We start from the raw sequence: 71,821 nt of genomic DNA, 5'->3' as shown, positions 1-71,821 counted from the left end.
GTGCCTATTTAAAGCAAAAGAGATAGTATTTAATCATTAAAATATAAAACAAAAATAAAATTGCATTTGTTCCGCCGCAAAACCTTTGTCTCTCCAAACTACCCTTCTATCGACTTTCTAATTGTATCAGCCGCACAGACGAAAGAGCTTACTCTCAAACATATCTCCTCCTCACACAGCATTTCTAAATAAAACAGTGCATCTCTACACTTATGGTGCCCCAGCTTTTTCAAGAGCAGGTTAAGAAAAGTTCTAAACTGAGGGGGAAAGAATCTACCAAAAAAACATAAAATGCAATAAAGACTACTCCCCCCGGTTATTACATGGGCATGGTGTGGCAGAATCACCAACCAAGCTACTTTCACCCTGAAAGCATTCCAACCTCAGTACAGTGCCTGCTCTGAATCGGAACAATAGAGACCTCTCCCATTTTGAGAGTGGTAACAACATATACAGCGCTGGCTCACAAGTCTCAAAGTATCTGAAATAGTATAAAACAGACACTTTCCTTAGCTCCGTCTTCAGTAGTCTATTGTCCGCACAGTACTCAAAATAGCGGCGCTTCACTATCAGCTTGTCACTCCTCCAAATGAGCGACGGAGATGTTAAAAAATTCTCTGGGTCCAGCAAGCTAAAAGTTCTAAATATGTATTTGATCCAGGAGACAGGACGCCCCTTATCCAAATTGAGGCAGTCAGTAATTATATTCCTACACAAGGACGCTGCTGGGTTAAACCAAACTCTTATCCACATCAACATTGGAGCCAAACTCACCCCATCCGTGATATATTTCAGGTTCAACTTAGAATGCATAATGAAAGCAGAACTTGTCAGGGGGACCTGAAGTAATCTATGGCATATATGAGATTCCTCACTTTGGAGGGTTCTAATATTAAAAAAAGCCCCAAAACCGCTGCTCCATACATAGTGGCAGGAACACACTGAGCATTATAGATATTTACGGGAGGTAGAATCGAACCTCTTGGTAGACTAAACAATAAGCCAGACACTCTATTAAGTTTTAGACAAGCTGGACGCTCTTGGGGCGACCACAAACCCTTAGAGTTAAAATTTACTCCAAGGTAACTAAAACCATTAACACTCTCCAAATACTGTCCCTTAATTCTAAGCCTGGCAATATTACGTTTACCAGGCCCACAAGCCATGATGTGTGACTTTCCATCATTTGTGGTCAAATCCAGACTGCTCATAAAAAGAACAGAACATTCTACCAGTGTCCACAGCGCACTTGGGGTTCGTCAGCATATAAAAGTGCCGGAACCAGAGTACATGCAACCCTAGGAACATCCACTGGGGCCTCACTTAGCACAGAACACAAATCATTTATGTGTATAGAAAAGATCAACGGGGCCATAATACATCCCTGGCAAACCCCACTTTTGAGGGCAAATTCTGCAGTCATGTCCCCCTGGGCATTCAGCTGTACTCTGGAGGGAGATCAACATGGAGCGAGTAAGAAATTGACTACAGGAAAATCCATTCCAAGGTCTAATAACATCTTCCACAGTTTGGCTCGGATCACATGGTCGAAAACTGTAGAGAGATCCATGAAGGATAGGTACAGAGGGCCATGTCAAATCAATGTGTATTTCCCGATCAACAAACTCAAATTCAAACATTGATCCACCGTACCCAGCCCTGACCGAAAGCCCCACTGGAAAGGACAAGGAATGTTATTCTCCTCCACCCAGCTTGAAAAGGGATTAAACACCACCCTGCCTATTACTGTAACAGCGCTATCTCTCAGGGATATTGGCATGTAAAATTTGGGTGGGGCGCGATCACCCTTCTTGAATATGGGAACAATATTAGACAGAGCCCAAGAATGGAGGGAGGAAAGATGTGATATAAAGGGGAACGGATTGGGCTGGTTGCATAGGCAAGGCCATGCAGTGTTGCGATATAAATCCATATATTGTGGCAAATCTATTAAATTATACCCATAGATGTTAGTTTAAGTAAAATATGGCCCAGATTTACTAAGCATTTGTGTTGTCCTTGCTTTTCGCAAGATGAAGCAAGGACAATGTGAAGGCTTCAGTAAAATTTACAAGCAAACAAAGGGCGGTTTGTGCTGCTTTGCATGAATTTCTAAACAAATGTAACAACGCTGCAGGTTGTGCTGCTTTATGATACATTTGGAACTGGTAGGCGTTTCATGGGCAGAGCATGGGTATTCCTGTGCATCCACTCAAGAATTTGATGCAATCCCATATTTATATAATTTTGCAGACCTGGGATTGCGTAAAATCGGTATGCTTCCCAGATGATGGTGTAATAATAAGAAAAATCTTTTTTTTTCTCCTTGACATATCCGTTTTCTATGTACGATGCACTCTGCATCACACATAGAAAGGAAATGTCTCTTTGGTATCCCTTTCTGCACAAAAATAATACTGTTTGTAACATAGGCAAGCTTGCACTATGCAAAGATGCTTGCGTTGCCGCTAGGGAACACACAGAGTGCCAGCCAGTAAATATGGAGCATTTGTGCTCTGTCCCTTTCACATAACGCTGCACTGCAAGTTCCCCTGCTGTGCTGCACTGGGTGAAATATGCCCCTATGTTAGACCTGGCATCCTTGGCATGGTTTTCCCCCTAACTTTTTGTCTTCAAACCTCCTGTTTGCTGACTTTTTTTTCCTGGCTTTAGGATTCTGCACACTCTACCATTGCTAACCAGTGCTAAGGTGCTTGTGCTCTCTCTTTGAAACATGGTAGAATCGGCTTACACCTGATTGGCATTGCTAATTTACTGGTAAGTTCCTAGTAAAGGGGCACTGCCTGTAAATTAAATGCTATTAGTTGCCTCGTGCCTCTGGTTGTGTCTCCTATTTAAGTAGCACTTTAAACGCCACTGTCCTGCCATTGAAGGCTGTGTGTGCAGTTTTAAACAGCCATTTTGACCTGGAAAAATAAACCTTTTGTCTGACAATGGTCACAGTGCACTCTACAGTAGTTACACAGTGTTAACAGAACTATTATACTTATTAAAATATTGTAAACAAACTCAGCGTGCAGTGCTGAAACGAGCCCTGCCTGAGCTCAGGAAGTAACTTAGAATGGACTAGAACAATGAGATGTACTAGGATCAGCACGTCCAGCTGATGCCAAAATAGGCTTCAGAGTGAACAAAAGCAAACAAAACTGTATCAAATAACCAGAAACTTATAAACAAATATAACAGCAGTTTGAGGCAGGAGTTTTAATTGTCCAAAATAATTTAATAGCTTCTAGATCAGTGGTGTTGTACAAGTGTCATCACACTTCTAAATAACATGAAGCTGACATTCCGAACTCGAAGAATCTTTCACGGTTGCAAAACAAAACCCTGTGCATTTCTGGTGAACACACCTTTCATCAGGGGCAACTGTAAAACGCAAATTGAAACAATCAAAATAAATATAGGAATAGCATCACAGATTGATTAACAGACAAATAATACAAAACCAGCAAGCCTGAAGGTATCCCAAACAATACATGTGCCCATGCTTTGTATGCTTCTCTCCCCCACTCAAAAACAAGAAGCAATATTGGGACATGAAAAGGAGATACAAAGAACCACATTTTACGTAGCATGATAATGGAAAAGCACTTGCCAATCATTGTAAATCCATTCTAGTAGAAAACAGCAAGTGTCAGCTGTCACGCCGAAAATACAAGCGCTCAGGTGGACCATGGGCAAAACTGAAACAGTGACTGAAGAAAATACCTGACTCATGCAGTATCTTCCCGCAGTCTAAAAAGAGAAACAAGCCATTCAAATGGTGCCTCGCAGCTGGTGAATACGCGGCTATTGCAACGTGAAAGATAGATCTCCGGGATTAATCAACAGTCAGTGCCAAACAGAAAAAGCCAACAGATAACCCCCTTACCATAACCATATAAGCTATACTAAAAATACCTAAAAGCAACAGCATGATATTCCACAAAAAGTGGTAGTTAAATTCCAAAACGTGATACACAGGCTCTGTGAATCGTGACAAACCATTACAAGCGAAAATAAAAAATAAAAAGAACACACATGCAGTGAACTAACAACAGTGTGCGTATTACATGGGGATCAAGAAGAACGCTAAACCCTTGTGTACAAATGCGGCACCGTCAAAGGAAATGTGTGTCCCAGGGAGAATGCTGGGAATATAAAACACGAGCCACCCATGTCATAGACACACACACTCGAATGAAAATAGTTGACAGACTGGCTCAAGACTGCACCCCTGTCAATTACAGAACTTGCAGCAGGTACAGAAAAGGACTGGTGCTTAGTAAACGCAAAGGCCTTGTACCAAGTCAAACAACCCTAAAGTGAAAAGAATAAACATGATGAGGGACGTAAAATATAAGCAGTGCTTATTATAGGCAAATGCCTTGTATCACTGAGGCAAGCAACCCCAAGTGAAATGAACATGCATGGGACACAAAAAGGGCCATGTGACTATAGAATTATGTACTATACACTTATTGACTCAGTAAAACCTGAACAACGGGCAAATGATAAATGTTTGTACAAACATGGTAGCAACACTGTCAGATTCATGACGACATGAACATTGGCTGATGTTAATAAATATAGCCCAAGATTTACACACAACATTGTGTCTATTGAAAGATTAGAACTGAAGAAAATAAACCATAATACATGGTATATAAAACAGATACTAAACAACATAGTCATGAAAACAGCTTGGTATTAAAATAGAATATGAAACATGTTGCCCCTACGTGTTACAGAATATGTGTAGATGTGGATATGTTCGAGATACCTAAACCTGTCTTATATTAAATATAAATGGCTGAACTGGTTCTAAAGGGTGCTGGTTGTGACAGAAAAGGCTGGCTGGTCACCAATGGCCACAATTTACAAAAAGCACACCATTTCTAATTATAATTGAGGCCTGTGGGAATGAGGCTGTTCAACCTCTTGATCCAATAGGTTTCACGTTGTGATAGCCGCTTATGAGTATTGGTCTCAGGGTCCATAAAAAATAATCTCAAGCTCTGTGAATCGTAACTGAGCAATGTTATGATTGTGGTCAAACCAATGTGCTACATGAGATGAATTTCCATTCTTGTTTCTAATCATGCTCTTGTGCTCCTTAATGCGTACCTTAATATGCCTCTCTGTTTTACCTACATATAAAAAACCACACAGACAATTCATAGCCTAAATCGCTAATTGAATGTTGCAATCCGCTGTGTGTTTCAGTTGAATCAGATTGCCCATCTGTGGGTGGGAAATGGTACTACCCACAATCAAGCACAAAATAAACCTTTTAGCAGGCCCAAACCTTCCTTTTTAATACAAGTAGGTGACCTCTAGAGTAGGCCATGGACAGCCTACAGGTCAGGGTGCAGTTTATTTAAAAAGTTGGATGTGTACTTTTAAGTTTTACATGCCCTGGTAGTGAAAAACACTTGAATTTGTTTTTCACTACTGCAAGGCCTACCTCCCCTATATGACAGCATTGGGGTTTCTGTATTACATTTAATAAGCTGTAGATTACATAATCATGTTGGGTGTCTTTGGATTTGTAATAACAAATCCTAACCTATGGTAAAGTATAATTTTAAATTTCAGTTTTTAAGAAGCCACTTTTAGAAAGTTGGCATTTTCCTGCCTTTGCCATTTGGTGCCTGCAGCCTGACTCTGGGTCACATGACTGGGTGTAGTTGACAGTTGGGCTTTGTGTATTCCTCCTAGACAGCCACACACAGTAGGGAGCTTAGGTGTGTCTGGATGGACCATCACTGGAAGGAGCTGGGCACAGCCCCACTTACACTTGAATAGACAGTGTCCTGTCTCTGCACAAAGAGCTGCATACCCCCTGTAGTTAGTCTGGAGCCAGGACAAGGATGGCAGGCCACTTGTGCACTTCAAAGGCAGGCCTCTCGAAAGGCCTCCCCACTGCAAAGGCAGAACTGGGAATACATATTGGACCTAAGACACCAATTCCTCAGTACACTACTGGACCTGTGTACACCCTGCCAGGAATAAGGACTCCTGCTGTGTTGCTGAAAGGACTGCCACTGCTAGACAGCTGTTCTGAAGGACTGCTGCCCTGCTGTGCTGACCTGATGCTTGCTACTCTCTTGCCTGAATGAGAAGGACTGGACCTCCATCTGTAGAAACCAAGACCACCAGAGTGACCCTAGGAGCTAGTTAGCTGACCTCCTAGCTTGGAAGTGGGCCTAAGGTGCGCTGCCAGCCTCTTTGAGTCCAGCAGGACTGATGCATCTCCTCTGCTCTGGAGCCCGAAGCCGAACCAATGCGTTGCTTCCGCTGTCTGTATCTCCACCATCGAAAAGACCCACATCGTATCCCAGCCTACTGCCTAATCTAATCACCACTGCATGTTGTGTCCTTGACCAAGCCTACGCATCCCCCATCGACGGCAGCCTCAATGATGATACAGGACTCCACATTGTAGCCTTACAGTTCCTCAGAACCGATGCATCTACCCAACTGCGCAACACATCTTCAATGCCGAAAATTGAATTGTAAGACCTCATCGATGGGAATCCCTATGACAACACTGGACCTCGCATCCCAGCCTCGCCAAATCTCGGAACCGACACATCACGTCGGTTGCGCAACGCAACTTCAACGCTGACCCTCGCAATGCTCTACAAACAGGATTGAAAGTTGTTAGACTTGTCAACCTTAGCGTGGTCTTCGTCCTAACTTTTTGCCATCCTCCTGCACTCTTTCTGATCTTGTTTTTGCTGTTCTTAGGACTCTGCACACTTTAAAGTGCTTGTGCTCTCTCCTCTTAACATGGTAATATTGGCTTATCCCAAATTGTCATATTTCATTTACCTATAAGTCCCTAGTTAAGTGTCCTGCGTTTCCCCAGGGCTGTTAATTAAATACTAGTGGGCCTGCAGCACTGATTGTGAAAGCCACTTAAATAGCCCTTTAAAAATCTCAGGCCTGCCATTGCAGATCCTGTGTGTGCAGTTTTAAACTGCAATTTAGATCTGGAAAAATAAACCTTTTGCTAGACCCAAACCTTCCTTTTCAATGCATATAAGTCACACCTAGCATAGGACCTGGACAACACAAGGGCAAGGTGCAATGTTTTTAAAAAGTAGGATATGTACTTTTTAGTTTTACATGTCCGGATAGTGAAACACTCTTAAATTCGTTGTCACTACTTCAAGGCCTATCTCTCCAATAGGATAACACTGATTAGATTTTATAAGTTTAATTTTCAAAGGGGAAGTGATAACTCCTTCAAGTCTGATGTCTCTGAAATCACAATTTAAAATCCTAACTTATGGTGAAGTTGGATTTTACATTGCAATTCTGAAAAGGCCACTTTTAGAAAGTTGTCATTTTCTTGCTTTAGCCATTTCGTGCCTGCAGCCTCTCTCTGGTCACATGACTGGGTATAGTTGGCCCTTGGGACAGGCACACTCAATGGGAGCTTTGGTGTGACTTGATGGGCCTCCTGGGGCAGAATGGAAGGGAGGTGCTAGACACAGCCTCACTTACACCTGAATAGGCTGTGTCCTTTACGCAAGCAAAGGGCCTAATGGCCCTGTATTGTCATTTCAGATAGCTTGGAACCAGGGCAAGGGAGGCATGGAATTATTTGCACTTCAAAGTCGCTGTCTAGACGTTTCTCCCACCTTCCAAAACCAGGCTTTAGGGTATAAATAGTGGACCTCAGATACCACCACTTCAATACACTTTTGGATCTGTCGATACTCTGCCAGAAAGGACTGCCGTGCTGCTGAAGGACTACCACTCTGCTGGACTCTTGTTTTGCTGTGCTGACCTGATACCCTCTTGCCTGGGTGAGAACGACTGGGCCGGCAGGTCTTGAACCCAGAGTGACTCTAAGAACTAGTTGGCTGGGCTCCTAATCTGAAGCCTCAGGGACATTACATGCTTCCAACCTCCTTGCATCTGCACCTGGACTCTGCCATCTGTGAGTTTACCCTGTCAAACGGTGCAACCCCAGTCCTGGACCCTTGGAAGTAGGCCTAAGGTGTTTGCCAGTGGAACAGATGCATCCTCTGCTGAGTGACACATCCCCTAGCAAAACCAACTCATCGCCTGGGCTTAGGGGTGCATCCTTAAGCAGAACTGACACATTGATGCTGCTGCGTGGATTGAATTTGTCGCAAAGACTCGCATCACACATGTCGGTACTCGCAACTTATGCATTGCCTGGGTGGTGAGGATCATCCAAAGCCCAGGTCCTCTCATCTGTCATCGACGGCAGCCCGGATGACAATACAGGACTCCACATTGCAGCTTCACAGCTCTTCAGAGCCGAAGCATCGCCAGCTGCACGCCACATCCCCAACTCCGGACTACACATCCCAAGCCCTGTCGACTGGATCCTTGATGTTGACGTAACAGGACCTTTCACCGCAGCCTGGCTGCGTCTCTGAATCGATGCATCTCCTCAGCTGCACAATGCATCTTTGACATGAATCCACGGAAAGCTCGGCAAAATAGAATTAACGTGTCAACATCAGGACAGTGCGCACTCTACAGGCGACGTAAATGCAAAAACCCAGTGCTTATGCAGAGGCATATTTCATGCATTGTGTTTCTATGCAGTATGTTAACCTTTTGCATTGCAGAGCTTTCACCTTGAAAAGTCATTAATGCTGTTTGTAATTCATTGTTCATTGGCAAGGCTTGTTTGCAGGACTACAGGGTGTGGTCCTTTATTCTAAGACTTTCTAGAAGCCTTTCTTGCAGCATGGTTGGGTGTGGCTCGTGGGCGGGGCTTGGCCCTTTTTAAGGGAGCTAGCCCAGCTCCACGTGCTCACTATTCAGAGGTCCCGGTGCAGAGCAGCAGCATTTTGCAGAGGTCCTGTACCAGAGGCCTATCCAGTCATTTCCAGGCCTGCACTTGCTTATTTGGTGATCTTCAAGCAGGGCGGTAAAGCGGCGGTCAGGTTAGGCCCCCAAATAATTGTCCAGTGACACTCGAGTTTTGGTCCTAATCTTGAAATCGCGTGTGCAATTGTTCTCATGGCATTTATTTCTTGGCATTCAGATTGGCAGTGTGCGCGATCATTTCATGGCATTTGCATTGTGAATACCGAATCAGCAACAGTGTGCGCGATCCATTCCAGGCATTTACTTCTTGGCATTCAGATCGGCAGTGCGCGCGATCATTTCATGGCATTTACATTGTGAAATCCGCTTCGGCAACAGTGTGCGCGATTCCTTCCAGGCATTTAATTCTTGGCATTCAGATCGGCAGTGCGCGCGATCATTTCATGGCATTTACATTGTGAAATCCGAATCGGCACCAGTGTGCGTGATTCCTTCCAGGCATTTACTTCTTGGCATTCAAAACGGCAGTGTGCGTGATCATTTAATGACATTTGTATCGTGAATTCTGAATCGGCAACAGTGTGTGCAATTCTTTCCCTGCATTTAACTCTTGAATCATAGATCGGCATTGTGCGCGATCGTTTCATTGCATGTAAATCTAGATGTTCAAATCGGCAACAGAATGCGCAATTCTTTCCAGGTTTTTAACTTTTGAAATACAGATCGGCAGAGTGTGCGATCATTCCTAGACATTGAAACTTAGAGGAACAGTTTTGATTAAAGTGCATAATATTCCCTGAACATTTGAGTCTTGAAACTCTTAATCAGAGAGTGATGTAGAAGTGTTCTTCATGGTATTTGTACAGTTCATTCATGCAGAGAAAAAACCACGTGGTCTTTGATTCTTGCTACAATGCAGAGATTGTTCTATTACGTATATTGGAGAGAGTTTATTGTTCAAAATATAATATGCTAATTCTGGAATGTTCATGAGAAAACCTTGCATAACTTTTCTTGAATTCCAGGTACCTAGATTCTTGAGGCCTAGTTATAGTGAAGCCTCAGGCCATTCATATTTTCACCATAAGTGTTTATTTGAAACAAAACTTTTTGAAAGTCATTGTGATTAGTCTTGCAATTGTGTTGTTTAACTCTTCCTTCCACAGGTCTCCTTCCCCACTGTTCCCAACCCAAAATCCATTCCCCCACTTGGCCATTCTTTAACTCTGTGCTATATAACTAGTGGAGTTTGGATCTGCCAAGAGGTGGACATGTTGGGAACATGCGCAAGCCCCGAGGATCTGGTCTTCTTGACATAAAGGTACTTGTGTTCCACAGGCTTAACTAGGTTCCTGTAGCTGGCCTGTGCTCAAACGCACTCGCTTTGAACTTGTGACTTTGTCCTGGTCTGGTGGAACCAGATATGCCCAATAGCTCTTTTTGCTTTTTGGCGCTTATTTTACCTAAAACATTAAAATTCAATATCACTGGTTCTACTAAATGGGTTTTTTGTTTTTTCTGTCTTGCTTTATTTATTAAAAACTACTTTATTTTTCATTCTCTGTTGTGGGCTCCTTTTGTGGTGTTTTGTCACTGTGCTACTGTTTGAAGTGTTGCACAAGTACTTTACACATTGCTTCTAAGTTAAGCCTGACTGCTCTTTGCCAAACTACCTGGGGTTTGAGCACAGGTTAATTTGGGGTTTTGCTTGTGCCTTACTCTGACAAGGATTGTGGTTGCTGCTTGACCAGGGCTTACGAGCCAGTCAACCAACAACCTAATGTCTTACAAAGGTTCTTTGTTTAGTGCGCTTAACTGGGTCCATGTAGGTGGCCCGCGCTCCAACACGGTCAGTCTGAACTTGTGTCTTTGGTCTGTTCTAGCGTGACCAGATATACACAGTTGGTGCTGATCTTCAGTTCTCCTGATTGGATTTTTGTCGTTTTGGTCTTGTTGAATATATTAAAATCCACTCTATTTTTTCTAACGTGTTGTGGGATACTTTTTTGTGTTTTTTTTCACTTTATTACTGTTTGACGTTTTGCACAAATACTTTGCACTCTGACCCTGAATTAAGCCTTGCTGCTCTGTGCAATGCTACCAGAGGGTTGAGCACAGGTTAATTTAGGGTTGGCTTATGCCTCACCCTGATAAGGATTTCCATTGCTTTTTGACCCGGGCTAACGCCCCAATCAACCAACAACCTAATTTCTTACACCCTATATGTTTTTAGGGGTTAGATACATTTTGGATAACAGTGTAATAATTTGTGTAACTTTGATAAATATTTGGTAGAAATTGTTGTTTGCACCAGCAGCTGCATGGTGAGAGAATGGGATATTTTCTTGAAGATCAGAGAGACTGTTGATAAATGTTTTATTAATTGCGCTATTTTAAAAAACTTGATAATAAACAGTGTCACTTACACCTGCTACAATGTAACAAGGAAACAGAATACAATTTTAAGGATTGCGCTAATTTTAGTTTAAGACATTTCATGGGTTTTTATGAATGTCATACACTGAAAGTAACCAACTTAGATCTGGGGCGGCCAGATCCATGCCATATTTTAGATTAAACATTAGTAAATGAGTTCCATTTAGATAAATGTTATGCAGTTTTATGAAGATGTCTGGAAAATCAGGCATTAATCTGACCGCTCCTGGCTTATGTTGGACAATTATGGCCTATACCTATATGCATCTGTGATGTTTTGGTTGCGCAGACAATGAAGATATATTTGTTTTCAGATCCAAATTGGAATTTGGCAAATTAATAATGCCCATGTGTTCTTACTGAAAAGCAGGAATAGAAGAATTGTTAATGATTAAGCCTAAATGGCTGAATACATTCTACATTTTAGAATAAACTCTGATATTTGTAAGTGAATTCTATGTAGGTTTATTAAATGGAAATGTGTCTAATTTGGGCATCCGAAAATGAAAACAGCCCCTTTGAACTTATGTTTTACACCCTTACACATAACATAAAATATGAAAAGCTCTATAACTGTCTCAAGTCAAAGGGGGAAAAACTATTTTACAAACCGATATGGAAAATCAGATGCATGTGACCACCTTGTCGACTTCCAAAGTGAAAGACATATTTAAAGCGTATATGACTTCCAATATATGCACTTTCTATACATTTGTGTGGTGGTACACAATGGCTGGTGGTATAGTCAGAGGGAGGCAGGCTGGATTCTTTTCCGCTGAGTGTCAGCACCACTTTATTTGCCATATTCGCTCACAAGAAGTTATTTTTTCATCCAATGCAAAGCATGATCCAAACAGAATTTTCTACAAAAAGAGGTATTGAGAAAGAATCATGTTGTTGTTACATCATGGTCATTGGAGTCACCAGGCTCCTCACTATGAGCCCTTGTAGTAACAGGGGTATCCAAAGAGCATGCCAAAGATAGAATAAATTCCAGACCAAAGTAAAGTAGAATAAATCCTTTATTGGAAATAAAGGATCCATGACCGCATCAACAGCAGATTAGCCCACAACTTCACAGGCAACTGACACTCACCTGAGGTTACAGAACCAATCCAGCAGTTGATGTCACTGTGGTTTTGTTGGAGCATAACAATTTAGTAATCAGCATCGGGTGACATTTATATTCACATTTTAAGAAGCCTAACAGAGAAAAAGCTGCATTGAGACGTATTTTAAATGTGCTCACATTTTATTTAGTGCTGGACATTGTGCCTACCAGAATTGAAAATGAGCTAACAAGATTAAGATGATGTTGAAATATATTTTATATATTAGAGTAAGTGCTAGTAGAAATGATTTTTTTTTTAAATGTTTAATGTGATCTATTAGTATAAAGTCATGTGCGCACAAAAATTAGTGCCTTTCTCTGTCATACTTAATGTGATGCTTTAACGAAGAGGCTTTAATTATTATAATTGTAATGTTTTTACATATTCTGATGATGTATTATTAATGCTGATTTACAAGATTGCATATTACGCGTGTTTTATTAATAACAATATTAATGCATTATATTTTTTCTGTTAGCATAACTAGGCCTCAAGACTTTGTTTTTGCAGTCATGTAAAAGTGATGAATCATTTATTTTCCTCTAACATGAATTTTTCCATTAGGTTGTTTCTCATGAATAGTAAAGGGTCCCATTGTTCAATGTGTAAAACTTGTTTCCCAATTACCTTGCTTTTGGTACTTAGACCTGGAGACTGAAAGGTAAAGCAGTTGCTACTGTTCAACAGAACATTTCCCTTGTGAACTGTGGAAATTATCTTACACCATGAGAAGGAACGCACATTTCAACATGTATTAAACAAAATTGTTAAACTATTGGAATCACACGGAACCGAGAGACAAATTCTTGCCAAACCTGAGAATTTTCTATCATGTTGCAAACTCGATTTGTTCTAAAATTCTAATTGGACATTGCCCCCTTTGCGTAATATGGACTCATGAACCTGACCGGTCAAACTGTTTTGATTATTCCTAACTGGGGGTGGACTTAGTAGGTTTCATTCAGTCCCTTTAAGAATCTTGTTGTGTTAAATTGCCCCCTGGGTTGTTCCCGATTTCCATGTGCAGCCTGTGTTCTGCATGTATCCCTGATGGTGCTTCCTAACAGACTTTGCTGGTTATCTACTTGCTTAGCTGACAAAACTGAATTGAATGCTGACCCTAGGAGGGGTATATTCTATTGCAAATTTTACTTTCCCCTGACCTGCGTTTTGTTAGTAGAAGTTAGCATGCTGACACCTGCCTAATTTATTTTTTTAGTTAGTTTAACTTAGCTCGAGATATATGATTTTCCAAATTATCTTTGCCTTTCCTTTTGACTTTTGCACGCATGTGTTAGCCCGCTCCCACACATACTTGTCCTAATTTACTTAGTAGTAGGGATAACACGTATCTAAATCAAGATTTTTGAATTTTTTAAATCTGATTTGACTAATGTATTTGAAGTCTGATTTAAAGAATGTGTCTGGGTCCCAAATCTTGTTTTTATTAATATGCTTTATTCTTCTTGAATGTCTAATGTTGTTGATGTTGAGTAGATGAAACTTGTTTTGTAGATTTGGTCAACCAATGGTGTTTATTTACCTTTACAATTTGATTTTGCGCACTATTTACATGACTTTGGCTTTGTGATTATAACATAGAGCTTTTAAACTTTTTATTGATTGTAGTTTTCTTCCATGGTCACATAGGTCATGGTGTTTAAATTTGTTGTTAGGTTTGAAATGATTGTGTATTGTTTACCATACTTCAGAAGAACTCGGCGGTATCTTGAGAAGGAGTCTGATTACATCTACATATTTTGGCAGGTTTGTGGAAATAAGAAAATCATTGCAGACCGTTTCTTTACTTGTTTTTTTTGTAAATTTTTAAAGTGGGTAATACTTTTCAACAACATGGTGTTTCCTTGTTGTTAATTTTGCACCTTTAGGTGAGGCCATCATTCTTCCTCCCTGCAGTTAAGATATCCATTCTCAACAGGTTTATTTGCCGCTGAATTTACTTGTGAGACTCCAGTATGGATAGAGGGTATGCATTGTGGCTTTGGCGAGATAGTATTCTTTTGGTATTACATTGCTAACTCCTATGTGAATGAGGCAGAGAATTTGTTTAACTCTTATTGGTATTATATTTTTCTTATTTATAGACAGTTCAGGTCTTTCTATTATGAATCATCCTAATTAATTCTTGCCATATCAAGTATGGAGCTACAACAGCCTTTCAAGTAAGAAATATTGATGTCTGCTTGGGGATTTTCATTTATTGGTATGCATGTTCATCTAGAAACACTTATTTGGATTGAGGAAGTCACCTTGGCACACTATATTTCTTTTTCTCGTTGTACTTTTGTATTTTTTCCAATATGACCATAAACAGAGGCAATTTCAAGGCTGGTTCTTGGATTAATAAGATCTTGCATACAGCATATTTATTTTAGATGCACCAGGCATTGCTGGTTTATGCATTTTAGAGACTTGTATCTCGAGTTAAAATCAACTTTCTTTGTTTGAAAATGAACGCACACTATGGCAATACTAAGCCACAAAATTTGGATTTATCAATTGAATTCTTTGGTCCTTGTTTCTATTAATTTCTCTATTAGTTTCATTCTTCTTTTTCCTTTCTTTTTCCTGTGTCTCTTCTTGTTTCATGTTTTTATGTGATTTTTGTCTTGTCTTGTTTTAGCACGCACATATTATTTTTTATTCATTCCAGTTACAATATCTTGTTTGCTATAGGTATTTGAATTGAGAATTAATATAGTCCCCCCTGGGATTATGACAGAAATTGGAACAAGTTGTGTGCCATGATGAAGGTGAGTGACCTTGATTGGTCACTGTTCACCGAAACGTACATCGGCACTCTCACACCAGGACTGAGATTTTGGATCGGATCTGTGCTTCATCATCTCCACAAAGAAGATTTACTTTAGAGACAATATAGTAATATATAAAAGAAAAATTGTTTTTCTCCCTTTATATTAGTTGTAATCTGTGTCTTTGATTGAATTTCAGAAGAAGGAGAGTTTTTCCCTTTTCCTTTTTGTTTTTGACCAATCTTGTCGCTAGGTGTTTCTTGGCATTGTTTTTAGAACGTGAATGAGTTTGTGTGAATGTTTATTTTTCACTATATAGCTCAGGTAGAGCGGGGTGCTTTTTGACTATGTTTTCTCTTTTTATTGTTTCTACTATCTGACCATATAATACATATATAGCTATAGTATTATTTAATAAAATGCATTATTCATCTATTGTGTATGTGTGAAAGTTTGGTTAGTTGGACTTTGTCCTTGGTGATTTTTTTAGGCTTATTTTGTATTCAGTGTGTATTAGGGATTTTGGTATTTCGAAACCCTCTACATGAAGTTGGGTTGTTTTCTTCTTATTTGTTTACTATACTCTTCACTCGGTCCAAAGATCCCATCGACCTTAGGGAAGCATTTTCAAATCCTGTGAAAGATGAGAAAAATGTGTTAACACTTCTGGCAGCAGAGTGACAATTCCGTCCCATGAGGAAGGGAACCATATATTTGTGGAATGTTAAGAGTGATGAATCTGGTGACAGAGTGATGGTTCTGTCCCATGAGGAGGGGAACTATATATTTTGATCAGTGTTAAAGTTGACAAATCTGATAGAAGAGTTGTTCTGTGACTAGTTGAGATGTTTATCAAATTCCAGTGTTCTGTTACAAGTGTATGTATAAGTAGGGAGTTGCACTTGCAGTGTTTTTTGCTTCAAATTGCTGTGAAGTGTGATGTTATGCAGTGTTTGTGGAGTCATCGTACTCAGAATGATTGTGGGCTTTGGGCTAAAAAATGTCAGCGGGTGTTGTTGTTGACGGGTCCATCAAGGCCTAAGACCTCGGGGTAACACACAATTGTATGGAGACACTTGGTTAATTTATTGTCCGCATTGATGTATTGGTCATGAGGCAACATTGAGAGTACCAGTAATTTTCCTTGAGTAAGTGTAAGTTGCTGATTGATATTAACCGGTTCTGTGCCCGGACGTAATGGTTACGTTCTGCGGCACAGTGCTACTGTGCAGAGGACGTAACCATTACGTCCTTGGCACACAGCCCAGAGGGAGCACTCTTGCTCCCTCTGTGTGCTTGCCCCCACCCCCCCAAAGGCAGGGATGGAAGGGGAAGCCCTTCCCCTTCCACCCCCGCCCCCCCCCCACCCACCCATAATGACATCACATTACAGGGTGCCCGTCGCACAGGAAGCCATTTGCTTCCTGTGCGGCGAGGGAGGAAGAGGTGAGTTTCTCTTCCCGGTGGGTGGGGGGTTTGCAAAAAGAGGCACCGAGGGAAAGGAAAGGGTTTTCCTTTCCCCCGGTGTTGCGATCGGGCAGCAGGAATGCCCACTAGACGCCAGGGATTATTTTTTTTTCTTCTCATGTGTGTTTTTAGTGTCAGGGAGCGGCCCCTTGGGCAAGGGTCGCTCCCCTTTTGGGGGCAAATTGTTAACGGCCACTTCTGCCCCCCTTGGGGGCAGATTGGCCTACTATTTTAGGCTGATCTGCCCCCAAAGGGGGCAGAAACCACCAGAACGCCAGGGATGTTTTTATTTTTTAGTTTATTTATGTGGGAGATGCCCCCTTGGGCAAGGGGCGCCCCCCCCAGGGGGCATAGAACTGTTGGCCTTTCTGCCCCCCTTGGGAGCAGATCGGCCTATTTTTTTTTTGGTCCATCTGCCCCCAAGGGGGGCAGTAGCCACTTAGGCACCAGGGATTGTGTGTTTAGTGGTTGGGGGTGCGGCCCCTTGGGCAAGGGTCGCTCCCCTTTGGGGGGCATGTCTTTTAGGGCCATTTCTGCCCCCCTTGGGGGCAGATCAGCCTATTATTTTTAGGCTGATCTGCCCCTGAGGGGGGCAGAAACCACTAGAATGCCAGAGATTTTTTTTATTTGTTTATTTTTGTGGGGGGGGGGGCGTCCCCTTGGGCACGGGGCGCCCCCCAAGGGGGGCATTGACCTGTTGGCCATTTCTGCCCCCCCTGGGGGCAGAAGCCACTTAGACACCAGGGATAGTGTGTGTGTGTGTTAGTGGATGGGGGGTGGGCCCTTGGGCAAGGGTCACCCCCCCTTTGGGGGCACATGTACCAAGGCCATTTCTGCACCCATTGGAGACAGATCGGCCTATTATTTTTAGGTTGATGGGGCAGAAATCACTAGAACGCCAGGGATTTTTTTAAATTTGTTTATTTTTGTGGGGGGTGTCCCCTTGGGGGCATATGGGCCTATTTTTTTTAGGCCCATCTGCCCCCAAGGGGGGCAGAAGCCACTTAGACACCAGGGATAGTGTGTGTGTGTTAGTGGATGGGTGGGGGGCCCTGGGCAAGGGTCGCCCCCCCTTTGGGGGCACATGTACCAAGGCCATTTCTGCACCCCTTGGAGACAGATCGGCCTATTATTTTTAGGCTGATCTGCCCCCAAGGGGGGCAGAAACCACTAGAACGGCAGGGATTTTTTTTTATTTGTTTATTTTTTTGGGGGGGGGATTGACCTGTTGCCCATTTCTGTCCCCCTTGGGGGCAGATGGGCCTATTTTTTTAGGCCCATCTGCCCCCAAGGGGGCGGAAGCCACTTAGACACCAGGGATAGTGTGTGTGTGTGTTAGTGGATGGGGGGTGGGCCCTTGGGCAAGGGTCGCCCCCCCTTTGGGGGCACATGTACCTAGGCCATTTCTGCACCCCTTGGAGACAGATCGGCCTATTATTTTTAGGCTGATCTGCCCCCAAGGGGGGCAGAAACCACTAGAACGCCAGGGATTTATTTTAATTTGTTTATTTTTGTGGGGGGGGCGTCCCCTTGGGCACGGGGTGCCCCCCCCAAGGGGGGCATTGACCTGTTGGCTGTTTCTGCCCCCCTTGGGGGCAGATGGGCCTATATTTATAGGCCCATCTGCCCCCAAGGGTGGCAGAAGCCACTTAGACACCAGGGATAGTGTATGTGTGTGTGTGTTAGTGGATGGGGGAAGGGCCCTTGGGCAAGGGTCGCCCCCCCTTTGGGGGCACATGTACCAAGGCCATTTCTGCACCCCTTGGGGACAGATCGGCCTATTATTTTTATGCCCATCTGCCCCAAGGTGGGCAGAAGCCACTTAGGCACCAGGGATAGTGTTGTGTGTGTTTTTTTGTTTGGGGGCTGTCCCCTTGGGCAAGGGTCACTTCCCATGGGGACACACTATTAAAGGTATTTTCTGCCCTCCTTGGGGCAGATAGGCCTATTGTTTTAGTAGGCCCATCTGCCCCTATGGCAGAATCCACTTAGGCACCAATTTCTAAATGTTTGATGGTGGGGTGTTTGTCAACTGATGAAGGATTTGCATTTGTGATAAAAAATGTTTTCCTCCTTTTTGTTCTAGTTCAAAGCTTTTGCTTTATTTGCTGTGGCTCCTTGCGGTTTTGGCGGTGGTTGACCTGCGGTTTGCATAGTTGCATGTTTTAGGTAAGTGAAAACAATTTACTCCAAAGGAGTATTGTTGCCATGCATGAATGACTTGTTTATAGGGGGTGTACTAAATGCAGGATTGTGTGTGAAATTGTCCTTAGATTTGTGCACAATGATATTTGTTTTGTCTTATTTCTAATTTGCTTTTCTTTCTTTCTTTTTAGTGGGATATCATTGGTGATTGCTGTGTCTGTGCAGAGTAGTTGCTGGTGAATCAAGCTTTTTCAGGCAAGTGAGCGGTATAGTTTTTGAGTTTATAACTCTTACTAATAAAGCTACACTTTGTTACTTATCTTACACAGTGCTGGTTGTTGGTGGTGAATTTGTCCAGTTAATTTTAGTAGGAAAGATCATGGCTAGCCGCAGGATGACCGCTCAGCAGGTGGTTGGTATGCTTTTTGAGTCATTGTCTGATCATGATTATGAGACGGACTCTGCATCTGAGGCAGAGGAGGAAGTGAGAGATTCTGGCAGTGATGTTTCTGTTGGAGGGGAATCTTCTGATGAGGAAGCCACACTCAGTGCAGATGAAGGGCCAGTTTTAGAGGAGGACACTGATGTGCAATTAGTGCAGCAACCTGGGGCTGAAAGGTTTCCCGTTATAAGACGTGATCTCTGGGTTGCCCCAAACATGGAGCAGCCAGAGTTGCCTGCCTTTACTGGTCTCCCGGGGTGTAGCGCCAATACAGAGAACATTTTGCCTGTCAATTTCTTTGAGTTATTCATGGATGATGTGTTTTTGGAAGAGATTGTTGAGCAGACTAATTTGTATGCAGAGCAGCATTTGAGGGACAACGCTGCTAGACTTAGGCCACCCTCTAGAGCTGCCCAGTGGATTCTCACAAATTTGGAGGAGATAAAAAAGTTTTTGGGTTTGACTTTTTTGATGGAGTTGATAAGGAAGCCGTCACTGGCTTCTTATTGGTCTACTAGTCCCTTGATGGCAACAGCTATATTTCCTGCAACCATGAGTCGTAATCGGTACTTGCTTCTTCTTAGGATGCTGCATTTAGTTAACAATGCATTAGCCTTGCCACAAGATCACCCAGATTCTGACCGTCTTTTTAAGATTAGGCCTGTCCTTGATCATTTTGTAGATCGGTTTTCGGAGGTCTATGTTCCAGGCAAAGATATAAGTGTGGACGATTCTTTGGTCCTCTTCAAGGGTCGTTTGGTTTTTAGGCAGTACATTCCTAGCAAAAGGGCACGATATGGAATTAAATTGTATATGCTGTCTGAAAGTAGTACAGGATATGTGTATAGTTTCCGTGTCTACACTGGTAGGGATTCCAATATTGACCCCCCTGGTTGTCCTCCCACTTTTGGAGCCACTGAGAAAATTGTGTCGGATCTTGGTAGACAACTGTTCAACAAAGGTCACCATTTGTATGTAGATAACTTCTACACTGGAGTGCAGTTGTTCAAGGAATTGTTTAAAGTGGACACTGTTGCTTGTGGCACAATTCGTTGTAACCGGAAAGGCTATCCAAGGGAGCTTGTTTGTAAAAAACTTAAGAGGGGACAGTGCTGTGCCTTGCGGAATGATGAGCTGCTAGCTTTGAAATTTTCAGGCAAGAGGGATGTCTACATGCTACGTACCATCCATGATGAGAGTACTTCCCCTGTGACTGTTTGGGGCCAGGTTGCTGAAGTGCGCAAACCTGTGTGCATTTTAGATTATAGTAAGCACATGGGAGGTGTAGATAGAGTTGATCAGAGGTTGGAACCTTATACTGCTATTTGTAAGTCTTACATTTGGTATAAGAAGTTAGCAATTCACCTCTTCCACTTAGCAACCTTTAATGCGTTTATTGTGTTTAGGGATAGGGCTCCAGAGTCAAAGATGACATTTGTGAAATTTCAGGAGTCAGTGATAGGGAGCCTTATTGTGGTGGAACAGGCCAGAGTTCCTAGAGAAGCAGTGGTGGAGGATGTGGCTAGATTGAAAGATCGCCACTTTGCTGAGCACATTCCTCCCACACCCAAAAAAGACTTTCCAGCTAAGAAATGTAGAGTGTGTTTTCGAAGAGGTATCCAGAGGGAGACTTGAATGTACTGCCCAGATTGTCCTTCAAAGCCTGGGCTGTGTGTGGGTGGTTGTTTTAAGAATGACCACACCCAGAAGAATTTCTGGGAACAACCATGAGTGTAAACTCATGTCTGTTATGTATTTTCATCTGTTCAGTTTCATGGTTAGAATTTCTGTTATGTACTTAGTTAGAGCTTTTGTGTTTGTAGTTTTGTAATTCTTTCTACTTAGTTAGGGGTTCCTCTGTTTAAAAAATAAAAATAAAAAATGATGCCATTGTGTGTGTAGTGGGGCTTGGCTGAGGGTGTACATAGTGTACATATTGACTTGCTGTTGGCTACTGCAACACACTGCCAGCCAAACACCAGTCCACGCACTCCCATCAGCTGGTGTGATTGTTGTATCAGGCATGTGGGCATATGTAAGTGATGGGCCCTTGAGTGGCGCTGTCTGTCGATGTGAGTGTTGTAATGTGCTGGGTCCGTGGCTGGCGGTGTGAATGGTCTTGTGCGTGTCATGTATGAAAGGTGTGTGAATGGACTGTAAAGCGGTTGGTGCCTTGTTGCGGCTTTACTGCTCACGAGCTGTGGGTTATGGGTTCAGTTTTTTGCCTTTCAGTTTTTAACAATACATTTCCTTTTTGTGAAATCTCTTGTTAATAAAATTTGATCCACTGAACCATCACTCACCCTCGTGCCAAATCCAACCAGTATGTGTGGTAAAAATGACAAAACATGCTCCACTGTAATCAGGTGTCGCAGCACACCTGTGACACGCTAGGTGCCTCGGGTGGGACCCCGATGATGAAGCATGCCACCAACTTGGTTGGTGGGTGAGGGGTCTTTTTCACATAACCTAAGTGCGTTTCTTTTCACAATTTTAGTGTTTGGCACATCACAGACGTATGTGGACACATCAAAATGATATATAACAAAACTACCTGTGTTTGGGGGGGAGGGGGCACCTATGTTTTTGGTCCTGGGTGCGGCCTTCATCTAGGGAAACCTACCAAACCCAGACATTTTTTTAAACTAGACACCCCAAGGAGTCCAAGGAGGTGTGGCTTGCGTGGATCCCCCAACATTTTCTTACCCAGACTCCTCTGTAAACCTCAAAATTTGCTTAAAAAAGCATATTTTCCTGACTTTTCTTAGTAGGATCACCGCTCCAGCACAAAATTCCTACTCCCCAGTGTTCCCCCTCAGTCTCCCAAGTAAAATTACACCTCACTTATGTGGGTCCCCAAAGCAGAGTCAGCCTAAAGACGTATAAAAGAAGAATATGTCCTTATAAACTCGCTGTGCTATCCCCTCTATCTCTACAAGTTTTGGGCCTTATTCTGTTGCAGGCACCTGGCCCACCCACACAAGTGAGGTAACATTTTTACCGGGAGACTTGGGGGAACGCTGGGTGGAAGGAAATTTGTGGCTCCTCTCAGATTCCAGAACTTTCTGTCACCGAAATGTGAGGAAAGCGTGTTTCTTTAGCCATATTTTGAGGTTTGCAAAGGATTCTGGGTAACAGAACCTGGTCAGAGCCCCACAAGTCACCCCTTCTTGGATTCCCCTAGGTCTCTAGTTTTCCAAAATGCACAGGTTTGGTAGGTTTCCCTAGGTGCCGGCTGAGCTAGAGGCCAAAATCTACACGTAGGCACTATGCAAAAAACAGCTGTTTTCTGTCAACAAATGGGATGTGTCCATGTTGTGCTTTGGGTTATTTCCTGTCGCGGGAGCTAGGCCTGCCCACACAAGTGAGGTATATTTTTATCGGGAGACTTGGGGGAACGCTGGGTGGAAGGAAATTTGTGGCTCCTCTCAGATTCCAGAACTGTCTGTCACCGAAATGAGAGTAAAATGTGTTTTTTAGCCAAATTTTGAGGTTTGAAAAGGATTCTGGGTAACGGAACCTGGTCAGAGCCCCACAAGTCACCCCATCCTGGATTCCTCTAGGTCTCTAGTTTTCAAAAATGTACAGGTTTGGTGGGTTTCCCTAGGTGCCGGCTGAGCTAGAGGCCAAAATCTACAAGTAGGCACTTTGCAAAAAACAGCTCTGTTTTCTGTCAAAAAATGTGATGTGTCCACGTTGTGCTTTGGGGCATATCCTGTCGCGGGCGCTAGGCCTACCCACACAAGAGAGGTATCATTTTTATCGGGAGACTTGGGGGAACGCTGGGTGGAAGGAAATTTGTGCCTCCTCTCAGATTCCAGAACTTTCTGTCACCGAAATGTGAGGAAAATGTGTTTTTTAGGCAAATTTTGAGGTTTGCCATGGATTCTGGGTAACAGAACCTGGTCAGAGCACCACAAGTCACCCCATCTTGGATTCCCCTAGGTCTCTAGTTTTCAAAAATGCACAGGTTTGGTAGGTTTCCCTAGGTGCCGGCTGAGCTAGAGACCAAAATCTACAAGTAGGCACTTTGCAAAAAACATCTGTTTTCTGTGAAAAAATTTGATGTGTCCACGTTGTGTTTTGGGGCATATCCTGTCGCGGGCGCTAGGCCTACCCACACAAGTGAGGTACCATTTTTATCGGGAGACCTGGGGAACGCTGGGTGGAAGGAAATTTGTGGCTCCTCTCAGATTCCAGAACTTTCTGTCACCGAAATGACAGGAAAAAGTGTTTTTTTAGCCACATTTTGAGGTTTGCAAAGGATTCTGGGTAACAGAACCTGGTCAGAGCCCCACAAGTCACCCCATCTTGGATTCCCCTAGGTCTCTAGTTTTCAGAAATGCACAGGTTTGGTAGGTTTCCCTAGGTGCCGGCTGAGCTAGAGGCCAAAATCTACAGGTAGGTACTTTGCAAAAAACAGCTCTGTTTTCTGTGAAAAATGGGATGTGTCCACGTTGTGTTTTGGGGCATATCCTGTTGCTGGCGCTAGGCCTACCCACACAAGTGAGGTACCATTTTTATCGAGAGACTTGGAGGAACGCTGGGTGGAAGGAAATTTGTGGCTCCTCTCAGATTCCAAAACTTTCAGTCACCGAAATGACAGGAAACAGTGTTTTTTTAGCCAAATTTTGAGGTTTGCAAAGGATTCTGGGTAACAGAACCTGATCAGAGCCCCACAAGTCACCCCATCTTGGATTCCCCTAGGTCTCTAGTTTTAAAAAATGCACATGTTTTAGGTTTCCCTAGGTGCCGGCTGAGCTAGAGGCCAAAATCTACAGGTAGGCACTTTGCAAAAAACAGCTCTGTTTTCTGTGAAAAAATGTGATGTGTCCACATCGTGTTTTGGGGCATGTCCTGTTGCGGGCGTTAGGCCTACCCACACAAGTGAGGTACCATTTTTATCGGGAGACTTGGGGGAACGCTGGGTGGAAGGAATTTTGTGGCTCCTCTCAGATTCCAGAACTTTCTGTCACCGAAATGACAGGAAACAGTGTTTTTTTAGCCAAATTTTGAGGTTTGCAAAGGATTCTGGGTAACAGAACCTGGTCAGAGCCCCACAAGTCACCCTATCTCGGATTCCCCTAGGTGTCTAGTTTTCAAAAATGCGCAGGTTTGCTAGGTTTGCCCAGGTGCCGGCTGAGCTAGAGCCAAAATCCACAGCTAGGCACTTAGTAAAAAACAGCTCTGTTTTCTTTTTGAAAATGTGATGTGTCCACGTCGTGTTTTGGGGCATATCCTGTCGCGGGCGCTAGGCCTACCCACACAAGCGAGGTACCATTTTTATCGGGAGACTTGGGGGAACGCTGGGAGGAAGGAAATTCGTGGCTCCTCTCAGATTCCAGAACTTTCTGTCACCGAAATGACAGGAAAAAGTGTTTTTTTAGTCAAATTTTGAGGTTTGCAAAGGATTCTGGGTAACAGGACCTGGTCAGAGCCCCACAAGTCACCCCATCTTGGATTCCCCTAGATCTCTAGTTTTAAAAAATGCACAGGTTTGGTAGGTTTCCCTAGGTGCCGGCTGAGCTAGAGGCCAAAATCTACAGGTAGGCACTATGCAAAAAACAGCTGTTTTCTGTCAACAAATGGGATGTGTCCATGTTGTGCTTTGGGTTATTTCCTGTCGCGGGAGCTAGGCCTGCCCACACAAGTGAGGTATATTTTTATCGGGAGACTTGGGGGAACGCTGGGTGGAAGGAAATTTGTGGCTCCTCTCAGATTCCAGAACTGTCTGTCACCGAAATGAGAGTAAAATGTGTTTTTTAGCCAAATTTTGAGGTTTGAAAAGGATTCTGGGTAACGGAACCTGGTCAGAGCCCCACAAGTCACCCCATCCTGGATTCCTCTAGGTCTCTAGTTTTCAAAAATGTACAGGTTTGGTGGGTTTCCCTAGGTGCCGGCTGAGCTAGAGGCCAAAATCTACAAGTAGGCACTTTGCAAAAAACAGCTCTGTTTTCTGTCAAAAAATGTGATGTGTCCACGTTGTGCTTTGGGGCATATCCTGTCGCGGGCGCTAGGCCTACCCACACAAGAGAGGTATCATTTTTATCGGGAGACTTGGGGGAACGCTGGGTGGAAGGAAATTTGTGCCTCCTCTCAGATTCCAGAACTTTCTGTCACCGAAATGTGAGGAAAATGTGTTTTTTAGGCAAATTTTGAGGTTTGCCATGGATTCTGGGTAACAGAACCTGGTCAGAGCACCACAAGTCACCCCATCTTGGATTCCCCTAGGTCTCTAGTTTTCAAAAATGCACAGGTTTGGTAGGTTTCCCTAGGTGCCGGCTGAGCTAGAGACCAAAATCTACAAGTAGGCACTTTGCAAAAAACATCTGTTTTCTGTGAAAAAATTTGATGTGTCCACGTTGTGTTTTGGGGCATATCCTGTCGCGGGCGCTAGGCCTACCCACACAAGTGAGGTACCATTTTTATCGGGAGACCTGGGGAACGCTGGGTGGAAGGAAATTTGTGGCTCCTCTCAGATTCCAGAACTTTCTGTCACCGAAATGACAGGAAAAAGTGTTTTTTTAGCCACATTTTGAGGTTTGCAAAGGATTCTGGGTAACAGAACCTGGTCAGAGCCCCACAAGTCACCCCATCTTGGATTCCCCTAGGTCTCTAGTTTTCAGAAATGCACAGGTTTGGTAGGTTTCCCTAGGTGCCGGCTGAGCTAGAGGCCAAAATCTACAGGTAGGTACTTTGCAAAAAACAGCTCTGTTTTCTGTGAAAAATGGGATGTGTCCACGTTGTGTTTTGGGGCATATCCTGTTGCTGGCGCTAGGCCTACCCACACAAGTGAGGTACCATTTTTATCGAGAGACTTGGAGGAACGCTGGGTGGAAGGAAATTTGTGGCTCCTCTCAGATTCCAAAACTTTCAGTCACCGAAATGACAGGAAACAGTGTTTTTTTAGCCAAATTTTGAGGTTTGCAAAGGATTCTGGGTAACAGAACCTGATCAGAGCCCCACAAGTCACCCCATCTTGGATTCCCCTAGGTCTCTAGTTTTAAAAAATGCACATGTTTTAGGTTTCCCTAGGTGCCGGCTGAGCTAGAGGCCAAAATCTACAGGTAGGCACTTTGCAAAAAACAGCTCTGTTTTCTGTGAAAAAATGTGATGTGTCCACATCGTGTTTTGGGGCATGTCCTGTTGCGGGCGTTAGGCCTACCCACACAAGTGAGGTACCATTTTTATCGGGAGACTTGGGGGAACGCTGGGTGGAAGGAATTTTGTGGCTCCTCTCAGATTCCAGAACTTTCTGTCACCGAAATGACAGGAAACAGTGTTTTTTTAGCCAAATTTTGAGGTTTGCAAAGGATTCTGGGTAACAGAACCTGGTCAGAGCCCCACAAGTCACCCTATCTCGGATTCCCCTAGGTGTCTAGTTTTCAAAAATGCGCAGGTTTGCTAGGTTTGCCCAGGTGCCGGCTGAGCTAGAGCCAAAATCCACAGCTAGGCACTTAGTAAAAAACAGCTCTGTTTTCTTTTTGAAAATGTGATGTGTCCACGTCGTGTTTTGGGGCATATCCTGTCGCGGGCGCTAGGCCTACCCACACAAGCGAGGTACCATTTTTATCGGGAGACTTGGGGGAACGCTGGGTGGAAGGAAATTTGTGGCTCCTCTCAGATTCCAGAACTTCCTGTCACCGAAATGCAGGAAAGAGTGTTTTTTTAGCCACATTTTGAGGTTTGCAAAGGATTCTGGCTAACAGAACCTGGTCAGAGCCCCACAAGTCACCCCATCTTGGATTCCCCTAGGTCTCTAGTTTTCAAAAATGTACAGGTTTGGTAGGTTTCCCCGGGTGCCGGCTGAGCTAGAGGCCAAAATCTACAGGTAAGCATTTTGCAAAAAACAGCTAATTTTTCTGTGAAAAAATGTGATGTGTCCACGTTGTGTTTTGGGGCATATCCTGTCGCGGACGCTAGGCCTACCCACACAAGTGAGGTACCATTTTTATCGGGAGACTTGGGGGAACGCTGGGTGGAAGGAAATTTGTGGCTCCTCTCAGATTCCAGAACTTTCTGTCACCGAAATGACAGGAAAAAGTGTTTTTTTAGCCACATTTTGAGGTTTGCAAAGGATTCTGGGTAACAGAACCTGGTCAGAGCCCCACAAGTCACCCCATCTTGGATTCCCCTAGGTCTCTAGTTTTAAATAATGCACAGGTTTGGTAGGTTTCCCTGGGTGCCGGCTGAGCTAGAGGCCAAAATCTACAGGTAGGCACTTTGCAAAAAACAGCTCTGTTTTCTGTCAAAAATGGGATGTGTCCACGTTGTGTTTTGGGACATTTCCTGTCGCGGGCGCTAGGCCTACCCACATAAGTGAGGTATCATTTTTATCGGCAGACTTGGGGGAACACTGGGTGGAAGGAAATTTGTGGCTCCTCTCAGATTCCAAAACTTTCTGTCACCATAATGTGAGGAAAATGTGTTTTTTTAGCCAAAGTTTGAGGTTTGCAAAGGATTCTGGGTAACAGAACCTGGTCAGAGCCCCACAAGTCACCCCATCTTGGATTCCCCTAGGTCTCTAGTTTTCAAAAATGTACAGGTTTGGTAGGTTTCCCTGGGTGCCGGCTGAGCTAGAGGCGAAAACCTACAGGTAAGCACTTTGCAAAAAACAGCTCATTTTTCTGTGAAAAAATGTGATGTGTCCACGTTGTGTTTTGGGGCATATCCTGTCGCGGACGCTAGGCCTACCCACACAAGTGAGGTACCATTTTTATCGGGAGACTTGGGGGAACGCTGGGTGGAAGGAAATTTTTGGCTCCTCTCAGATTCCAGAACTTTCTGTCACCGAAATGACAGGAAAAAGTGTTTTTTTAGCCACATTTTGAGGTTTGCAAAGGATTCTGGGTAACAGAACCTGGTCAGAGCCCCACAAGTCACCCCATCTTGGATTCCCCTAGGTCTCTAGTTTTCAAAAATGTACAGGTTTGGTAGGTTTCCCCGGGTGCCGGCTGAGCTAGAGGCCAAAATCTACAGGTAAGCATTTTGCAAAAAACAGCTAATTTTTCTGTGAAAAAATGTGATGTGTCCACGTTGTGTTTTGGGGCATATCCTGTCGCGTACGCTAGGCCTACCCACACAAGTGAGGTACCATTTTTATCGGGAGACTTGGGGGAACGCTGGGTGGAAGGAAATTTGTGGCTCCTCTCAGATTCCAGAACTTTCTGTCACCGAAATGACAGGAAAAAGTGTTTTTTTAGCCACATTTTGAGGTTTGCAAAGGATTCTGGGTAACAGAACCTGGTCAGAGCCCCACAAGTCACCCCATCTTGGATTCCCCTAGGTCTCTAGTTTTAAAAAATGCACAGGTTTGGTAGGTTTCCCTGGGTGCCGGCTGAGCTAGAGGCCAAAATCTACAGGTAGGCACTTTGCAAAAAACAGCTCTGTTTTCTGTCAAAAATGGGATGTGTCCACGTTGTGTTTTGGGACATTTCCTGTCGCGGGCGCTAGGCCTACCCACATAAGTGAGGTGCCATTTTTATCGGGAGACTTGGGGGAACGCTGGGTGGAAGGAAATTTGTGGCTCCTCTCAGATTCCAGAACTTTCTGTCACCGAAATGACAGGAAAAAGTGTTTTTTTAGCCACATTTTGAGGTTTGCAAAGGATTCTGGGTAACAGAACCTGGTCAGAGCCCCACAAGTCACCCCATCTTGGATTCCCCTAGGTCTCTAGTTTTCAAAAATGCACAGGTTTGGTAGGTTTGCCTAGGTGCCGGCTGAGCTAGAGGCCAAAATCTACAGGTAGGTACTTTGCAAAAAACAGCTCTGTTTTCTGTGAAAAAATGGGATGTGTCCACGTTGTGTTTTGGGGCATATCCTGTTGCGGGCGCTAGGCCTACCCACACAAGTGAGGTACCATTTTTATCGGGAGACTTGGAGGAACGCTGGGTGGAATGAAATTTGTGGCTCCTCTCAGATTCCAGAACTTTCTGTCACCGAAATGACAGGAAACAGTGTTTTTTTAGCCAAATTTTGAGGTTTGCAAAGGATTCTGAGTAACAGAACCTGATCAGAGCCCCACAAGTCACCCCATCTTGGATTCCCCTAGGTCTCTAGTTTTCAAAAATGCACATGTTTTAGGTTTCCCTAGGTGCCGGCTGAGCTAGAGGCCAAAATCTACAGGTAGGCACTTTGCAAAAAACAGCTCTGTTTTCTGTGAAAAAATTTGATGTGTCCACATCTTGTTTTGGGGAATGTCCTGTCGCGGGCGCTAGGCCTACCCACACAAGTGAGGTACCATTTTTATCGGGAGACTTGGGGGAACGCTGGGTGGAAGGAATTTTGTGGCTCCTCTCAGATTCCAGAACTTTCTGTCACCGAAATGACAGGAAACAGTGTTTTCTTAGCCAAATGTTGAGGTTTGCAAAGGATTCTGGGTAACAGAACCTGGTCAGAGCCCCACAAGTCACCCTATCGTGGATTCCCTGAGGTGTCTAGTTTTCAAAAATGCGCAGGTTTGCTAGGTTTGCCCAGGTGCCGGCTGAGCTAAAGGCCAAAATCCACAGCTAGGCACTTAGTAAAAAACAGCTCTGTTTTATTTTTGAAAATGTGATGTGTCCACGTCGTGTTTTGGGGCATATCCTGTCGCGGGCGCTAGGCCTACCCACACAAGCGAGGTACTATTTTTATCGGGAGACTTGGGGGAACGCTGGGTGGAAGGAAATTTGTGGCTCCTCTCAGATTCCAGAACTTCCTGTCACCGAAATGCAGGAAAGAGTGTTTTTTTAGCCAAATTTTGAGGTTTGAAAAGGATTCTGGCTAACAGAACCTGGTCACAGCCCCACAAGTCACCCCATCTTGGATTCCCCTAGGTCTCTAGTTTTAAAAAATGTACAGGTTTGGTAGGTTTCCCTGGGTGCCGGCTGAGCTAGAGGCCAAAATCTACAGGTAAGCACTTTGCAAAAAACAGCTCATTTTTCTGTGAAAAAATGTGATGTGTCCACGTTGTGTTTTGGGGCATATCCTGTCGCGGATGCTAGGCCTACCCACACAAGTGAGGTACCATTTTTATCGGGAGACTTGGGGGAACGCTGAGTGGAAGGAAATTTGTGGCTCCTCTCAGATTCCAGAACTTTCTTTCACCGAAATGACAGGAAAAAGTGTTTTTATAGCCACATTTTGAGGTTTGCAAAGGATTCTGGGTAACAGAACCTGGTCAGAGCCCCACAAGTCACCCCATCTTGGATTCCCCTAGGTCTCTAGTTTTAAAAAATGCACAGGTTTGGTAGGTTTCCCTGGGTGCCGGCTGAGCTAGAGGCCAAAATCTACAGGTAGGCACTTTGCAAAAAACAGCTCTGTTTTCTGTCAAAAATGGGATGTGTCCACGTTGTGTTTTGGGACATTTCCTGACGCGGGCGCTAGGCCACCCACACAAGTGAGGTATCATTTTTATCGGCAGACTTGGGGGAACGCTGGGTGGAAGGAAATTTGTGGCTCCTCTCAGATTCCAGAACTTTCTGTCACCATAATGTGAGGAAAATGTGTTTTTTTAGCCAAAGTTTGAGGTTTGCAAAGAATTCTGGGTAATAGAACCTGGTCAGAGCCCCACAAGTCACCCCATCTTGGATTCCCCTAGGTCTCTAGTTTTCAAAAATGCACAGGTTTGGTAGGTTTCCCTAGGTGCCGGCTGAGCTAGAGGCCAAAATCTACAGGTAGGCACTTTGTAAAAAACAGCTCTGTTTTCTGTCAAAAATGGGATGTGTCCACGTTGTGTTTTGGGACATTTCCTGTCGCGGGCGCTAGGCCTACCCACACAAGTGACGTATCATTTTTATCGGCAGACTTGGGGGAACGCTGGGTGGAAGGAAATTTGTGGCTCCTCTCAGATTCCAGAACTTCCTGTCACCGAAATGCAGGAAAGAGTGTTTTTTTAGCCACAATTTGAGGTTTGCAAAGGATTCTGGCTAACAGAACCTGGTCAGAGCCCCACAAGTCACCCCATCTTGGATTCCCCTAGGTCTCTAGTTTTCAAAAATGTACAGGTTTGGTAGGTTTCCCCGGGTGCCGGCTGAGCTAGAGGCCAAAATCTACAGGTAAGCATTTTGCAAAAAACAGCTAATTTTTCTGTGAAAAAATGTGATGTGTCCACGTTGTGTTTTGGGGCATATCCTGTCGCGGACGCTAGGCCTACCCACACAAGTGAGGTACCATTTTTATCGGGAGACTTGGGGGAACGCTGGGTGGAAGGAAATTTTTGGCTCCTCTCAGATTCCAGAACTTTCTGTCACCGAAATGACAGGAAAAAGTGTTTTTTTAGCCACATTTTGAGGTTTGCAAAGGATTCTGGGTAACAGAACCTGGTCAGAGCCCCACAAGTCACCCCATCTTGGATTCCCCTAGGTCTCTAGTTTTAAATAATGCAGAGGTTTGGTAGGTTTCCCTGGGTGCCGGCTGAGCTAGAGGCCAAAATCTACAGGTAGGCACTTTGCAAAAAACAGCTCTGTTTTCTGTCAAAAATGGGATGTGTCCACGTTGTGTTTTGGGACATTTCCTGTCGCGGGCGCTAGGCCTACCCACATAAGTGAGGTATCATTTTTATCGGCAGACTTGGGGGAACACTGGGTGGAAGGAAATTTGTGGCTCCTCTCAGATTCCAGAACTTTCTTTCACCGAAATGACAGGAAAAAGTGTTTTTATAGCCACATTTTGAGGTTTGCAAAGGATTCTGGGTAACAGAACCTGGTCAGAGCCCCACAAGTCACCCCATCTTGGATTCCCCTAGGTCTCTAGTTTTAAAAAATGCACAGGTTTGGTAGGTTTCCCTGGGTGCCGGCTGAGCTAGAGGCCAAAATCTACAGGTAGGCACTTTGCAAAAAACAGCTCTGTTTTCTGTCAAAAATGGGATGTGTCCACGTTGTGTTTTGGGACATTTCCTGACGCGGGCGCTAGGCCTACCCACATAAGTGAGGTATCATTTTTATCGGCAGACTTGGGGGAACACTGGGTGGAAGGAAATTTGTGGCTCCTCTCAGATTCCAGAACTTTCTTTCACCGAAATGACAGGAAAAAGTGTTTTTATAGCCACATTTTGAGGTTTGCAAAGGATTCTGGGTAACAGAACCTGGTCAGAGCCCCACAAGTCACCCCATCTTGGATTCCCCTAGGTCTCTAGTTTTAAAAAATGCACAGGTTTGGTAGGTTTCCCTGGGTGCCGGCTGAGCTAGAGGCCAAAATCTACAGGTAGGCACTTTGCAAAAAACAGCTCTGTTTTCTGTCAAAAATGGGATGTGTCCACGTTGTGTTTTGGGACATTTCCTGACGCGGGCGCTAGGCCACCCACACAAGTGAGGTATCATTTTTATCGGCAGACTTGGGGGAACGCTGGGTGGAAGGAAATTTGTGGCTCCTCTCAGATTCCAGAACTTTCTGTCACCATAATGTGAGGAAAATGTGTTTTTTTAGCCAAAGTTTGAGGTTTGCAAAGAATTCTGGGTAATAGAACCTGGTCAGAGCCCCACAAGTCACCCCATCTTGGATTCCCCTAGGTCTCTAGTTTTCAAAAATGCACAGGTTTGGTAGGTTTCCCTAGGTGCCGGCTGAGCTAGAGGCCAAAATCTACAGGTAGGCACTTTGTAAAAAACAGCTCTGTTTTCTGTCAAAAATGGGATGTGTCCACGTTGTGTTTTGGGACATTTCCTGTCGCGGGCGCTAGGCCTACCCACACAAGTGACGTATCATTTTTATCGGCAGACTTGGGGGAACGCTGGGTGGAAGGAAATTTGTGGCTCCTCTCAGATTCCAGAACTTCCTGTCACCGAAATGCAGGAAAGAGTGTTTTTTTAGCCACAATTTGAGGTTTGCAAAGGATTCTGGCTAACAGAACCTGGTCAGAGCCCCACAAGTCACCCCATCTTGGATTCCCCTAGGTCTCTAGTTTTCAAAAATGTACAGGTTTGGTAGGTTTCCCCGGGTGCCGGCTGAGCTAGAGGCCAAAATCTACAGGTAAGCATTTTGCAAAAAACAGCTAATTTTTCTGTGAAAAAATGTGATGTGTCCACGTTGTGTTTTGGGGCATATCCTGTCGCGGACGCTAGGCCTACCCACACAAGTGAGGTACCATTTTTATCGGGAGACTTGGGGGAACGCTGGGTGGAAGGAAATTTTTGGCTCCTCTCAGATTCCAGAACTTTCTGTCACCGAAATGACAGGAAAAAGTGTTTTTTTAGCCACATTTTGAGGTTTGCAAAGGATTCTGGGTAACAGAACCTGGTCAGAGCCCCACAAGTCACCCCATCTTGGATTCCCCTAGGTCTCTAGTTTTAAATAATGCAGAGGTTTGGTAGGTTTCCCTGGGTGCCGGCTGAGCTAGAGGCCAAAATCTACAGGTAGGCACTTTGCAAAAAACAGCTCTGTTTTCTGTCAAAAATGGGATGTGTCCACGTTGTGTTTTGGGACATTTCCTGTCGCGGGCGCTAGGCCTACCCACATAAGTGAGGTATCATTTTTATCGGCAGACTTGGGGGAACACTGGGTGGAAGGAAATTTGTGGCTCCTCTCAGATTCCAAAACTTTCTGTCACCATAATGTGAGGAAAATGTGTTTTTTTAGCCAAAGTTTGAGGTTTGCAAAGGATTCTGGGTAACAGAACCTGGTCAGAGCCCCACAAGTCACCCCATCTTGGATTCCCCTAGGTCTCTAGTTTTCAAAAATGTACAGGTTTGGTAGGTTTCCCTGGGTGCCGGCTGAGCTAGAGGCGAAAACCTACAGGTAAGCACTTTGCAAAAAACAGCTCATTTTTCTGTGAAAAAATGTGATGTGTCCACGTTGTGTTTTGGGGCATATCCTGTCGCGGACGCTAGGCCTACCCACACAAGTGAGGTACCATTTTTATCGGGAGACTTGGGGGAACGCTGGGTGGAAGGAAATTTTTGGCTCCTCTCAGATTCCAGAACTTTCTGTCACCGAAATGACAGGAAAAAGTGTTTTTTTAGCCACATTTTGAGGTTTGCAAAGGATTCTGGGTAACAGAACCTGGTCAGAGCCCCACAAGTCACCCCATCTTGGATTCCCCTAGGTCTCTAGTTTTCAAAAATGTACAGGTTTGGTAGGTTTCCCCGGGTGCCGGCTGAGCTAGAGGCCAAAATCTACAGGTAAGCATTTTGCAAAAAACAGCTAATTTTTCTGTGAAAAAATGTGATGTGTCCACGTTGTGTTTTGGGGCATATCCTGTCGCGGACGCTAGGCCTACCCACACAAGTGAGGTACCATTTTTATCGGGAGACTTGGGGGAACGCTGGGTGGAAGGAAATTTGTGGCTCCTCTCAGATTCCAGAACTTTCTGTCACCGAAATGACAGGAAAAAGTGTTTTTTTAGCCACATTTTGAGGTTTGCAAAGGATTCTGGGTAACAGAACCTGGTCAGAGCCCCACAAGTCACCCCATCTTGGATTCCCCTAGGTCTCTAGTTTTAAAAAATGCACAGGTTTGGTAGGTTTCCCTGGGTGCCGGCTGAGCTAGAGGCCAAAATCTACAGGTAGGCACTTTGCAAAAAACAGCTCTGTTTTCTGTCAAAAATGGGATGTGTCCACGTTGTGTTTTGGGACATTTCCTGTCGCGGGCGCTAGGCCTACCCACATAAGTGAGGTATCATTTTTATCGGCAGACTTGGGGGAACACTGGGTGGAAGGAAATTTGTGGCTCCTCTCAGATTCCAAAACTTTCTGTCACCATAATGTGAGGAAAATGTGTTTTTTTAGCCAAAGTTTGAGGTTTGCAAAGGATTCTGGGTAACAGAACCTGGTCAGAGCCCCACAAGTCACCCCATCTTGGATTCCCCTAGGTCTCTAGTTTTCAAAAATGTACAGGTGTGGTAGGTTTCCCTGGGTGCCGGCTGAGCTAGAGGCGAAAACCTACAGGTAAGCACTTTGCAAAAAACAGCTAATTTTTCTGTGAAAAAATGTGATGTGTCCACGTTGTGTTTTGGGGCATATCCTGTCGCGGACGCTAGGCCTACCCACACAAGTGAGGTACCATTTTTATCGGGAGACTTGGGGGAACGCTGGGTGGAAGGAAATTTGTGGCTCCTCTCAGATTCCAGAACTTTCTGTCACCGAAATGACAGGAAAAAGTGTTTTTTTAGCCACATTTTGAGGTTTGCAAAGGATTCTGGGTAACAGAACCTGGTCAGAGCCCCACAAGTCACCCCATCTTGGATTCCCCTAGGTCTCTAGTTTTCAAAAATGCACAGGTTTGGTAGGTTTGCCTAGGTGCCGGCTGAGCTAGAGGCCAAAATCTACAGGTAGGTACTTTGCAAAAAACAGCTCTGTTTTCTGTGAAAAAATGGGATGTGTCCACGTTGTGTTTTGGGGCATATCCTGTTGCGGGCGCTAGGCCTACCCACACAAGTGAGGTACCATTTTTATCGGGAGACTTGGAGGAACGCTGGGTGGAATGAAATTTGTGGCTCCTCTCAGATTCCAGAACTTTCTGTCACCGAAATGACAGGAAACAGTGTTTTTTTAGCCAAATTTTGAGGTTTGCAAAGGATTCTGAGTAACAGAACCTGATCAGAGCCCCACAAGTCACCCCATCTTGGATTCCCCTAGGTCTCTAGTTTTCAAAAATGCACATGTTTTAGGTTTCCCTAGGTGCCGGCTGAGCTAGAGGCCAAAATCTACAGGTAGGCACTTTGCAAAAAACAGCTCTGTTTTCTGTGAAAAAATTTGATGTGTCCACATCTTGTTTTGGGGAATGTCCTGTCGCGGGCGCTAGGCCTACCCACACAAGTGAGGTACCATTTTTATCGGGAGACTTGGGGGAACGCTGGGTGGAAGGAATTTTGTGGCTCCTCTCAGATTCCAGAACTTTCTGTCACCGAAATGACAGGAAACAGTGTTTTCTTAGCCAAATGTTGAGGTTTGCAAAGGATTCTGGGTAACAGAACCTGGTCAGAGCCCCACAAGTCACCCTATCTTGGATTCCCTGAGGTGTCTAGTTTTCAAAAATGCGCAGGTTTGCTAGGTTTGCCCAGGTGCCGGCTGAGCTAAAGGCCAAAATCCACAGCTAGGCACTTAGTAAAAAACAGCTCTGTTTTATTTTTGAAAATGTGATGTGTCCACGTCGTGTTTTGGGGCATATCCTGTCGCGGGCGCTAGGCCTACCCACACAAGCGAGGTACTATTTTTATCGGGAGACTTGGGGGAACGCTGGGTGGAAGGAAATTTGTGGCTCCTCTCTGATTCCAGAACTTCCTGTCACCGAAATGCAGGAAAGAGTGTTTTTTTAGCCAAATTTTGAGGTTTGAAAAGGATTCTGGCTAACAGAACCTGGTCACAGCCCCACAAGTCACCCCATCTTGGATTCCCCTAGGTCTCTAGTTTTAAAAAATGTACAGGTTTGGTAGGTTTCCCTGGGTGCCGGCTGAGCTAGAGGCCAAAATCTACAGGTAAGCACTTTGCAAAAAACAGCTCATTTTTCTGTGAAAAAATGTGATGTGTCCACGTTGTGTTTTGGGGCATATCCTGTCGCGGATGCTAGGCCTACCCACACAAGTGAGGTACCATTTTTATCGGGAGACTTGGGGGAACGCTGAGTGGAAGGAAATTTGTGGCTCCTCTCAGATTCCAGAACTTTCTGTCACCGAAATGACAGGAAAAAGTGTTTTTATAGCCACATTTTCAGGTTTGCAAAGGATTCTGGGTAACAGAACCTGGTCAGAGCCCCACAAGTCACCCCATCTTGGATTCCCCTAGGTCTCTAGTTTTAAAAAATGCACAGGTTTGGTAGGTTTCCCTGGGTGCCGGCTGAGCTAGAGGCCAAAATCTACAGGTAGGCACTTTGCAAAAAAGAGCTCTGTTTTCTGTCAAAAATGGGATGTGTCCACGTTGTGTTTTGGGACATTTCCTGACGCGGGCGCTAGGCCACCCACACAAGTGAGGTATCATTTTTATCGGCAGACTTGGGGGAACGCTGGGTGGAAGGAAATTTGTGGCTCCTCTCAGATTCCAGAACTTTCTGTCACCATAATGTGAGGAAAATGTGTTTTTTTAGCCAAAGTTTGAGGTTTGCAAAGAATTCTGGGTAATAGAACCTGGTCAGAGCCCCACAAGTCACCCCATCTTGGATTCCCCTAGGTCTCTAGTTTTCAAAAATGCACAGGTTTGGTAGGTTTCCCTAGGTGCCGGCTGAGCTAGAGGCCAAAATCTACAGGTAGGCACTTTGTAAAAAACAGCTCTGTTTTCTGTCAAAAATGGGATGTGTCCACGTTGTGTTTTGGGACATTTCCTGTCGCGGGCGCTAGGCCTACCCACACAAGTGACGTATCATTTTTATCGGCAGACTTGGGGGAACGCTGGGTGGAAGGAAATTTGTGGCTCCTCTCAGATTCCAGAACTTCCTGTCACCGAAATGCAGGAAATAATGTTTTTTTAGCCAAATTTTGAGGTTTGAAAAGGATTTTGGCTAACAGAACCTGGTCAGAGCCCCACAAGTCACCCCATCTTGGATTCCCCTAGGTCTCTAGTTTTCAAAAATGTACAGGTTTGGTAGGTTTCCCTGGGTGCCGGCTGAGCTAGAGGCCAAAATCTACAGGTAAGCACTTTGCAAAAAACAGCTCATTTTTCTGTGAAAAAATGTGATGTGTCCACGTTGTGTTTTGGGGCATATCCTGTCGCAGACGCTAGGCCTACCCACACAAGTGAGGTACCATTTTTATCGGGAGACTTGGGGGAACGCTGGGTGGAAGGAAATTTGTGGCTCCTCTCAGATTCCAGAACTTTCTGTCACCGAAATGACAGGAAAAAGTGTTTTTTTAGCCACATTTTGAGGTTTGCAAAGGATTCTGGGTAACAGAACCTGGTCAGAGCCCCACAAGTCACCCCATCTTGGATTCCCCTAGGTCTCTAGTTTAAAAAAATGCACAGGTTTGGTAGGTTTCCCTGGGTGCCGGCTGAGCTAGAGGCCAAAATCTACAGGTAGGAACTTTGCAAAAAACAGCTCTGTTTTCTGTCAAAAATGGGTTGTGTCCACATTGTGTTTTGGGACATTTCCTGACGTGGGCGCTAGGCCTACCCACACAAGTGAGGTATCATTTTTATCGGCAGACTTGGGGGAACGCTGGGTGGAAGGAAATTTGTGGCTCCTCTCAGATTCCAGAACTTTCTGTCACCATAATGTGAGGAAAATGTGTTTTTTTAGCCAAAGTTTGAGGTTTGCAAAGAATTCTGGATAACAGAACCTGGTCAGAGCCCCACAAGTCACCCCATCTTGGATTCCCCTAGGTCTCTAGTTTTCAAAAATGCACAGGTTTGGTAGGTTTCCCTAGGTGCCGGCTGAGCTAGAGGCCAAAATCTACAGGTAGGCACTTTGCAAAAAACAGCTCTGTTTTCTGTCAAAAATGGGATGTGTCCACGTTGTGTTTTGGGACATTTCCTGTCGCGGGCGCTAGGCCTACCCACACAAGTGACATATCATTTTTATCGGCAGACTTGGGGGAACGCTGGGTGGAAGGAAATTTGTGGCTCCTCTCAGATTCCAGAACTTTCTGTCACCATAATGTGAGGAAAATATGTTTTTTTAGCCAAATTTTGAGGTTTGCAAAGGATTCTGGGTAACAGAACCTGGTCAGAGCCCCACAAGTCACCCCATCTTGGATTCCCCTAGGTATCTAGTTTTCAAAAATGCACATGTTTTAGGTTTCCCTAGGTGCCGGCTGAGGTAGAGGCCAAAATCTACAGGTTGGCACTTTGCAAAAAATAGCTCTGTTTTCTGTGAAAAAATGAGATGTGTCCACGTTGTGTTTTGGGGCATATCCTGTCGCGGGCGCTAGGCCTACCCACACAAGCGGGGTACCATTTTTATCGGGAGACTTGGGGGAACGCTGGGTGGAAGGAAATTTGTGGCTCCTCTCAGATTCCAGAACTTTCTGTCACTGAAATGACAGGAAACAGTGGGGGTCATTCCGAGGGCCGGGGACCGCGGATGCACCGCCAACAGGCTGGCGGTGCATCCTTGGGCATTCTGACCGCGGCGGTACAGCTGCGGTCAGAAACGGGAAACCGGCGGTGTCCCGCCGGTTTCCCGCCGCCCTGAGGAATCCGCCATGGCGGCACTGCAGCCAGCGCCGCCATGGGGATTCCGACCCCCTTACCGCCAGCCTTGTCCTGGCGGTTTTGACCGCCAGAACCTGGCTGGCAGTAACGGGTGTTGTGGGGCCCCTGGGGGCCCCTGCAGTGCCCATGTCAATGGCATGGGCACTGCAGGGGCCCCCTAACAGGGCCCCACCAAGATTTTCAGTGTCTGCCAAGCAGACACTGAAAATCGCGACGGGGGCAACTGCACCCGTCGCACCCCTTCCACTCCGCTGGCTCCATTCGGAGCCGGCATCCTCATGGAAGGGGGTTTCCCGCTGGGCTGGCGGGCGGCCTTCTGGCGGTCGCCCGCCAGCCCAGCGGGAAACTCAGAATTACCGCGGCGGTCTTTTGACCGCGCAGCGGTATTCTGACGGCGGGACTTTGGCGGGCGGCCTCCGTCGCTCGTCAAAGTCAGAATGACCCCCAGTGATTTTTTAGCCAAATTTTGACGTTTGCAAAGGATTCTGGGTAACAGAAGCTGGTCAGAGCCCCACAAGTCACCCCATCTTGGATTCCCCTAGGTCTCTAGTTTTAAAAAATGCACAGGTTTGGTAGGTTTCCCTGGGTGTCGGCAGAGCTAGAGGCCAAAATCTACAGGTAGGCACTTTGCAAGAAACAGCTCTGTTTTCTGTGAAAAAATGGGATGTGTCCACGTTGTGTTTTGGGGCATATTCTGTCGCGGGCGCTAGGCCTACCCACACAAGTGAGGTACCATATTTATCAGGAGACTTGGGGGAACGCTGGGTGGAAGGAAATTTGTGGCTCCTCTCACATTCCAGAACTTTCTGTCACCGAAATGACAGGAAAAAGTGTTTTTCTAGCCAAATTTTGAGGTTTGCAAAGGATTCTGGGTAACAGAACCTGGTCAGAGCCCCACAAGTCACCCCATCTTGGATTCCCCTAGGTCTCTAGTTTTCAAAAATACACAGGTTTGGTAGGTTTCCCTAGGAGCCAGCTGAGCTAGAGGCCAAAATCTACAGGTAGGCACTTTGCAAAAAACAGCTCTCTTATCTGTCAAAAATGGGATGTGTCCACGTTGTGTTTTGGGACATTTCCTGTCGCGGGCGCTAGGCCTACCCACACAGGTGAGGTATCATTTTTATCGGCAGACTTGGGGGAACGCTGGGTGGAAGGAAATTTGTGGCTCCTCTCAGATTCCAGAACTTTCTGTCACCATGATGTGAGGAAAATGTGTTTTTTTAGCCAAATTTTGAGGTTTGCAAAGGATTCTGGGTAACAGAACCTGGTCAGAGCCCCACAAGTCACCCCATCTTGGATTCCCCTAGGTCTCTAGTTCTCAAAAATGCACATGTTTTAGGTTCCCTAGGTGCCGGCTGAGCTAGAGGCCAAAATCTACAGATAGGCACTTTGCAAAAAACAGCTCTGTTTTCTGTGAAAAAATGGGATGTGTCCACGTTGTGTTTTGGGGCATATCCTGTCGCAGGAGCTAGGCCTACCCACGCAAGTGAGGTATCATTTTTATCGGGAGACTTGGGGGAACGCTGGGTGGAAGGAAATTTGTGGCTGCTCTCAGATTCCAGAACTTTCTGTCACCGAAATGAAAGGAAAAAGTGTTTTTTTAGCCAAATTTTGAGGTTTGCAAAGGATTCTGGGTAACAGAACCTGGTCAAAGCCCCACAAGTCACCCCATCTTGGATTCCCCTAGGTCTCTAGTTTTAAAAAATGCACAGGTTTGGTAGGTTTCCCTGGGTGTCGGCAGAGCTAGAGGCCAAAATCTACAGGTAGGCACTTTGCAAGAAACAGCTCTGTTTTCTGTGAAAAAATGGGATGTGTCCACGTTGTGTTTTGGGGCATATTCTGTCGCGGGCGCTAGGCCTACCCACACAAGTGAGGTACCATATTTATCAGGAGACTTGGGGGAACGCTGGGTGGAAGGAAATTTGTGGCTCCTCTCAGATTCCAGAACTTTCTGTCACCGAAATGACAGGAAAAGGTGTTTTTTTAGCCAAATTTTGAGGTTTGCAAAGGATTCTGGGTAACAGAACCTGGTCAGAGCCCCACAAGTCACCCCATCTTGGATTCCCCTAGGTCTCTAGTTTTCAAAAATGCACATGTTTTAGGTTTCCCTAGGTGCCGGCTGAGCTAGAGGCCAAAATCTACAGGTAGGCACTTTGCAAAAAACAGCTCTGTTTTCTGTGAACAAATGGGATGTGTCCACGTTGTGTTTTGGGGCATATCCTGTCGCGGGCGCTAGGCCTATCCACACAAGTGAGGTACCCTTTTTTATCAGGAGACTTGGGGGAACGCTGGGTGGAAGGAAATTTGTGGCTCCTCTCAGATTCCAGAACTTTCTGTCACCGAAATGACAGGAAAAAGTGTTTTTCTAGCCAAATTTTGAGGTTTGCAAAGGATTCTGGGTAACAGAACCTGGTCAGAGCCCCACAAGTCACCCCATCTTGGATTCCCCTAGGTCTCTAGTTTTCAAAAATACACAGGTTTGGTAGGTTTCCCTAGGTGCCAGCTGAGCTAGAGGCCAAAATCTACAGGTAGGCACTTTGCAAAAAACAGCTCTCTTATCTGTCAAAAATGGGATGTGTCCACGTTGTGTTTTGGGACATTTCCTGTCGCGGGCGCTAGGCCTACCCACACAGGTGAGGTATCATTTTTATCGGCAGACTTGGGGGAACGCTGGGTGGAAGGAAATTTGTGGCTCCTCTCAGATTCCAGAACTTTCTGTCACCATAATGTGAGGAAAATGTGTTTTTTTAGCCAGATTTTGAGGTTTGCAAAGGATTCTGGGTAACAGAACCTGGTCAGAGCCCCACAAGTCACCCCATCTTGGATTCCCCTAGGTCTCTAGTTTTCAAAAATGCACATGTTTTAGGTTTCCCTAGGTGCCGGCTGAGCTAGAGGCCAAAATCTACAGGTAGGCACTTTGCAAAAAACAGCTCTGTTTTCTGTGAAAAAATGGGATGTGTCCACGTTGTGTTTTGGGGCATATCCTGTCGCAGGCGCTAGGCCTACCCACGCAAGTGAGGTATCATTTTTATCGGGAGACTTGGGGGAACGCTGGGTGGAAGGAAATTTGTGGCTGCTCTCAGATTCCAGAACTTTCTGTCACCGAAATGAAAGGAAAAAGTGTTTTTTTAGCCAAATTTTGAGGTTTGCAAAGGATTCTGGGTAACAGAACCTGGTCAAAGCCCCACAAGTCACCCCATCTTGGATTCCCCTAGGTCTCTAGTTTTCAAAAATGCACATGTTTTAGGTTTCCCTAGGTGCCGGCTGAGCTAGAGGCCAAAATCTACAGGTAGGCACTTTGCAAAAAACAGCTCTGTTTTCTGTGAAAAATGGGATGTGTCCACGTTGTGTTTTGGGGCATATCCTGTCGCAGGCGCTAGGCCTACTCACACAAGTGAGGTATCATTTTTATCGGGAGACTTGGGGGAACGCTGGGAGGAAGGAAATTTGTGGCCCCTCTCAGATTCCAGAACTTTCTGTCACCGAAATGACAGGAAACAGTGTTTTTTTAGCCAAATTTTGAGGTTTGCTAGGGATTCTTGGTAACAGAACCTGGTCAGAGCCCCACAAGTCACCCCATCATGGATTCCCCTAGGTCTCTAGTTTTAAAAAATGCACAGGTTTGGTAGGTTTCCCTGGGTGCCGGCTGAGCTAGAGGCCAAAATCTACAGGTAGGCACTTTGCAAAAAACAGCTCTGTTTTCTGTGAAAAAATGGGATGTGTCCACGTTGTGTTTTGGGGCATATTCTGTCGCGGGCGCTAGGTCTACCCACACAATTGAGGTACCATTTTTATCAGGAGACTTGGGGGAACGCTGGGTGGAAGGGAATTTGTGGCTGCTCTCAGATTCCAGAACTTTCTGTCACCGAAATGAAAGGAAAAAGTGTTTTTTTAGCCAAATGTTGAGGTTTGCAAAGGATTCTGGGTAACAGAACCTGGTCAAAGCCCCACAAGTCACCCCATCTTGGATTCCCCTAGGTCTCTAGTTTTCAAAAATGCACATGTTTTATGTTTCCCTATGTGCCGGCTGAGCTAGAGGCCAAAATCTACAGGTAGGCACTTTGCAAAAAACAGCTCTGTTTTCTGTGAAAAAATGGGATGTGTCCACGTTGTGTTTTGGGGCATATCCTGTCGCAGGCGCTAGGCCTACCCACACAAGTGAGGTATCATTTTTATCAGGAGACTTGGGGGAACGCTGGGTGGAAGGGAATTTGTGGCTCCTCTCAGATTCCAGAACTTTCTGTCACCGAAATGACAGGAAAAAGTGTTTTTTTAGCGAAATTTTGAGGTTTGCAAAGGATTCTGGGTAACAGAACCTGGTCAGAGCCCCACAAGTCACCCCATCTTGGATTCCCCTAGGTCTCTAGTTTTCAAAAATGCACATGTTTTAGGTTTCCCTGGGTGCCGGCTGAGCTAGAGGCCAAAATCTACAGGTAGGCACTTTGCAAAAAACAGCTCTGTTTTCTGTGAAAAAATGAGATGTGTCCACGTTGTGTTTTGGGGCATAACCTGTCGCGGGCGCTAGGCCTACCCACACAAGTGAGGTACCATTTTTATCGGGAGACTTGGGGGAACGCTGGGTGGAAGTAAATTTGTGGCTCCTCTTAGATTCCAGAACTTTCTGTCACCGAAATGACAGGAAAAAGTGTTTTTTTAGTCAAATTTTGAGGTTTGCAAAGGATTCTGGGTAACAGGACCTGGTCAGATCCCCACAAGTCACCCCACCTTGGATTCCCCTAGGTCTCTAGTTTAAAAAAATGCACAGGTTTGGTTGGTTTCCCTCGGTGTCGGCAGAGCTAGAGGCCAAAATCTACAGGTAGGCACTTTGCAAAAAACAGCTCATTTTTCTGTGAAAAAATGTGATGTGTCCACGTTGTGTTTTGGGGCATATCCTGTCGCAGACGCTATGCCTACCCACACAAGTGAGGTACCATTTTTATCGGGAGCCTTGGGGGAACGCTGGCTGGAAGGAAATTTGTGGCTCCTCTCAGATTCCAGAACTTTCTGTCACCGAAATGACAGGAAAAAGTGTTTTTTTATCCAAATTTTGAGGTTTGCAAAGGATTCTGGGTAACAGAACCTGGTCAGAGCCCCACAAGTCACCCCATCTTGGATTCCCCTAGGTCTCTAGTTTTCAAAAATGCACAGGTTTGGTAGGTTTCCCTAGGTGCCAGCTGAGCTAGAGGCCAAAATCTACAGGTAGGCACTTTGCAAAAAACAGCTCTCTTTTCTGTCAAAAATGGGATGTGTCCACGTTGTGTTTTGGGACATTTCCTGTCGCGGGCGCTAGGCCTACCCACACAGGTGAGGTATCATTTTTATCGGCAGACTTGGGGGAACGCTGGGTGGAAGGAAATTTGTGGCTCCTCTCAGATTCCAGAACTTTCTGTCACCATAATGTGAGGAAAATGTGTTTTTGTAGCCAAATTTTGAGGTTTGCAAAGGATTCTGGGTAACAGAACCTGGTCAGAGCCCCACAAGTCACCCCATCTTGGATTCCCCTAGGTCTCTAGTTTTCAAAAATGCACATGTTTTAGGTTTCCCTAGGTGCCGGCTGAGCTAGAGGCCAAAATCTACAGGTAGGCACTTTGCAAAAAACAGCTCTGTTTTCTGTGAAAAAATGGGATGTGTCCACGTTGTGTTTTGGGGCATATCCTGTCGCAGGCGCTAGGCCTACCCACACAAGTGAGGTATCATTTTTATCGGGAGACTTGGGGGAACGCTGGGAGGAAGGAAATTTGTGGCTCCTCTCAGATTCCAGAACTTTCTGTCACCGAAATGACAGGAAACAGTGTTTTTTAGCCAAATTTTGAGGTTTGCTATGGATTCTTGGTAACAGAACCTAGTCAGAGCCCCACAAGTCACCCCATCTTGGATTCCCCTAGGTCTCTAGTTTTAAAAAATGCACAGGTTTGGTAGGTTTCCCTGGGTGCCGGCTGAGCTAGAGGCCAAAATCTACAGGTAAGCACTTTGCAAAAAACAGCTCATTTTTCTGTGAAAAAATGTGATGTGTCCACGTTGTGTTTTGGGGCATATCCTGTCGCGGACGCTAGGCCTACCCACCCAAGTGAGGTAGCATTTTTATCGGGAGACTAGGGGGAACGCTGGGTGGAAGGAAATTTGTGGCTGCTCTCAGATTCCAGAACTTTCTGTCACCGAAATGAAAGGAAAAAGTGTTTTTTTAGCTAAATTTTGAAGTTTGCAAAGGATTCTGGGTAACAGAACCTGGTCAAAGCCCCACAAGTCACCCCATCTTGGATTCCCCTAGGTCTCTAGTTGTCAAAAATGCACAGGTTTGGTAGGTTTCCCTAGGTGCCGGCTGAGCTAGAGGCCAAAATCTACAAGTAGGCACTTTGCAAAAAACAGCTCTGTTTTCTGTGAAAAAATGGGATGTGTCCACATTGTGTTTTGGGGCATATTCTGTCGAGGGTGCTAGGCCTACCCACACAAGTGAGGTACCATTTTTATCAGGAGACTTGGGGGAACGCTGGGTGGAAGGGAATTTGTGGCTCCTCTCAGATTCCAGAACTTTCTGTCACCGAAATGACAGGAAAAAGTGTTTTTTTAGCCACATTTTGAGGTTTGCAAAGGATTCTGGGTAACAGAACCTGGTCAGAGCCCCACAAGTCACCCCATCTTGGATTCCCCTAGGTCTTTAGTTTTCAAAAATGCACATGTTTTAGGTTTCCCTAGGTGCCGGCTGAGCTAGAGGCCATAATCTACAGGTAGGCACTTTGCAAAAAACAGCTCTGTTTTCTGTGAAAAAATGAGATGTGTCCACGTTGTGTTTTGGGGCATAACCTGTCGCGGGCGCTAGGCCTACCCACACAAGTGAGGTACCATTTTTATCGGGAGACTTGGGGGAACGCTGGGTGGAAGTAAATTTGTGGCTCCTCTCAGATTCCAGAACTTTCTGTCACCGAAATGACAGGAAAAAGTGTTTTTTTAGTCAAATTTTGAGGTTTGCAAAGGATTCTGGGTAACAGGACCTGGTCAGAGCCCCACAAGTCACCCCATCTTGGATTCCCCTAGGTCTCTAGTTTTAAAAAATGCACAGGTTTGGTAGGTTTCCCTAGGTGCCGGCTGAGCTAGAGGCCAAAATCTACAGGTAGGCACTTTGCAAAAAACAGCTCTGTTTTCTGTGAAAAAATGGGATGTGTCCACGTTGTGTTTTGGGGCATATTCTGTCGCGGGCGCTAGGCCTACCCACACAATTGAAGTACCATTTTTATCAGGAGACTTGGGGGAACGCTGGGTGGAAGGAAATTTGTGGCTCCTCTCAGATTCCAGAACTTTCTGTCACCGAAATGACAGGAAACAGTGTTTTTTTAGCCAAATTTTGAGGTTTGCAAAGGATTCTGGGTAACAGAACCTGGTCAGAGCCCCACAAGTCACCCCATCTTGGATTCCCCTAGGTCTCTAGTTTTCAAAAATACACAGGTTTGGTAGGTTTCCCTAGGTGCCAGCTGAGCTAGAGGCCAAAATCTACAGGTAGGCACTTTGCAAAAAACAGCTCTCTTATCTGTCAAAAATGGGATGTGTCCACGTTGTGTTTTGGGACATTTCCTGTCGCGGGCGCTAGGCCTACCCACACAGGTGAGGTATCATTTTTATCGGCAGACTTGGGGGAACGCTGGGTGGAAGGAAATTTGTGGCTCCTCTCAGATTCCAGAACTTTCTGTTACCATAATGTGAGGAAAATGTGTTTTTTTAGCCAAATTTTGAGGTTTGCAAAGGATTCTGGGTAACAGAACCTGGTCAGAGCCCCACAAGTCACCCCATCTTGGATTCCCCTAGGTCTCTAGTTTTCAAAAATGCACATGTTTTAGGTTTCCCTAGGTGCCGGCTGAGCTAGAGGCCAAAATCTACAGGTAGGCACTTTGCAAAAAACAGCTCTGTTTTCTGTGAAAAAATGGGATGTGTCCACGTTGTGTTTTGGGGCATATCCTGTCGCAGGCGCTAGGCCTACCCACGCAAGTGAGGTATCATTTTTATCGGGAGACTTGGGGGAACGCTGGGTGGAAGGAAATTTGTGGCTGCTCTCAGATTCCAGAACTTTCTGTCACCGAAATGAAAGGAAAAAGTGTTTTTTTAGCCAAATTTTGAGGTTTGCAAAGGATTCTGGGTAACAGAACCTGGTCAAAGCCCCACAAGTCACCCAATCTTGGATTCCCCTAGGTCTTTAGTTTTCAAAAATGCACATGTTTTAGGTTTCCCTAGGTGCCGGCTGAGCTAGAGGCCAAAATCTACAGGTAGGCACTTTGCAAAAAACAGCTCTGTTTTCTGTGAAAAATGGGATGTGTCCACGTTGTGTTTTGGGGCATATCCTGTCGCAGGCGCTAGGCCTACTCACACAAGTGAGGTATCATTTTTATCGGGAGACTTGGGGGAACGCTGGGAGGGAGGAAATTTGTGGCTCCTCTCAGATTCCAGAACTTTCTGTCACCGAAATGACAGGAAACAGTGTTTTTTTAGCCAAATTTTGAGGTTTGCTAGGGATTCTTGGTAACAGAACCTGGTCAGAGCCCCACAAGTCACCCCATCATGGATTCCCCTAGGTCTCTAGTTTTAAAAAATGCACAGGTTTGGTTGGTTTCCCTCGGTGTCGGCAGAGCTAGAGGCCAAAATCTACAGGTAGGCACTTTGCAAAAAACAGCTTTCTTATCTGTCAAAAATGGGATGTGTCCACGTTGTGTTTTGGGACATTTCCTGTCGCGGGCGCTAGGCCTACCCACACAGGTGAGGTATCATTTTTATCGGCAGACTTGGGGGAACGCTGGGTGGAAGGAAATTTGTGGCTCCTCTCAGATTCCAGAACTTTCTGTCACCATAATGTGAGGAAAATGTGTTTTTTTAGCCAAATTTTGAGGTTTGCAAAGGATTCTGGGTAACAGAACCTGGTCAGAGCCCCACAAGTCACCCCATCTTGGATTCCCCTAGGTCTCTAGTTTTCAAAAATGCACATGTTTTAGGTTTCCCTAGGTGCCGGCTGAGCTAGAGGCCAAAATCTACAGGTAGGCACTTTGCAAAAAACAGCTCTGTTTTCTGTGAAAAAATGGGATGTGTCCACGTTGTGTTTTGGGGCATATCCTGTCGCAGGCGCTAGGCCTACCCACGCAAGTGAGGTATCATTTTTATCGGGAGACTTGGGGGAACGCTGGGTGGAAGGAAATTTGTGGCTGCTCTCAGATTCCAGAACTTTCTGTCACCGAAATGAAAGGAAAAAGTGTTTTTTTAGCCAAATTTTGAGGTTTGCAAAGGATTCTGGGTAACAGAACCTGGTCAAAGCCCCACAAGTCACCCCATCTTGGATTCCCCTAGGTCTCTAGTTTTCAAAAATGCACATATTTTAGGTTTCCCTAGGTGCCGGCTGAGCTAGAGGCCAAAATCTACAGGTAGGCACTTTGCAAAAAACAGCTCTGTTTTCTGTGAAAAATGGGATGTGTCCACGTTGTGTTTTGGGGCATATCCTGTCGCAGGCGCTAGGCCTACTCACACAAGTGAGGTATCATTTTTATCGGGAGACTTGGGGTAACGCTGGGAGGGAGGAAATTTGTTGCTCCTCTCAGATTCCAGAACTTTCTGTCACCGAAATGACAGGAAACAGTGTTTTTTTAGCCAAATTTTGAGGTTTGCTAGGGATTCTTGGTAACAGAACCTGGTCAGAGCCCCACAAGTCACCCCATCATGGATTCCCCTAGGTCTCTAGTTTTAAAAAATGCACAGGTTTGGTAGGTTTCCCTGGGTGCCGGCTGAGCTAGAGGCCAAAATCTACAGGTAAGCACTTTGCAAAAAACAGCTCATTTTTCTGTGAAACAATGTGATGTGTCCACGTTGTGTTTTGGGGCATATCCTGTCGCGGACGCTAGGCCTACCCACACAAGTGAGGTACCATTTTTATCGGGAGACTTCGGGGAACGCTGGGTGGAAGGAAATTTGTGGCTGCTCTCAGATTCCAGAACTTTCTGTCACCGAAATGAAAGGAAAAAGTGTTTTTTTAGCCAAATGTTGAGGTTTGCAAAGGATTCTGGGTAACAGAACCTGGTCAAAGCCCCACAAGTCACCCCATCTTGGATTCCCCTAGGTCTCTAGTTTTCAAAAATGCACATGTTTTATGTTTCCCTATGTGCCGGCTGAGCTAGAGGCCAAAATCTACAGGTAGGCACTTTGCAAAAAACAGCTCTGTTTTCTGTGAAAAAATGGGATGTGTCCACGTTGTGTTTTGGGGCATATCCTGTCGCAGGCGCTAGGCCTACCCACACAAGTGAGGTATCATTTTTATCAGGAGACTTGGGGGAACGCTGGGTGGAAGGGAATTTGTGGCTCCTCTCAGATTCCAGAACTTTCTGTCACCGAAATGACAGGAAAAAGTGTTTTTTTAGCGAAATTTTGAGGTTTGCAAAGGATTCTGGGTAACAGAACCTGGTCAGAGCCCCACAAGTCACCCCATCTTGGATTCCCCTAGGTCTCTAGTTTTCAAAAATACACAGGTTTGGTAGGTTTCCCTAGGTGCCAGCTGAGCTAGAGGCCAAAATCTACAGGTAGGCACTTTGCAAAAAACAGCTCTCTTATCTGTCAAAAATGGGATGTGTCCACGTTGTGTTTTGGGACATTTCCTGTCGCGGGCGCTAGGCCTACCCACACAGGTGAGGTATCATTTTTATCGGCAGACTTGGGGGAACGCTGGGTGGAAGGAAATTTGTGGCTCCTCTCAGATTCCAGAACTTTCTGTTACCATAATGTGAGGAAAATGTGTTTTTTTAGCCAAATTTTGAGGTTTGCAAAGGATTCTGGGTAACAGAACCTGGTCAGAGCCCCACAAGTCACCCCATCTTGGATTCCCCTAGGTCTCTAGTTTTCAAAAATGCACATGTTTTAGGTTTCCCTAGGTGCCGGCTGAGCTAGAGGCCAAAATCTACAGGTAGGCACTTTGCAAAAAACAGCTCTGTTTTCTGTGAAAAAATGGGATGTGTCCACGTTGTGTTTTGGGGCATATCCTGTCGCAGGCGCTAGGCCTACCCACGCAAGTGAGGTATCATTTTTATCGGGAGACTTGGGGGAACGCTGGGTGGAAGGAAATTTGTGGCTGCTCTCAGATTCCAGAACTTTCTGTCACCGAAATGAAAGGAAAAAGTGTTTTTTTAGCCAAATTTTGAGGTTTGCAAAGGATTCTGGGTAACAGAACCTGGTCAAAGCCCCACAAGTCACCCCATCTTGGATTCCCCTAGGTCTCTAGTTTTCAAAAATGCACATGTTTTAGGTTTCCCTAGGTGCCGGCTGAGCTAGAGGCCAAAATCTACAGGTAGGCACTTTGCAAAAAACAGCTCTGTTTTCTGTGAAAAATGGGATGTGTCCACGTTGTGTTTTGGGGCATATCCTGTCGCAGGCGCTAGGCCTACTCACACAAGTGAGGTATCATTTTTATCGGGAGACTTGGGGGAACGCTGGGAGGGAGGAAATTTGTGGCTCCTCTCAGATTCCAGAACTTTCTGTCACCGAAATGACAGGAAACAGTGTTTTTTTAGCCAAATTTTGAGGTTTGCTAGGGATTCTTGGTAACAGAACCTGGTCAGAGCCCCACAAGTCACCCCATCATGGATTCCCCTAGGTCTCTAGTTTTAAAAAATGCACAGGTTTGGTTGGTTTCCCTCGGTGTCGGCAGAGCTAGAGGCCAAAATCTACAGGTAGGCACTTTGCAAAAAACAGCTTTCTTATCTGTCAAAAATGGGATGTGTCCACGTTGTGTTTTGGGACATTTCCTGTCGCGGGCGCTAGGCCTACCCACACAGGTGAGGTATCATTTTTATCGGCAGACTTGGGGGAACGCTGGGTGGAAGGAAATTTGTGGCTCCTCTCAGATTCCAGAACTTTCTGTCACCGAAATGACAGGAAACAGTGTTTTTTTAGCCAAATTTTGAGGTTTGCTAGGGATTCTTGGTAACAGAACCTGGTCAAAGCCCCACAAGTCACCCCATCTTGGATTCCCCTAGGTCTCTAGTTTTCAAAAATGCACATGTTTTAGGTTTCCCTAGGTGCCGGCTGAGCTAGAGGCCAAAATCTACAGGTAGGCACTTTGCAAAAAACAGCTCTGTTTTCTGTGAAAAATGGGATGTGTCCACGTTGTGTTTTGGGGCATACCCTGTCGCAGGCGCTAGGCCTACTCACACAAGTGAGGTATCATTTTTATCGGGAGACTTGGGGGAACGCTGGGAGGGAGGAAATTTGTGGCTCCTCTCAGATTCCAGAACTTTCTGTCACCGAAATGACAGGAAACAGTGTTTTTTTAGCCAAATTTTGAGGTTTGCTAGGGATTCTTGGTAACAGAACCTGGTCAGAGCCCCACAAGTCACCCCATCATGGATTCCCCTAGGTCTCTAGTTTTAAAAAATGCACAGGTTTGGTAGGTTTCCCTGGGTGCCGGCTGAGCTAGAGGCCAAAATCTACAGGTAAGCACTTTGCAAAAAACAGCTCATTTTTCTGTGAAACAATGTGATGTGTCCACGTTGTGTTTTGGGGCATATCCTGTCGCGGACGCTAGGCCTACCCACACAAGTGAGGTACCATTTTTATCGGGAGACTTCGGGGAACGCTGGGTGGAAGTAAATTTGTGGCTGCTCTCAGATTCCAGAACTTTCTGTCACCGAAATGAAAGGAAAAAGTGTTTTTTTACTCAAATGTTGAGTTTTGCAAAGGATTCTGGGTAACAGAACCTGGTCAAAGCCCCACAAGTCACCCCATCTTGGATTCCCCTAGGTCTCTAGTTTTCAAAAATGCACATGTTTTATGTTTCCCTATGTGCCGGCTGAGCTAGAGGCCAAAATCTACAGGTAGGCACTTTGCAAAAAACAGCTCTGTTTTCTGTGAAAAAATGGGATGTGTCCACGTTGTGTTTTGGGGCATATCCTGTCGCAGGCGCTAGGCCTACCCACACAAGTGAGGTATCATTTTTATCAGGAGACTTGGGGGAACGCTGGGTGGAAGGGAATTTGTGGCTCCTCTCAGATTCCAGAACTTTCTGTCACCGAAATGACAGGAAAAAGTGTTTTTTTAGCGAAATTTTGAGGTTTGCAAAGGATTCTGGGTAACAGAACCTGGTCAGAGCCCCACAAGTCACCCCATCTTGGATTCCCCTAGGTCTTTAGTTTTCAAAAATGCACATGTTTTAGGTTTCCCTGGGTGCCGGCTGAGCTAGAGGCCAAAATCTACAGGTAGGCACTTTGCAAAAAACAGCTCTGTTTTCTGTGAAAAAATGAGATGTGTCCACGTTGTGTTTTGGGGCATAACCTGTCGCGGGCGCTAGGCCTACCCACACAAGTGAGGTACCATTTTTATCGGGAGACTTGGGGGAACGCTGGGTGGAAGTAAATTTGTGGCTCCTCTTAGATTCCAGAACTTTCTGTCACCGAAATGACAGGAAAAAGTGTTTTTTTAGTCAAATTTTGAGGTTTGCAAAGGATTCTGGGTAACAGGACCTGGTCAGAGCCCCACAAGTCACCCCACCTTGGATTCCCCTAGGTCTCTAGTTTTAAAAAATGCACAGGTTTGGTTGGTTTCCCTCGGTGTCGGCAGAGCTAGAGGCCAAAATCTACAGGTAGGCACTTTGCAAAAAACAGCTCATTTTTCTGTGAAAAAATGTGATGTGTCCACGTTGTGTTTTGGGGCATATCCTGTCGCAGACGCTAGGCCTACCCACACAAGTGAGGTACCATTTTTATCGGGAGCCTTGGGGGAACGCTGGCTGGAAGGAAATTTGTGGCTCCTCTCAGATTCCAGAACTTTCTGTCACCGAAATGACAGGAAAAAGTGTTTTTTTATCCAAATTTTGAGGTTTGCAAAGGAATCTGGGTAACAGAACCTGGTCAGAGCCCCACAAGTCACCCCATCTTGGATTCCCCTAGGTCTCTAGTTTTCAAAAATGCACAGGTTTGGTAGGTTTCCCTAGGTGCCAGCTGAGCTAGAGGCCAAAATCTACAGGTAGGCACTTTGCAAAAAACAGCTCTCTTTTCTGTCAAAAATGGGATGTGTCCACGTTGTGTTTTGGGACATTTCCTGTCGCGGGCGCTAGGCCTACCCACACAGGTGAGGTATCATTTTTATCGGCAGACTTGGGGGAACGCTGGGTGGAAGGAAATTTGTGGCTCCTCTCAGATTGCAGAACTTTCTGTCACCATAATGTGAGGAAAATGTGTTTTTGTAGCCAAATTTTGAGGTTTGCAAAGGATTCTGGGTAACAGAACCTGGTCAGAGCCCCACAAGTCACCCCATCTTGGATTCCCCTAGGTCTCTAGTTTTCAAAAATGCACATGTTTTAGGTTTCCCTGGGTGCCGGCTGAGCTAGAGGCCAAAATCTACAGGTAGGCACTTTGCAAAAAACAGCTCTGTTTTCTGTGAAAAAATGGGATGTGTCCACGTTGTGTTTTGGGGCATATCCTGTCGCAGGCGCTAGGCCTACCCACACAAGTGAGGTATCATTTTTATCGGGAGACTTGGGGGAACGCTGGGAGGAAGGAAATTTGTGGCTCCTCTCAGATTCCAGAACTTTCTGTCACCGAAATGACAGGAAACAGTGTTTTTTTAGCCGAATTTTGAGGTTTGCTAAGGATTCTTGGTAACAGAACCTAGTCAGAGCCCCACAAGTCACCCCATCTTGGATTCCCCTAGGTCTCTAGTTTTAAAAAATGCACAGGTTTGGTAGGTTTCCCTGGGTGCCGGCTGAGCTAGAGGCCAAAATCTACAGGTAAGCACTTTGCAAAAAACAGCTCATTTTTCTGTGAAAAAATGTGATGTGTCCACGTTGTGTTTTGGGGCATATCCTGTCGCGGACGCTAGGCCTACCCACCCAAGTGAGGTAGCATTTTTATCGGGAGACTAGGGGGAACGCTGGGTGGAAGGAAATTTGTGGCTGCTCTCAGATTCCAGAACTTTCTGTCACCGAAATGAAAGGAAAAAGTGTTTTTTTAGCCAAATTTTGAAGTTTGCAAAGGATTCTGGGTAACAGAACCTGGTCAAAGCCCCACAAGTCACCCCATCTTGGATTCCCCTAGGTCTCTAGTTGTCAAAAATGCACAGGTTTGGTAGGTTTCCCTAGGTGCCGGCTGAGCTAGAGGCCAAAATCTACAAGTAGGCACTTTGCAAAAAACAGCTCTGTTTTCTGTGAAAAAATGGGATGTGTCCACATTGTGTTTTGGGGCATATTCCTTCGAGGGTGCTAGGCCTACCCACACAAGTGAGGTACCATTTTTATCAGGAGACTTGGGGGAACGCTGGGTGGAAGGGAATTTGTGGCTCCTCTCAGATTCCAGAACTTTCTGTCACCGAAATGACAGGAAAAAGTGTTTTTTTAGCCACATTTTGAGGTTTGCAAAGGATTCTGGGTAACAGAACCTGGTCAGAGCCCCACAAGTCACCCCATCTTGGATTCCCCTAGGTCTTTAGTTTTCAAAAATGCACATGTTTTAGGTTTCCCTAGGTGCCGGCTGAGCTAGAGGCCATAATCTACAGGTAGGCACTTTGCAAAAAACAGCTCTGTTTTCTGTGAAAAAATGAGATGTGTCCACGTTGTGTTTTGGGGCACAACCTGTCGCGGGCGCTAGGCCTACCCACACAAGTGAGGTACCATTTTTATCGGGAGACTTGGGGGAACGCTGGGTGGAAGTAAATTTGTGGCTCCTCTCAGATTCCAGAACTTTCTGTCACCGAAATGACAGGAAAAAGTGTTTTTTTAGTCAAATTTTGAGGTTTGCAAAGGATTCTGGGTAACAGGACCTGGTCAGAGCCCCACAAGTCACCCCATCTTGGATTCCCCTAGGTCTCTAGTTTTAAAAAATGCACAGGTTTGGTAGGTTTCCCTAGGTGCCGGCTGAGCTAGAGGCCAAAATCTACAGGTAGGCACTTTGCAAAAAACAGCTCTGTTTTCTGTGAAAAAATGGGATGTGTCCACGTTGTGTTTTGGGGCATATTGTGTCGCGGGCGCTAGGCCTACCCACACAATTGAAGTACCATTTTTATCAGGAGACTTGGGGGAACGCTGGGTGGAAGGAAATTTGTGGCTCCTCTCAGATTCCAGAACTTTCTGTCACCGAAATGACAGGAAACAGTGTTTTTTTAGCCAAATTTTGAGGTTTGCAAATTATTCTGGGTAACAGAACCTGGTCAGAGCCCCACAAGTCACCCCATCTTGGATTCCCCTAGGTCTCTAGTTTTCAAAAATGCACAGTTTTGGTAGGTTTCCCTAGGTGCCGGCTGAGCAAGAGGCCAAAATCTACAGGTAGGCACTTTGCAAAAAACAGCTCTGTTTTCTGTGAAAAAATGGGATGTGTCCACGTTGTGTTTTGGGGCATATCCTGTCGCAGGCGCTAGGCCTACCCACACAAGTGAGGTACCATTTTTATCGGGAGACTTGGGGGAACGCTGGGTGGAAGGAAATTTGTGGCTGCTCTCAGATTCCAGAACTTTCTGTCACCGAAATGAAAGGAAAAAGTGTTTTTTTAGCCAAATTTTGAGGTTTGCAAAGGATTCTGGATAACAGAACCTGGTCAAAGCCCCACAAGTCACCCCATCTTGGATTCCCCTAGGTCTCTAGTTGTCAAAAATGCACAGGTTTGGTAGGTTTCCCTAGGTGCCGGCTGAGCTAGAGGCCAAAATCTACAAGTAGGCACTTTGCAAAAAACAGCTCTGTTTTCTGTGAAAAAATGGGATGTGTCCACGTTGTGTTTTGGGGCATATTCTGTCGAGGGTGCTAGGCATACCCACACAAGTGAGGTACCATTTTTATAAGGAGACTTGGGGGAACGCTGGGTGGAAGGAAATTTGTGGCTCCTCTCAGATTCCAGAACTTTCTGTCACCGAAATGACAGGAAACAGTGTTTTTTTAGCCAAATTTTGAGGTTTGCAAAGGATTCTGGGTAACAGAACCTGGTCAGAGCCCCAAAAGTCACCCCATCTTCGATTCCCCTAGGTCTCTAGTTTTAAAAAATGCATAGGTTTGGTAGGTTTCCCTGGGTGCCGGCTGAGCTAGAGGCCAAAATCTACAGGTAAGCACTTTGCAAAAAACAGCTCATTTTTCTGTGAAAAAATGTGATGTGTCCACGTTGTGTTTTGGGGCATATCCTGTCGCGGACGCTAGGCCTACCCGCACAAGTGAGGTACCATTTTTATCGGGAGACTTGGGGGAACGCTGGGTGGAAGGAAATTTGTGGCTGCTCTCAGATTCCAGAACTTTCTGTCACCGAAATGAAAGGAAAAAGTGTTTTTTTAGCCAAATTTTGCGGTATGCAAAGGATTCTGGGTAACAGAACCTGGTCAAATCCCCACAAGTCACCCCGTCTTGGATTCCCCTAGGTCTCTAGTTGTCAAAAATGCACAGGTTTGGTAGGTTTCCCTAGGTGCCGGCTGAGCTAGAGGCCAAAATCTACAAGTAGGCACTTTGCAAAAAACAGCTCTGTTTTCTGTGAAAAAATGGGATGTGTCCACGTTGTGTTTTGGGGCATATTCTGTTGAGGGTGCTAGGCCTACCCACACAAGTGAGGTACCATTTTTATCAGGAGACTTGGGGGAACGCTGGGTGGAAGGGAATTTGTGGCTCCTCTCAGATTCCAGAACTTTCTGTCACCGAAATGACAAGAAAAAGTGTTTTTTTAGCCACATTTTGAGGTTTGCAAAGGATTCTGGGTAACAGGACCTGGTCAGAGCCCCACAAGTCACCCCATCTTGGATTCCCCTAGGTCTTTAGTTTTCAAAAATGCACATGTTTTAGGTTTCCCTAGGTGCCGGCTGAGCTAGAGGCCATAATCTACAGGTAGGCACTTTGCAAAAAACAGCTCTGTTTTCTGTGAAAAAATGAGATGTGTCCACGTTGTGTTTTGGGGCACAACCTGTCGCGGGCGCTAGGCCTACCCACACAAGTGAGGTACCATTTTTATCGGGAGACTTGGGGGAACGCTGGGTGGAAGTAAATTTGTGGCTCCTCTCAGATTCCAGAACTTTCTGTCACCGAAATGACAGGAAAAAGTGTTTTTTTAGTCAAATTTTGAGGTTTGCAAAGGATTCTGGGTAACAGGACCTGGTCAGAGCCCCACAAGTCACCCCATCTTGGATTCCCCTAGGTCTCTAGTTTTACAAAATGCACAGGTTTGGTAGGTTTCCCTAGGTGCCGGCTGAGCTAGAGGCCAAAATCTACAGGTAGGCACTTTGCAAAAAACAGCTCTGTTTTCTGTGAAAAAATGGGATGTGTCCACGTTGTGTTTTTGGGCATACTCTGTCGCGGGCGCTAGGCCTACCCACACAATTGAAGTACCATTTTTATCAGGAGACTTGGGGGAACGCTGGGTGGAAGGAAATTTGTGGCTCCTCTCAGATTCCAGAACTTTCTGTCACCGAAATGACAGGAAACAGTGTTTTTTTAGCCAAATTTTGAGGTTTGCAAATTATTCTGGGTAACAGAACCTGGTCAGAGCCCCACAAGTCACCCCATCTTGGATTCCCCTAGGTCTCTAGTTTTCAAAAATGCACAGTTTTGGTAGGTTTCCCTAGGTGCCGGCTGAGCAAGAGGCCAAAATCTACAGGTAGGCACTTTGCAAAAAACAGCTCTGTTTTCTGTGAAAAAATGGGATGTGTCCACGTTGTGTTTTGGGGCATATCCTGTCGCAGGCGCTAGGCCTACCCACACAAGTGAGGTACCATTTTTATCGGGAGACTTGGGGGAACGCTGGGTGGAAGGAAATTTGTGGCTGCTCTCAGATTCCAGAACTTTCTGTCACCGAAATGAAAGGAAAAAGTGTTTTTTTAGCCAAATTTTGAGGTTTGCAAAGGATTCTGGATAACAGAACCTGGTCAAAGCCCCACAAGTCACCCCATCTTGGATTCCCCTAGGTCTCTAGTTGTCAAAAATGCACAGGTTTGGTAGGTTTCCCTAGGTGCCGGCTGAGCTAGAGGCCAAAATCTACAAGTAGGCACTTTGCAAAAAACAGCTCTGTTTTCTGTGAAAAAATGGGATGTGTCCACGTTGTGTTTTGGGGCATATTCTGTCGAGGGTGCTAGGCATACCCACACAAGTGAGGTACCATTTTTATAAGGAGACTTGGGGGAACGCTGGGTGGAAGGAAATTTGTGGCTCCTCTCAGATTCCAGAACTTTCTGTCACCGAAATGACAGGAAACAGTGTTTTTTTAGCCAAATTTTGAGGTTTGCAAAGGATTCTGGGTAACAGAACCTGGTCAGAGCCCCAAAAGTCACCCCATCTTCGATTCCCCTAGGTCTCTAGTTTTAAAAAATGCACAGGTTTGGTAGGTTTCCCTGGGTGCCGGCTGAGCTAGAGGCCAAAATCTACAGGTAAGCACTTTGCAAAAAACAGCTCATTTTTCTGTGAAAAAATGTGATGTGTCCACGTTGTGTTTTGGGGCATATCCTGTCGCGGACGCTAGGCCTACCCGCACAAGTGAGGTACCATTTTTATCGGGAGACTTGGGGGAACGCTGGGTGGAAGGAAATTTGTGGCTGCTCTCAGATTCCAGAACTTTCTGTCACCGAAATGAAAGGAAAAAGTGTTTTTTTAGCCAAATTTTGCGGTATGCAAAGGATTCTGGGTAACAGAACCTGGTCAAATCCCCACAAGTCACCCCGTCTTGGATTCCCCTAGGTCTCTAGTTGTCAAAAATGCACAGGTTTGGTAGGTTTCCCTAGGTGCCGGCTGAGCTAGAGGCCAAAATCTACAAGTAGGCACTTTGCAAAAAACAGCTCTGTTTTCTGTGAAAAAATGGGATGTGTCCACGTTGTGTTTTGGGGCATATTCTGTTGAGGGTGCTAGGCCTACCCACACAAGTGAGGTACCATTTTTATCAGGAGACTTGGGGGAACGCTGGGTGGAAGGGAATTTGTGGCTCCTCTCAGATTCCAGAACTTTCTGTCACCGAAATGACAAGAAAAAGTGTTTTTTTTAGCCACATTTTGAGGTTTGCAAAGGATTCTGGGTAACAGAACCTGGTCAGAGCCCCACAAGTCACCCCATCTTGGATTCCCCTAGGTCTTTAGTTTTCAAAAATGCACATGTTTTAGGTTTCCCTAGGTGCCGGCTGAGCTAGAGGCCAAAATCTACAGGTAGGCACTTTGCAAAAAACAGCTCTGTTTTCTGTGAAAAAATGAGATGTGTCCACGTTGTGTTTTGGGGCATAACCTGTCGCGGGCGCTAGGCCTACCCACACAAGTGAGGTACCATTTTTATCGGGAGACTTGGGGGAACGCTGGGTGGAAGTAAATTTGTGGCTCCTCTCAGATTCCAGAACTTTCTGTCACCGAAATGACAGGAAAAAGTGTTTTTTTAGTCAAATTTTGAGGTTTGCAAAGGATTCTGGGTAACAGGACCTGGTCAGAGCCCCACAAGTCACCCCATCTTGGATTCCCCTAGGTCTCTAGTTTTACAAAATGCACAGGTTTGGTAGGTTTCCCTAGGTGCCGGCTGAGCTAGAGGCCAAAATCTACAGGTAGGCACTTTGCAAAAAACAGCTCTGTTTTCTGTGAAAAAATGGGATGTGTCCACGTTGTGTTTTTGGGCATACTCTGTCGCGGGCGCTAGGCCTACCCACACAATTGAGGTACCATTTTTATCAGGAGACTTGGGGGAACGCTGGGTGGAAGGAAATTTGTGGCTCCTCTCAGATTCCAGAACTTTCTGTCACCGAAATGACAGGAAACAGTGTTTTGTTAGCCAAATTTTGAGGTTTGCAAAGGATTCTGGATAACAGAACCTGGTCAGAGCCCCACAAGTCACCCCATCTTGGATTCCCCTAGGTCTCTAGTTTTCAAAAATGCACAGGTTTGGTAGGTTTCCCTGGGTGCCGGCTGAGCTAGAGGCCAAAATCTACAGGTAAGCACTTTGCAAAAAACAGCTCATTTTTCTGTGAAAAAATGTGATGTGTCCACGTTGTGTTTTGGGGCATATCCTGTCGCGGACGCTAGGCCTACCCGCACAAGTGAGGTACCATTTTTATCGGGAGACTTGGGGGAACGCTGGGTGGAAGGAAATTTGTGGCTGCTCTCAGATTCCAGAACTTTCTGTCACCGAAATGAAAGGAAAAAGTGTTTTTTTAGCCAAATTTTGCGGTATGCAAAGGATTCTGGGTAACAGAACCTGGTCAAATCCCCACAAGTCACCCCGTCTTGGATTCCCCTAGGTCTCTAGTTGTCAAAAATGCACAGGTTTGGTAGGTTTCCCTAGGTGCCGGCTGAGCTAGAGGCCAAAATCTACAAGTAGGCACTTTGCAAAAAACAGCTCTGTTTTCTGTGAAAAAATGGGATGTGTCCACGTTGTGTTTTGGGGCATATTCTGTTGAGGGTGCTAGGCCTACCCACACAAGTGAGGTACCATTTTTATCAGGAGACTTGGGGGAACGCTGGGTGGAAGGGAATTTGTGGCTCCTCTCAGATTCCAGAACTTTCTGTCACCGAAATGACAAGAAAAAGTGTTTTTTTAGCCACATTTTGAGGTTTGCAAAGGATTCTGGGTAACAGAACCTGGTCAGAGCCCCACAAGTCACCCCATCTTGGATTCCCCTAGGTCTTTAGTTTTCAAAAATGCACATGTTTTAGGTTTCCCTAGGTGCCGGCTGAGCTAGAGGCCAAAATCTACAGGTAGGCACTTTGCAAAAAACAGCTCTGTTTTCTGTGAAAAAATGAGATGTGTCCACGTTGTGTTTTGGGGCATAACCTGTCGCGGGCGCTAGGCCTACCCACACAAGTGAGGTACCATTTTTATCGGGAGACTTGGGGGAACGCTGGGTGGAAGTAAATTTGTGGCTCCTCTCAGATTCCAGAACTTTCTGTCACCGAAATGACAGGAAAAAGTGTTTTTTTAGTCAAATTTTGAGGTTTGCAAAGGATTCTGGGTAACAGGACCTGGTCAGAGCCCCACAAGTCACCCCATCTTGGATTCCCCTAGGTCTCTAGTTTTACAAAATGCACAGGTTTGGTAGGTTTCCCTAGGTGCCGGCTGAGCTAGAGGCCAAAATCTACAGGTAGGCACTTTGCAAAAAACAGCTCTGTTTTCTGTGAAAAAATGGGATGTGTCCACGTTGTGTTTTTGGGCATACTCTGTCGCGGGCGCTAGGCCTACCCACACAATTGAGGTACCATTTTTATCAGGAGACTTGGGGGAACGCTGGGTGGAAGGAAATTTGTGGCTCCTCTCAGATTCCAGAACTTTCTGTCACCGAAATGACAGGAAACAGTGTTTTGTTAGCCAAATTTTGAGGTTTGCAAAGGATTCTGGATAACAGAACCTGGTCAGAGCCCCACAAGTCACCCCATCTTGGATTCCCCTAGGTCTCTAGTTTTCAAAAATGCACAGGTTTGGTAGGTTTCCCTAGGTTCCAGCTGAGCTAGAGGCCAAAATCTACAAGTAGGCACTTTGCTAAAAACAGCTGTTTTCTGTCAAAAAATGTGATGTGTCCACGTTGTGTTTTGGGGCATATCCTGTTGCGGGCGCTAGGCCTACCCACACAAGTGAGGTACCATTTTTATCGGGAGACTTGGAGGAACGCTGGGTGGAAGGAAATTTGTGGCTCCTCTCAGATTCCAGAACTTTCTGTCACCGAAATGTGAGGAAAATGTGTTTTTTAGGCATATTTTGAGGTTTGCAAAGGATTCTGGGTAACAGAACCTGGTCAGAGCCCCACAAGTCACCCCATCTTGGATTCCCCTAGGTCTCTAGTTTTAAAAAATGCACAGGTTTGGTAGGTTTCCCTAGGTGGCGGCTGAGCTACAGGCCAAAATCTACAAGTAGGCACTTTGCAAAAATCAGCTCTGTTTTCTGTGAAAAAATAGGATGTGTCCACGTTGTGTTTTGGGGCATATCCTGTCGCAGGCGCTAGGCCTATCCACACAAGTGAGGTACCATTTTTATCGGGAGACTTGGGGGAACGCTGGGAGGAAGGAAATTTGTGGCTCCTCTCAGATTCCAGAACTTAATGTCACCGAAATTACAGGAAACAGTGTTTTTTTAGCCAAATTTTGAGGTTTGCAAAGGATTCTGGATAACAGAACCTGGTCAGAGCCCCACAAGTCACCCCATCTTGGATTCCCCTAGGTCTCTAGTTTTCAAAAATGCACAGGTTTGGTAGGTTTCCCTAGGTTCCGGCTGAGCTAGAGGCCAAAATCTACAAGTAGGCACTTTGCAAAAAACAGCTCTGTTTCCTGTCAAAAAATGTGATGTGTCCACGTTGTGTTTTGGGGCATATCCTGTTGCGGGGCGCTAGGCCTACCCACACAAGTGAGGTACCATTTTTATCGGGAGACTTGGGGGAACGCTGGGAGGAAGGAAATTTGTGGCTCCTCTCAGATTCCAGAACTTTCTGTCACCGAAATGACAGGAAACAGTGTTTTTTTAGCCGAATTTTGAGGTTTGCTAAGGATTCTTGGTAACAGAACCTAGTCAGAGCCCCACAAGTCACCCCATCTTGGATTCCCCTAGGTCTCTAGTTTTAAAAAATGCACAGGTTTGGTAGGTTTCCCTGGGTGCCGGCTGAGCTAGAGGCCAAAATCTACAGGTAAGCACTTTGCAAAAAACAGCTCATTTTTCTGTGAAAAAATGTGATGTGTCCACGTTGTGTTTTGGGGCATATCCTGTCGCGGACGCTAGGCCTACCCACCCAAGTGAGGTAGCATTTTTATCGGGAGACTAGGGGGAACGCTGGGTGGAAGGAAATTTGTGGCTGCTCTCAGATTCCAGAACTTTCTGTCACCGAAATGAAAGGAAAAAGTGTTTTTTTAGCCAAATTTTGAGGTTTGCAAAGGATTCTGGGTAACAGAACCTGGTCAAAGCCCCACAAGTCACCCCATCTTGGATTCCCCTAGGTCTCTAGTTGTCAAAAATGCACAGGTTTGGTAGGTTTCCCTAGGTGCCGGCTGAGCTAGAGGCCAAAATCTACAAGTAGGCACTTTGCAAAAAACAGCTCTGTTTTCTGTGAAAAAATGGGATGTGTCCACATTGTGTTTTGGGGCATATTCTGTCGAGGGTGCTAGGCCTACCCACACAAGTGAGGTACCATTTTTATCAGGAGACTTGGGGGAACGCTGGGTGGAAGGGAATTTGTGGCTCCTCTCAGATTCCAGAACTTTCTGTCACCGAAATGACAGGAAAAAGTGTTTTTTTAGCCACATTTTGAGGTTTGCAAAGGATTCTGGGTAACAGAACCTGGTCAGAGCCCCACAAGTCACCCCATCTTGGATTCCCCTAGGTCTTTAGTTTTCAAAAATGCACATGTTTTAGGTTTCCCTAGGTGCCGGCTGAGCTAGAGGCCATAATCTACAGGTAGGCACTTTGCAAAAAACAGCTCTGTTTTCTGTGAAAAAATGAGATGTGTCCACGTTGTGTTTTGGGGCACAACCTGTCGCGGGCGCTAGGCCTACCCACACAAGTGAGGTACCATTTTTATCGGGAGACTTGGGGGAACGCTGGGTGGAAGTAAATTTGTGGCTCCTCTCAGATTCCAGAACTTTCTGTCACCGAAATGACAGGAAAAAGTGTTTTTTTAGTCAAATTTTGAGGTTTGCAAAGGATTCTGGGTAACAGGACCTGGTCAGAGCCCCACAAGTCACCCCATCTTGGATTCCCCTAGGTCTCTAGTTTTAAAAAATGCACAGGTTTGGTAGGTTTCCCTAGGTGCCGGCTGAGCTAGAGGCCAAAATCTACAGGTAGGCACTTTGCAAAAAACAGCTCTGTTTTCTGTGAAAAAATGGGATGTGTCCACGTTGTGTTTTGGGGCATATTCTGTCGCGGGCGCTAGGCCTACCCACACAATTGAAGTACCATTTTTATCAGGAGACTTGGGGGAACGCTGGGTGGAAGGAAATTTGTGGCTCCTCTCAGATTCCAGAACTTTCTGTCACCGAAATGACAGGAAACAGTGTTTTTGTAGCCAAATTTTGAGGTTTGCAAAGGATTCTGGGTAACAGAACCTGGTCAGAGCCCCACAAGTCACCCCATCTTGGATTCCCCTAGGTCTCTAGTTTTCAAAAATGCACAGTTTTGGTAGGTTTCCCTAGGTGCCGGCTGAGCAAGAGGCCAAAATCTACAGGTAGGCACTTTGCAAAAAACAGCTCTGTTTTCTGTGAAAAAATGGGATGTGTCCACGTTGTGTTTTGGGGCATATCCTGTCGCAGGCGCTAGGCCTACCCACACAAGTGAGGTACCATTTTTATCGGGAGACTTGGGGGAACGCTGGGTGGAAGGAAATTTGTGGCTGCTCTCAGATTCCAGAACTTTCTGTCACCGAAATGAAAGGAAAAAGTGTTTTTTTAGCCAAATTTTGAGGTTTGCAAAGGATTCTGGATAACAGAACCTGGTCAAAGCCCCACAAGTCACCCCATCTTGGATTCCCCTAGGTCTCTAGTTGTCAAAAATGCACAGGTTTGGTAGGTTTCCCTAGGTGCCGGCTGAGCTAGAGGCCAAAATCTACAAGTAGGCACTTTGCAAAAAACAGCTCTGTTTTCTGTGAAAAAATGGGATGTGTCCACGTTGTGTTTTGGGGCATATTCTGTCGAGGGTGCTAGGCATACCCACACAAGTGAGGTACCATTTTTATCAGGAGACTTGGGGGAACGCTGGGTGGAAGGGAATTTGTGGCTCCTCTCAGATTCCAGAACTTTCTGTCACCGAAATGACAAGAAAAAGTGTTTTTTTAGCCACATTTTGAGGTTTGCAAAGGATTCTGGGTAACAGAACCTGGTCAGAGCCCCACAAGTCACCCCATCTTGGATTCCCCTAGGTCTTTAGTTTTCAAAAATGCACATGTTTTAGGTTTCCCTAGGTGCCGGCTGAGCTAGAGGCCAAAATCTACAGGTAGGCACTTTGCAAAAAACAGCTCTGTTTTCTGTGAAAAAATGAGATGTGTCCACGTTGTGTTTTGGGGCATAACCTGTCGCGGGCGCTAGGCCTACCCACACAAGTGAGGTACCATTTTTATCGGGAGACTTGGGGGAACGCTGGGTGGAAGTAAATTTGTGGCTCCTCTCAGATTCCAGAACTTTCTGTCACCGAAATGACAGGAAAAAGTGTTTTTTTAGTCAAATTTTGAGGTTTGCAAAGGATTCTGGGTAACAGGACCTGGTCAGAGCCCCACAAGTCACCCCATCTTGGATTCCCCTAGGTCTCTAGTTTTAAAAAATGCACAGGTTTGGTAGGTTTCCCTAGGTGCCGGCTGAGCTAGAGGCCAAAATCTACAGGTAGGCGCTTTGCAAAAAACAGCTCTGTTTTCTGTGAAAAAATGGGATGTGTCCACGTTGTGTTTTTGGGCATACTCTGTCGCGGGCGCTAGGCCTACCCACACAATTGAGGTACCATTTTTATCAGGAGACTTGGGGGAACGCTGGGTGGAAGGAAATTTGTGGCTCCTCTCAGATTCCAGAACTTTCTGTCACCGAAATGTGAGGAAAATGTGTTTTTTAGGCATATTTTGAGGTTTGCAAAGGATTCTGGGTAACAGAACCTGGTCAGAGCCCCACAAGTCACCCCATCTTGGATTCCCCTAGGTCTCTAGTTTTAAAAAATGCACAGGTTTGGTAGGTTTCCCTAGGTGGCGGCTGAGCTACAGGCCAAAATCTACAAGTAGGCACTTTGCAAAAATCAGCTCTGTTTTCTGTGAAAAAATAGGATGTGTCCACGTTGTGTTTTGGGGCATATCCTGTCGCAGGCGCTAGGCCTATCCACACAAGTGAGGTACCATTTTTATCGGGAGACTTGGGGGAACGCTGGGAGGAAGGAAATTTGTGGCTCCTCTCAGATTCCAGAACTTAATGTCACCGAAATTACAGGAAACAGTGTTTTTTTAGCCAAATTTTGAGGTTTGCAAAGGATTCTGGATAACAGAACCTGGTCAGAGCCCCACAAGTCACCCCATCTTGGATTCCCCTAGGTCTCTAGTTTTCAAAAATGCACAGGTTTGGTAGGTTTCCCTAGGTTCCGGCTGAGCTAGAGGCCAAAATCTACAAGTAGGCACTTTGCAAAAAACAGCTCTGTTTCCTGTCAAAAAATGTGATGTGTCCACGTTGTGTTTTGGGGCATATCCTGTTGCGGGGCGCTAGGCCTACCCACACAAGTGAGGTACCATTTTTATCGGGAGACTTGGAGGAACGCTGGGTGGAAGGAAATTTGTGCCTCCTCTCAGATTCCAGAACTTTCTGTCACCGAAATGTGAGGAAAATGTGTTTTTTAGGCATATTTTGAGGTTTGCAAAGGATTCTGGGTAACAGAACCTGGTCAGAGCCCCACAAGTCACCCCACCTTGGATTCCCCTAGGTCTCTAGTTTAAAAAAATGCACAGGTTTGGTTGGTTTCCCTCGGTGTCGGCAGAGCTAGAGGCCAAAATCTACAGGTAGGCACTTTGCAAAAAACAGCTCATTTTTCTGTGAAAAAATGTGATGTGTCCACGTTGTGTTTTGGGGCATATCCTGTCGCAGACGCTAGGCCTACCCACACAAGTGAGGTACCATTTTTATCGGGAGACTTGGGGGAACGCTGGCTGGAAGGAAATTTGTGGCTCCTCTCAGATTCCAGAACTTTCTGTCACCGAAATGACAGGAAAAAGTGTTTTTTTATCCAAATTTTGAGGTTTGCAAAGGATTCTGGATAACAGAACCTGGTCAGAGCCCCACAAGTCACCCCATCTTGGATTCCCCTAGGTCTCTAGTTTTCAAAAATGCACAGGTTTGGTAGGTTTCCCTAGGTTCCGGCTGAGCTAGAGGCCAAAATCTACAAGTAGGCACTTTGCAAAAAACAGCTCTGTTTCCTGTCAAAAAATGTGATGTGTCCACGTTGTGTTTTGGGGCATATCCTGTTGCGGGGCGCTAGGCCTACCCACACAAGTGAGGTACCATTTTTATCGGGAGACTTGGGGGAACGCTGGGAGGAAGGAAATTTGTGGCTCCTCTCAGATTCCAGAACTTTCTGTCACCGAAATGACAGGAAACAGTGTTTTTTTAGCCGAATTTTGAGGTTTGCTAAGGATTCTTGGTAACAGAACCTAGTCAGAGCCCCACAAGTCACCCCATCTTGGATTCCCCTAGGTCTCTAGTTTTAAAAAATGCACAGGTTTGGTAGGTTTCCCTGGGTGCCGGCTGAGCTAGAGGCCAAAATCTACAGGTAAGCACTTTGCAAAAAACAGCTCATTTTTCTGTGAAAAAATGTGATGTGTCCACGTTGTGTTTTGGGGCATATCCTGTCGCGGACGCTAGGCCTACCCACCCAAGTGAGGTAGCATTTTTATCGGGAGACTAGGGGGAACGCTGGGTGGAAGGAAATTTGTGGCTGCTCTCAGATTCCAGAACTTTCTGTCACCGAAATGAAAGGAAAAAGTGTTTTTTTAGCCAAATTTTGAGGTTTGCAAAGGATTCTGGGTAACAGAACCTGGTCAAAGCCCCACAAGTCACCCCATCTTGGATTCCCCTAGGTCTCTAGTTGTCAAAAATGCACAGGTTTGGTAGGTTTCCCTAGGTGCCGGCTGAGCTAGAGGCCAAAATCTACAAGTAGGCACTTTGCAAAAAACAGCTCTGTTTTCTGTGAAAAAATGGGATGTGTCCACATTGTGTTTTGGGGCATATTCTGTCGAGGGTGCTAGGCCTACCCACACAAGTGAGGTACCATTTTTATCAGGAGACTTGGGGGAACGCTGGGTGGAAGGGAATTTGTGGCTCCTCTCAGATTCCAGAACTTTCTGTCACCGAAATGACAGGAAAAAGTGTTTTTTTAGCCACATTTTGAGGTTTGCAAAGGATTCTGGGTAACAGAACCTGGTCAGAGCCCCACAAGTCACCCCATCTTGGATTCCCCTAGGTCTTTAGTTTTCAAAAATGCACATGTTTTAGGTTTCCCTAGGTGCCGGCTGAGCTAGAGGCCATAATCTACAGGTAGGCACTTTGCAAAAAACAGCTCTGTTTTCTGTGAAAAAATGAGATGTGTCCACGTTGTGTTTTGGGGCACAACCTGTCGCGGGCGCTAGGCCTACCCACACAAGTGAGGTACCATTTTTATCGGGAGACTTGGGGGAACGCTGGGTGGAAGTAAATTTGTGGCTCCTCTCAGATTCCAGAACTTTCTGTCACCGAAATTACAGGAAAAAGTGTTTTTTTAGTCAAATTTTGAGGTTTGCAAAGGATTCTGGGTAACAGGACCTGGTCAGAGCCCCACAAGTCACCCCATCTTGGATTCCCCTAGGTCTCTAGTTTTAAAAAATGCACAGGTTTGGTAGGTTTCCCTAGGTGCCGGCTGAGCTAGAGGCCAAAATCTACAGGTAGGCACTTTGCAAAAAACAGCTCTGTTTTCTGTGAAAAAATGGGATGTGTCCACGTTGTGTTTTGGGGCATATTCTGTCGCGGGCGCTAGGCCTACCCACACAATTGAAGTACCATTTTTATCAGGAGACTTGGGGGAACGCTGGGTGGAAGGAAATTTGTGGCTCCTCTCAGATTCCAGAACTTTCTGTCACCGAAATGACAGGAAACAGTGTTTTTTTAGCCAAATTTTGAGGTTTGCAAAGGATTCTGGGTAACAGAACCTGGTCAGAGCCCCACAAGTCACCCCATCTTGGATTCCCCTAGGTCTCTAGTTTTCAAAAATGCACAGTTTTGGTAGGTTTCCCTAGGTGCCGGCTGAGCAAGAGGCCAAAATCTACAGGTAGGCACTTTGCAAAAAACAGCTCTGTTTTCTGTGAAAAAATGGGATGTGTCCACGTTGTGTTTTGGGGCATATCCTGTCGCAGGCGCTAGGCCTACCCACACAAGTGAGGTACCATTTTTATCGGGAGACTTGGGGGAACGCTGGGTGGAAGGAAATTTGTGGCTGCTCTCAGATTCCAGAACTTTCTGTCACCGAAATGAAAGGAAAAAGTGTTTTTTTAGCCAAATTTTGAGGTTTGCAAAGGATTCTGGATAACAGAACCTGGTCAAAGCCCCACAAGTCACCCCATCTTGGATTCCCCTAGGTCTCTAGTTGTCAAAAATGCACAGGTTTGGTAGGTTTCCCTAGGTGCCGGCTGAGCTAGAGGCCAAAATCTACAAGTAGGCACTTTGCAAAAAACAGCTCTGTTTTCTGTGAAAAAATGGGATGTGTCCACGTTGTGTTTTGGGGCATATTCTGTCGAGGGTGCTAGGCATACCCACACAAGTGAGGTACCATTTTTATAAGGAGACTTGGGGGAACGCTGGGTGGAAGGAAATTTGTGGCTCCTCTCAGATTCCAGAACTTTCTGTCACCGAAATGACAGGAAACAGTGTTTTTTTAGCCAAATTTTGAGGTTTGCAAAGGATTCTGGGTAACAGAACCTGGTCAGAGCCCCAAAAGTCACCCCATCTTCGATTCCCCTAGGTCTCTAGTTTTAAAAAATGCACAGGTTTGGTAGGTTTCCCTAGGTGCCGGCTGAGCTAGAGGCCAAAATCTACAGGTAGGCACTTTGCAAAAAACAGCTCTGTTTTCTGTGAAAAAATGGGATGTGTCCACGTTGTGTTTTTGGGCATACTCTGTCGCGGGCGCTAGGCCTACCCACACAATTGAGGTACCATTTTTATCAGGAGACTTGGGGGAACGCTGGGTGGAAGGAAATTTGTGGCTCCTCTCAGATTCCAGAACTTTCTGTCACCGAAATGACAGGAAACAGTGTTTTGTTAGCCAAATTTTGAGGTTTGCAAAGGATTCTGGATAACAGAACCTGGTCAGAGCCCCACAAGTCACCCCATCTTGGATTCCCCTAGGTCTCTAGTTTTCAAAAATGCACAGGTTTGGTAGGTTTCCCTAGGTTCCGGCTGAGCTAGAGGCCAAAATCTACAAGTAGGCACTTTGCTAAAAACAGCTCTGTTTTCTGTCAAAAAATGTGATGTGTCCACGTTGTGTTTTGGGGCATATCCTGTTGCGGGCGCTAGGCCTACCCACACAAGTGAGGTACCATTTTTATCGGGAGACTTGGAGGAACGCTGGGTGGAAGGAAATTTGTGGCTCCTCTCAGATTCCAGAACTTTCTGTCACCGAAATGTGAGGAAAATGTGTTTTTTAGGCATATTTTGAGGTTTGCAAAGGATTCTGGGTAACAGAACCTGGTCAGAGCCCCACAAGTCACCCCATCTTGGATTCCCCTAGGTCTCTAGTTTTAAAAAATGCACAGGTTTGGTAGGTTTCCCTAGGTGGCGGCTGAGCTACAGGCCAAAATCTACAAGTAGGCACTTTGCAAAAATCAGCTCTGTTTTCTGTGAAAAAATAGGATGTGTCCACGTTGTGTTTTGGGGCATATCCTGTCGCAGGCGCTAGGCCTATCCACACAAGTGAGGTACCATTTTTATCGGGAGACTTGGGGGAACGCTGGGAGGAAGGAAATTTGTGGCTCCTCTCAGATTCCAGAACTTAATGTCACCGAAATGACAGGAAACAGTGTTTTTTTAGCCAAATTTTGAGGTTTGCAAAGGATTCTGGATAACAGAACCTGGTCAGAGCCCCACAAGTCACCCCATCTTGGATTCCCCTAGGTCTCTAGTTTTCAAAAATGCACAGGTTTGGTAGGTTTCCCTAGGTTCCGGCTGAGCTAGAGGCCAAAATCTACAAGTAGGCACTTTGCAAAAAACAGCTCTGTTTTCTGTCAAAAAATGTGATGTGTCCACGTTGTGTTTTGGGGCATATCCTGTTGCGGGGCGCTAGGCCTACCCACACAAGTGAGGTACCATTTTTATCGGGAGACTTGGAGGAACGCTGGGTGGAAGGAAATTTGTGCCTCCTCTCAGATTCCAGAACTTTCTGTCACCGAAATGTGAGGAAAATGTGTTTTTTAGGCATATTTTGAGGTTTGCAAAGGATTCTGGGTAACAGAACCTGGTCAGAGCCCCACAAGTCACCCCACCTTGGATTCCCCTAGGTCTCTAGTTTAAAAAAATGCACAGGTTTGGTTGGTTTCCCTCGGTGTCGGCAGAGCAAGAGGCCAAAATCTACAGGTAGGGACTTTGCAAAAAACAGCTCTGTTTTCTGTGAAAAAATGGGATGTGTCCACGTTGTGTTTTGGGGCATATTCTGTCGCAGGCGCTAGGCCTACCCACACAAGTGAGGTACCATTTTTATCGGGAGACTTGGGGGAACGCTGGGTGGAAGGAAATTTGTGGCTGCTCTCAGATTCCAGAACTTTCTGTCACCGAAATGAAAGGAAAAAGTGTTTTTTTAGCCAAATTTTGAGGTTTGCAAAGGATTCTGGATAACAGAACCTGGTCAAAGCCCCACAAGTCACCCCATCTTGGATTCCCCTAGGTCTCTAGTTGTCAAAAATGCACAGGTTTGGTAGGTTTCCCTAGGTGCCGGCTGAGCTAGAGGCCAAAATCTACAAGTAGGCACTTTGCAAAAAACAGCTCTGTTTTCTGTGAAAAAATGGGATGTGTCCACGTTGTGTTTTGGGGCATATTCTGTCGAGGGTGCTAGGCATACCCACACAAGTGAGGTACCATTTTTATAAGGAGACTTGGGGGAACGCTGGGTGGAAGGAAATTTGTGGCTCCTCTCAGATTCCAGAACTTTCTGTCACCGAAATGACAGGAAACAGTGTTTTTTTAGCCAAA

This window comes from Pleurodeles waltl, chromosome 3_1 (genome assembly GCF_031143425.1).
Source record: "Pleurodeles waltl isolate 20211129_DDA chromosome 3_1, aPleWal1.hap1.20221129, whole genome shotgun sequence".
In the NCBI taxonomy this organism is placed as follows: domain Eukaryota; kingdom Metazoa; phylum Chordata; class Amphibia; order Caudata; family Salamandridae; genus Pleurodeles; species Pleurodeles waltl.
This window is presented reverse-complemented; position numbering follows the sequence as displayed.